We start from the raw sequence: 63225 nt of genomic DNA, 5'->3' as shown, positions 1-63225 counted from the left end.
AGGCGTCCTTCGGTCAAGCTTTGTTGAGGTCCGTGTAGTCGACGCACATTCGCCATTTCCTGTTAGATTTCCTTACTAGTACGACGTTGGCTAGCCAGGTCGTGTAGGGGAGTTCCCGGATGAAGTTGGCTTTGAGTAGGGCTTTGACTTGTTTTTTGACTTCGGCTGCTCGGTCTGGTGACATTTTTCGTCTCCTTTGTGCCACTAGCTTAGCTTGGGGGTCCACAGCTAGATGGTGGGACATTAGGTCGGGGTTAATTCCCGGCATATCGGCTGGTGTAAATGCGAACAAGTCTTTGTTCTGTTTCAGGAGTTGGGAGAGTTCTTCTTTAAGATCGTATGGGAGGTTTCTATTAATGAAGGTGTATTCCTCTTTGGTTGGCCCTATTTGTAGCTTTTCCATGTCTCCTTCTGGTTCTGGCCTAGGTTGGCCGTCTTGTCGCGCATCTAGGTCGGCTAGGAATATTCCGGCCGCATCCCGGGATTTTTTCCTTAGGGCTAGGCTGGTGTTGTCGCATTCGGCTGCGACCTCTCGGTCTCCGTGAATGGTACCGACGGAGCCGTCGTCGGTTCTGAACTTCATGAGGAGGTATTTGGTAAAGATGACTGCAGAGAAGTCATTGATTGTTTTTCTTCCGAGAATCACGTTATAGGCTGTGGAGTCTTTTAGGACTACGAATTCAGATAGGATTGTCTTTTTCTAATTGCTTGTTCCTATGGTGATGGGGAGGGTAATTGAGCCATCTGGTTTGAGAAAGTTGTCTCCGAGTCCCGTGACGCCGTGGCGGTGTGTTTGGAGGTTGTCGTTGCGGAGCCCGAGCTTGTCGAAGGCTCCTCAGAAAAGGATGTTGGAGTCTGCGCCGGTGTCTACCAGTATCCTTCGTACTAGTCCTGTTCCGATTCTGGCTGAGATGACGAAGGGGGCATCTTCGACTGAGGTGCCGTGTTGGCAGTCCTCTGGCAAGAACGTTATCGTATTGTCAGCCGCGGCGATTGGGGCTTGGTTTCTGACAGCCATTACCTTGAGATCTTTTTTCATTGTTAGTTTTGACTTGCTCGATACATCCTTGCCTGTGATGACGTTCACTATGATGGTTGGGTCTTCCTCCGGGGTCTCCCTGGGGGCTTGCTTTTGTGTTCTCGGGTTACGCCCTTCTCTTTCCGGCGACTTGTCTCTCTCCGTGCGTCTCGGTTCTCTGATGATTTTGGTAAATTCCGGGAGTTTGCCGTCTCGTATGGCCTGTTCAAGAGCGTCTTTAAGGTCGAAACAATCTTGTGTTTTGTGGCCGTAACCTCGGTGGTAGTCACAGTAGAGGGTTTTGTTGCCTCCCGTCCTTTCTTTGAGTTGTCGGGCTCTTGGAATGATGCCTCGATCTGCTATTTGATGGTATATCTCCGTAATTGGTGCTGTTAGGGGCGTGTAATTAGAGAATTTGCCTATTCTCGGTGGCCGGTTGGTCGGCCTGGGGTGGTCCCGTTGATTCTCTTTGGGTGTTGGGTTATGACGGGGAGCCGAATTTCCGTGTTGGGTGTTGGCGTGCTGCCGCTTGTTGGCAGCGACGACCTGGCTGACTTCTTCGTCGTTGATGTAGTCTTTGGCGATGTTCTGGATTCCGTGCATGGTCCATACTGGTTTAGTAGTGAGGTGCTTGCGAAAATCTTCATTCATGAGTCCGTTAGTCAGGCAAAGGCTTGCAACGGAATCCGTGAGTCCATCGACCGTTAGGCATTCATCATTGAAGCAGTCGAGGTATTTCCTTGTGGATTCTTCTTGATTTTGTGTGACCCCTAATAAGCTGATGGGGTGTTTGGCTTTGGTGATTCTGGTCGTGAACTGGACCATGAATTTTTGTGCTATGTCGTGGAAGCTGGCTATGGATCCGTTCGGGAGGGCGTTGAACCATTTGATCGCCGGTCCAGCAAGGGTTACCAGGAATGCTCTACATCGGACTGCGTCGGCCGCTCCTTCTAGGTTCATTCTGGCCTCGAAGACCGTTAGATGTTCCTGAGGGTCCTTGGTTCCATCATACTTCATGTCGGTGGGTTTGTCGAAACCTTTGGGAAGTTTCGCTCTTAAGATTCTTTCTGTGAAGGGTGTAGCTCCCATTATGGTGTGGTCATTTCTCGTGCGTTTGGTGTTTCGGTATCTCCGATCCTCGTCTGAATCGTGTTGACGACTTAGATCACGGGAAGCGCTGCGGTGGTGTTTCTTGTTGTATCGCCGTTCCGGAGATTTCTCGTGTCGGTGGTCGCGTGAGACACTGCGACCGTCTTTCCTATCGTGTTGTCGGGTTGGCGACCTGCCGTGGTGGGATCTTGACCTGGAAGTCGCCTGGCTTCCGTGTTCGTTGTTGCGTTTTTCTCTGTTGGTTAGTTTGCCTTCAGGTTCCTGGACCCGGAGGTAGAGATCCTGGATGATCTGTGCCGCTTTGTCCCTGGCTTTCTCAGGATGTCGCGGGTCCGTGACGACGTGTTCGTTCGTGTGGTGGATAGTACTTGCTATTCTTGCTTGGTTTGTGACTTTCTGGTGTTCTGAGGTCGGACGACGCGGTTGGGAGTCATCCTGGCTTGAAGGGTTTTCCTCTAGGACGCCCTCCATCCGGATCGACTGTCGCAAGTCCCCACAGACGGCGCCAATGTACAAGATGTCTCTGGTACGGGTTGAGAGGAGGATCGGGGACCTGCGGGTCGAGGCGGATGTCGGACTATTCGAGTAAAGCGGCGGGGGGGGGGGGGGTACCTGCAAAGACACTCCGACGCTCAAGTCAGGATGGATCTAAGAGGTATAAGGTGAGTGGAATGAATGAATACTTGGAGGGACGTGGGTCCTCTTATTTATAGGTGATGGTAGTTATTTTATCTTATCTTGTTGGGATAAGATAAAGGAGACGTTTGAATTTGAAAGTCGGTTAGGAGCTCTAGAGGGCCGGTTCGGGGCCTTCTGGAAGGGGGGAATGGGTCGAACCCAAGAAACCGGGTTTGGGTTTGGATCCGGGACGGTGGGCCAGATCCGTAACAATATCGAAAGAAAAAAATTGAGATTGATGAATAATAAAAATTATAATTCTAATGTTTTTCATAACTACATTAAAGTATCATATATAATATAATTAGAAATACGTTGTATTTCTATTAGTATAATATCTTTTATATTAAATTAAATAATAGTTAGAATTTATTTAGAATTGATTATTCAAAATTTGTTAAGTTAGTTAATAAAAAACATCACCAAAAACATACTATTTCAATACAAAATTAATGGTAAAAATAATCATATTTTAAGTATATATAAAATTAATGATTATTAAACTCGGCATAAAATAACATTAGTTTTATCTAAATATAAAAATTATAAATAAAATCTAATTATTTGTAACTATTTCATTCATTTTTTACATTAATTCAATTGATTCATATTATCTACATATGCCTTTTTAAAAAGAGAAATAAATAAACCTAATATAATACATAAAAACAAACAGCCACACTAAGAATAACTTAATATAAGAGATTGTTTCATAATATATAATTAAAAAAATAAAACTCTTTAAATATATAATATAATTTATAATTTAAAAACAATAAGATAAAAATATCGAAAATTTTATAATAGTATTTGAAATTTTCAATACCAATAATACATAGAGTTTAAATTTATCAAAATGAATTCTAAATCTCAATTTAATAGTTATTTTTTGCATATTTTAAATAAAATTAAATTTTAAAATTTAATTTGTATCTTCTCTTTTTTTTCTTAATATATATTATTTTTGACAAAAGAATAGAAAAAATAAATCTATCAAACTAAAAAAATATTCTATCAAATAATTATTATTATTATAATAAGATTTATAATTGAAGAAAAAATAATAAAAATATTAATAATAATAAAATATAAGAAATGAAGCTTATACTAAAGAAATACTTTTTTATTTAAATGAATTAAATAAATATTTTATTTATTGAAACAAACAATTATAAATATTATTACGAAAATACGTCCCCTAATCTTATCTCGTTTATTATATATATGAAATTTGAAAAATTAATACTCAGGAGAGTACATAAAACATTTAAAAATTTTGTCAGTTAAAATTATATCTCAGTTAAAAATTTAATAAATAAATTATATTTTAGTTAAAAATTTGAAATATTATTTGAATTGATTTAGTGTAAATCCTAATAAAAAATGGTCGGTGTGGGTTAGAGTGAGTGAAAAAAACAATAGTATTAATAGTGTGTAATTAGAAAAAAAGGTAACCGTGTTAATAGTGGGCAGTTTAACGGTGTCACTTATAGTTTTACTTATTTCAATGGTTGGGAGAAATAAACGTGTTAATAATGGTGATAGTGAAAAGTTTAAATTTAAATTGGTTTCTAAGAAAATAATGTGCTGATTTTAAATGGAGAGTTTTAAATTACGTGATACATCTATTAATTAGTTAGTTAAAATCACATATTTTTTTGGTGACTAGTTAAAACCACATATGTTATTTTGAAATCGTCCATCTTTCCTATTATTTAAAACCTATAATCTTTTTTATTATTTGAAACGTTCAAATTTTAAGAATTTGATTTAATTTAAATTATTAATATTTTTTATTATTTTTAAAATTATATTTTTAAATTTATAAATATACATATCTCGTTTACAGTGTAAATGAGATAATTATGAATGTATATTGTTTACACTGTAAATGAGATATATGTATTTTTTCAAATTTCATATATCTCGTTTACAGTGTAAATGAGATACATTCATAATTATCTCATTTACAATGTAAATGAGATAAGATTTATGGACGTATTTTTGTGATAATTTTTATAATTATTTATTTCAGTAAATACATATATCTCGTTTACAGTATAAACGAGATATATTCATAATTATCTCGTTTACAATGTAAATGAGATAAGATTTAGGAACGTATTTTTGTGATAATTTTTATAATTATTTATTTCAGTAAATAAAATATTTATTTAAATAAAAAATCCTACTAAAGAATGCTAGAAAATAAATAATGAAGTTTATATTAATAATAATAATGCTGAGGAATGATCTTGCTGCCTTAGCCTCTTAGTTTCTGTCTTTGGCCATCGTGTTTTCTTTTTCCTTTTTTTCTCTATTTGCTTTCTTTTTTTAGGTTTAACTAGTGTATGTTCCCGTGTCCTACACGGGATAATACATAAAATTATATAAATTTTTTTATTAAAATTTAAATAAAAAATATACATAGTAATTATTATTATAAATATTTTATAACTTAAAAATATTAAAAATAATTAATATTTATTTTAATCAATTTAAATTTATTGAATGATCATCTTATTTGCCCGCTTAAGCAAGTATTTAGAGTTCGAATCTCACCTTGTGTGTATCACAATTCATTAGTTAGCGACAGACCCTTAATAAATAGAGCATCAATATGTGGTAGATTAATTCTCGACTTGTCAAGTTAGGAAATCCATAGAAAAAAATTGTATTTGTCTTTAAAATAGATTAATTTTTCATTAATAGAAATACTTATGAATTTTTGTCTTTGTTGAAATTTACTTGAGACAATTTTATTTATTGCTATCGTATTCATTCTTGAAATCAAAACAATATGATCAACATTGTTACTTGTTAAAACTTCACATTTTATGAAATAATTTTTAAATTTTCAAATTCATAAACTTATGTCATTACAAAAGTTATTAGATCGATTAATATTTTTTTGGTAATATGGTGTATCGAAAGCTGTTTATATGATGTCAATACAAAAGGTTTACAAATGATCCAAAGATGTTTCCAAAAGATATATGATGTCAATACAATAGTAAAAAGTCCTATTTATACTAAACTAGTTACTAGGGTTTACAGAGATAAGTAAATGATGTAGAAATCCACTTCCGGGCCCACTTGGTGTGTGCTTGGGCTGAGCATTAAAGCTTTCATGTGTAGAGACTTTTCTTGGAGTTAAACGCCAGTTTTTATGTCAGTTTGGACGTTTAACTGCAGCTTCTATCCTGTTTCTGGCGTTTAACGCCAGAATAGGGCAGGAAGTTGGCGTTTGAACACCAGTTTGCATCGTCAAAACTTGAGCAAAGTATGGACTATTATATATTGAGAGCGCGCCAATTGGGCTTCTGTAGCTTCAGAAAATCCATTTCGAGTACAGGGAGGTCAGAATCCAACAGCATCTGCAGTCCTTTTTCAGCCTCTGAATAAGATTTTTGCTCAAGTCTCTCAATTTTAGCCAGAAAATACCTGAAATCACAAAAAAACACACAAACTCATAGTAAAATCCAGAAATGTGAATTTTGCTTAAAAACTAATAAAAATATACTAAAAAGTAGCTAGATTCTACTAAAAACTATCTAAAAATAATGCCAAAAAGCGTATAAATTATCCGCTCATCACAACACCAAACTTAAGTTGTTGCTTGTCCCCAAGCAACTGAAAATCAAATAGGATAAAAAGAAGAGAACATACAATGAATCTCACAATATCATAGTCCCAATTAGATGAGTGGGGCTAGTAGCTTTTTGCTTCTGAACAGTTTTGGCATCTCACTTTATCCTTTGAAATTCAGAATGATTGGCATCTATAGGAATCAGAATTTTAGATAGTGTTATTGATTCTCCTAGTTTAGTATGTTGATTCTTGAACACAGCTACTTTATGAGTCTTGGCCGTGGGCCTAAGCACTTTGTTTTCCAGTATTACCACTGGACATATAAATGCCACAGACACATAACTGGGTGAACCTTTTCAGATTGTGACTCAACTTTGCTAAAGTTCCTAGTTAGAGGTGTCCAGAGTTCTTAAGCACACTCTTTTTGCTTTGGATCACGACTTTAACCACTCATTCTCAAACTTTTCACGTGGACCTTCATGCCACAAGCACATGGTTAGGGAGAGCTTGATTTAGCCGCTTAGGCCAGGATTTTATTCCTTTAGGCCCTCCTATCCATTAATGCTCAAAGCCTTGGATCCTCTTTACCCTTGCCTTTTAATTTAAAGAGCTATTGGCTTTTTCTGCTTGCTTTTTCTTTTTCTTTCTTTTCCCCTTTTTTTGCCTTTTTTTTCGCAATCTTTGTTATTCACTGCTTTTTCTTGCTTCAAGAATTAATTTCATGATTTTTCAGATTACCAACAATATTTCTCTTTGTTCATCATTCTTTCAAGAGCCAACAATTTTAACATTCATAAACTTCACTATAAAAAATATGCACTGTTCAAGCATTCATTTAGAGAACAAAAAGTATTACCACCACATCAAAATAATTAAACTAATTTTAAGATAAAATTTGAAATTCAAGTACTTCTTGTTCTTTTGTAATTAGGCACATTTTTCATTTAAGAGAGGTGAAGGATTCATGGAATTATTCTTAGCTTTAAGACATAGACACTAGACACTAATGATAATGTAATGAAGACACAAACATAGACAAACATAAAGCATCAAATTCGAAAAATAGAAAAATAAGAACAAGGAAATCAAAGAACGGGTCCACCTTAGTGATGGCGGCTAGTTCTTCTTCTTGAAGATCCAATGGAACACCTGAGCTCATCTATGTCTCTTCCTTGCCTTTGTTGCTCCTCCCTCATAGCTCTTTGATCTTCTCTAATCTCATGGAGAATGATGGAGTGCTCTTGTTGCTCCACCCTTAGTTGGTCCATGTTGTAACTCAAGCCTTCTAAAGAGGTATTGAGTTGCTCCCAATAGTTGTGTGGAGGAAAATGCATCCCTTGAGGCATCTCAGGAATTTCTTGATGAGGAATTTCCTTATGCTCTTGTTGAGGTCCAAGAGTGGGCTCTCTTGTTTGCTCCATCCTCTTTTTAGTGATGGGCTTGTCCTCTTCAATGAGGATGTCTTCCTCTATGACAATTCCAGCTAAACTGCATAGGTGACAAATGAGATAAGGAAAGGCTAACCTTGCCAAAGTGGAGGACTTGTCAGGCACCTTGTAGAGTTCTAGAGGTATGATCTCCTGAACTTCCACTTCCTCCCCGATCATGATACTATGGATCATGATGGCCCGATCCACAGTTACTTCAGATCGGTTGCTAGTAGGAACGATGGAGCGTTGAATGAACTCCAACCATCCTCTAGCCATAGGCTTAAGGTCCGGTCTTCTCAATTGAACCGGCTTGCCTCTTGAGTCTCTTTTTCATTGAGCTCCTTCCACACATATGTCCATGAGAACTTGGTCCAACCTTTAATCAAAGTTGACCCTTCTAGTGTAGGGGCGTGTTGAATGCCAACCTTACATTTTTCGGACTGAAATCTAAGTATTTCTCCCAAACCATTGTAAGCTAATTATTTGGATTCGGATTCATACTTTGATCATGGTTCCTAGTGATCCATGTATTGGCATAAAACTCTTGAACCATTAAGATTCCGACTTGTTGAATGGAGTTGGTGAGAACTTTCCAACCTCTTCTTCGGATCTCATGTCGGATCTCCGGATACTCATTCTTCTTGAGCATGAAAGGAACCTCAAGGATCACTTTCTTCTTGGCCACAACTTCATAGAAGTGGTCTTGATGGACCTTTGAGATGAACCTCTCCATCTCTCATGACTCAGAAGTGGAAGCATTTGCCTTCCCTTTCCTCTTTCTAGAGGTTTCTCCGGCCTTAGGTGCCATAAATGGTTATAGAAAAATAAAAAGCAATATTTTACCACACCAAACTTAAAAGGTTTGCTCGTCCTCGAGCAAAAGAAGAAAGACAAATGGGAAGAAGAGGAAAATGGATGAGATGGAGGCAGAGATAGGTTCGGCCAAGGGGGTAGGAGAGGGTTTGTGATGTGTGAAAAGGAAGGAGTGAAAAGGGGTATTTATAGGGAAAGAGAGGGATAGTGGCCGAATGAAATTGGGTGGGTTTGGGAGGGAAAAGTATTTGAATTTGAAAGTGAGGTAGGTGGGGGTTTTTGGGGAAGAGGGATGGAGGTGATTGGTGAAGAGAATATGGGGAAGAGAATAGGATTTGATAGGTCAATGGTGTTTTGGGTAGAGTGTTATAGAGATGTGTGAGGGGGAAAGAGAGAGGTGGGATAGGTGGGATCCTGTGGGCATGGTTGTCAAACTCGCGAGTTAACTCGTAAACTCGTACGAGTTTACGAGTTTAGGTAGTGGAATCGAGTTGACTCGGACACAAACTTATTTCTGGGTAGACTCGGGTTGACTCGGCTAGACTCGGACAGAATCGCTCAAACTCGCGAGTTTGCTAGCGAGTTAGCGAGTTTGAATTCGGTTCTCATTTTCGCCAAAATGGTGTCGTTTTGGGCCAAAAAAACACCCTATAGCTAACACAGACCCAGTAAGTGAGTAACCCTAATTCGAAAGCCTCCCACTCCACTACTCCAGTGACTCCACCAAGCCCTCACGGCCTCACTGCTCACTCTCGTCCCAACGTCGCTGAATCGCCACCTACCATCTACCGGAGGCCGGACGCCACGCAGAGGCTGGAGGTCGGACGGATCCCTCATCCATCGCCTAGTCGCCTGTCGCCTCACCTCATCCCTCATCCCTCATCCCACGCAGAGTCGCAGAGCCCACCATGCCACCACCACGCGGTGAAGTTTCCTCGTCGACACCACCCCACCACCACGCAGAGGCCACGCAGAGTCGCAGAGCCCACCACAATGCAGTGAAGGTTCCTCGTCGACACCAGCCCACCACCACACAGAGTTGCAGAGCCCACCACCAGTCCACCACGCAGTGAAGGTTCACCACCACTGTTCTGCGGTCGTCGGCCGTCGCACTCCTTCGTGTTCTGCTTCACTCTGTTTGCCTCCCCTCCCCTATTCATCGCCCTTGTTCAGTTGTTCTTCACTGCCGATCTGCTTCAATTCTACAATCTCCAAGGTAATTTTTTAAACAAATTCAAATATTAACAATTTTGGTATTAATTCTGCAATTTTGGTTCTACCCTGATCTACGTTTTTGTTGAAAAAAAAATTAAACTGATGCTGCTTCATGGTTAAAATGTGTGATTTACTGGTTGTCTGGTTTAAACTGTTAGTTACTTAGTTAGTGGTTTTTTTTGTTAATGTGACTGAATATCTAACTGAAACTCTAAAGTCTGAAATGTTAGTGTTACTGTGCTAGTTTAGTTAGTGTTAGTTATGAATTTAGTTAGTGGATAATCTAAATCTGAATTTGTTAGTGGATAATCTAAATATGTGGACTCTGCATGGCATGCAACTCTGATTTCATAGTTTCAGTTTGCTTGTTATGCAATTGAAGTACATTCATTTTAGGTTAACACTTTAAATAGGGTCAGCAATAATTTTTTAAAAATTATTTTAAGTTTGCTTTGTTTATTTGAGTTTCTATTTTTGTTGGAAGACTGGTTCTTACTGCCTGCTCTAATCTCAAAATTGAACATTTTTTTAAATGATTAATTTTGTTTCCGCTTCACCTTTAATCAGGTCCAGTTTAGTGTGCTTTGCAGCCATCCATGGCATATTTTTAAAGGTGTTCAAAATCTGCAACCACTGTGGAGTCTCCAAATAATGTTGCACAGATGGGGGTTTTCAACTTTTCTATGCTCTGTATTAAAAAGGCTCTTAAGAAGTTGAAGATGGAAGGTCTCTGGTGTCTGGTACCGAAATTAAACTCCAATTTTTTAATAAATTATTTTCAGAGAATATTGCACAGATGTGTGATTTCAACTCAGTTTCGCAAACATCTAAATTTGATACTATGATCATGATGTAATAAGTTATGGCAATGTGCTTGCATGACTATTGAGATTTCACTGTAATTTTCTTCTTTCCATGTTTGTGTTCCTCAGAGAACTAGTAAGTTGTAACACCATGTCTCTATAATTTTGTAGTATTTTCAGTTTGAAGTAAAATTGGTGGCTGTTCTCTTTTCTTTCTTTTTTTTTTTAATAAAAAAAGTAGTAAAATTGGTGTATAGTATTTATATTATTTTTTGTATACACATCTCTTATACGATATATATAGACATCCCTTACCTGAGTAAATATATATATTATACATGATATATATATTTTTTTATAAAAAATGTATAACAGGTAAACACATATGAGTCTACGAGTCGAGTCTAGGTCAGCTCCACGAGTTTACCTAGACTCGCGAGTTTGACAACCTTGCATGTGGGGTCCACAGATCCTGAGGAGTCAATGACTTCACATTCCTGCTCCATTTAGGCATGCAAAAACGCCCTTAGAGTACAATTCTGGCATTTAACGCCATACTACTGCTTGTTTCTGGCATTAAACGCCAGCTTTTATACCTTTCCTGGCGTTTAACGCCAAGCTGTAGCCTATTTCTGGCGTTAAACGCCAGTCTGGTGCTTCTTTCTGGCATTAAACGCCAGTCTGGTGCCCATTTCTGGTGTTAAACGCCCAGAATGGTGCCAGACTGGGCGTTTAACGCCCATCCTGCTACCCTTATGGTGTTTAAACGCCAGTAAGTTTTTCCTCCATGGTGTGCTATTTTTAATGCTGTTTTTTATTTTGCTTTGATTTTTGCAGTTGTTTTTGTGACTCCACATGATCATTAACCTAAAGAAAACATAAATTAACATAGATAAATAAAAATTGGGTTGCCTCCCAATAAGCGCTTCTTTAATGTCAATAGCTTAACAGTGGGCTCTCATGGAGCCTCACAGATATTCAGAGCATAGTTGGGCCTCCCAACACCAAACTTAGAGTTTGAATGTGGGGGCTTTGTTTGACTCTATATTGGGAGAAGCTTTTCATGCTTCTTCTCCATGTGTACAGAAGGAGAACCTTGAGTCTTGAATACAAGGTAGTCCTCATTCAATTGTCAGGAGAGGCAACCATGCGTCGCGGACCAGGAATCCAAGAGATATACATTCAAGCTGGTGATGAGCGTCACATAATCATCATATTCATCATGTTCTTGGGTACGAATGAATATCTTAGAATAAGAATAAGTGTAAATTGAATAGAAAAACATTAGTACTTTGCATTAATACTCGAGGAACAGCAGAGCTCCACACCTTAAGCTATGGTGTGTAGAAACTCCACCGTTGAAAATACATAAGTGATGATGGTCCAGGCATGGCCGTGAGGCCAGCCCCCAATGTCTAAGGACTAAAAATAATCCAAAGATGTTTCCAAAAGATATATGATGTCAATACAATAGTAAAAGTCCTATTTATACTAAACTAGTTATTAGGGTTTACAGAGATAAGTAAATGATGCAAAAATCTACTTCCGGGCCCACTTGGTGTGTGCTTTGGCTGAGCATTGAAGCTTTCATGTGTAAAGACTTTTCTTGAAGTTAAACACCAGTTTTTATGCCAGTTTGGGCATTTAACTGCAGCTTCTATCCTGTTTCTGGCGTTTAACACCAGAATAGGGTAGGAAATTGGCGTTTGAATGCCAGTTTTCGTCGTCAAAACTCGAGCAACGTATGAACTATTATATGTTGCTAGAAAGCCCAAGATGTCTACTTTCCAACGCAATTGAGAGTGTGCCAATTGGTCTTCTATAGCTCCAGAAAATCTATTTCGAGTGCATGGAGGTCAGAATCCAACAGCATCTGCAGTCCTTTTTCATCCTCTGAATCAGATTTTTGCTCAGGTCCCTCAATTTCAGCCAGAAAATACCTGAAATCATAGAAAAATACAGAAACTCATAGTAAAGTCCAGAAATATGAATTTTGCTTAAAAACTAATAAAAAATATACTAAAATGTAGCTAGATTCTACTAAAAACTATCTAAAAACAATTCCAAAAAGCATATAAATTATCCACTCATCAAGTTCTCATCAACAGGGAACTTAAAAGAAGCACATCTTCATATTAAGTCATCAACTAGGAAATCATTTTATCATAGCTTCATACTAGAAAGAGAAATAACATACACAAGTTCTGTTGTTGGTTAAGAAGTCAATCCTGAAACGCGATATTTCCTTCTTACACTTTCTCTGTGTGTTACTTCAACCTTCACTCCTCTAAACAGAGTGATTGTCCCAATCAAGTTGTTGTTATAATACAGTAACGGTTTCTTCACACTTTCACCTACTGTTTTTAGTCCCCCAAAATGTATAACCATCAAACATTAAAATTGGTCTAATAAGTCAATTTTTCTATTTCAAGACTTGTAGCGGCTCTAATTCTATGTCAAGGACTATAGGTAAAAGAACATAAAATAATTTTATATCTCTACACAATAGACTTCTATAAGAATCTGCAACTTGCTCAACAATTATGAATCATTTTCAAATATATTTCATGCCATCGGGCTAAAGCAATTTACAGTTATATCATGATGATATGTGTTCAGAAACAAACCTGTCCAAGAGTTATAGGAAGGAGTCTTTCGGTGGGAGGTCCAAGCTGGCTGCCGCCTAGAGTACGAGATGAGAATGCACTGCTATATATTAGTCTCCATCTTCCTTGCAATTTATCGAGGTCAGCCGAGAGATCAACTAGTCCTCTGGCAGCTTTAAGTTCCTTAGCCGCAGCATCCGCCTTTCTCAGATCATCCTCATTTGCAACAAGACCTCTATTCAGCCCAGAAATAGCACTCTGCATAATAATTCCGCAAGTATTAAAAGCCAAATCCTAGAACAAACATAATTTTTTCTTTTTTTTCCTTTTCTTCTTTTGTCATTTTACCATGTTACCACTTCTGGCCAACTCAGTAACCCTTGCATTATTCAGTGGTTGCAATAATCCTAATGGCCACCCCTCAATATCCTACCATACAAACATCAAAATCAAATCAATTGTGTTCAGAAAAATAGTTAATGTCCATTTTTGGTAGCAGACAATGGATAATGAAAACAAATCTCATCAATGCATATAAAATAAATAAAATTATAGACCCACATCCTCGGAATCATTACAATATAATAGAAAAAAATAAATAGATAATTCATGAGGATAGTTCCAAAAACAAGAACAAGCTAATGGGTTATTAAATTTAAAATGTACCTGTTGATGAGCCATGTTTGCAGTGATGTTGTTCAATATTTTGGGCGCAAAGGCTAAGCTCAGATGTTAGACAAGACTGAAGGATTCGTCATTGTTTCAGTTTGCTCTAAATCTCTGTGTATTGTAACACTCTGATTATTTGAAATCTATAGCAAGAGGCAAGGGCTATGATAGAAAGAAAGCTTTGGTGAGATGAAATCTGAGTTTGATAAGAACAAGAGAGAGGCATATCAACAAAGAAGAATAATGGGGTCAAAAAATGAGTGGCAAAATGTTGATCATTTGTAAGAACCCATCTTTTCTGCTTTTTTTTTTACTACTGTTGACCATAAATGGAACCATACTTATTGTGTCCGTATACTAAAGTGTCCCTAGAATAAAAATAAAAGCGAAAATTATACCTCTAATCAAATTATGAAAATTATTCTTTTATTATATATTCTTGCATGATAAATTTAATTATATACATATTTGAAACATAAGAATAAGCTTTGTTACATATTTTATTCTATATTTGAATTAAACTCTGATAATTACCTTTATGTCATTGTTTTTACCATAATAGGTACTTTATTAAAAGGTTATTTTTGTCCAGATTTTAACTATAATTTGAATTACAGGAGTCATAGAACTTGGTTCCTACATATTAGACATACATCAAATGAGATTAGTAAAATGCAAGAGGGGATAGATGCAACAACAATAACAATAACAATAATAATAGTAATTCATAATAACAATTTGTTAAATATAAAAACTATACAAAGACCTTAGGATAGTTTTTCTTCCCCATATATCAATGCATATATAACGGCCTTGATTTTTTCAAAAGAAAAAGCTTCTCTCGGAAAAAGAAATTCTACTCTTCACCCCATTACTTTCGGCGATAAAATATTTACAGAAAAAAGCTACCATTCTTACTTTGCTTAATTGCTTCCCCAAAATAAATCTTCACTCATTCCTTCCCCAACTTAAAATAACTCCAATTCCATCCCCACTTTTCTTTCTATCATTCTATGCACAATAAAATTGGCAAAATTTAACTATCTGATATATTTGACCACATAAAAATCATAGAATACCTGAATAAGTAATTAATAAATTTAACTATCTGATATATTTAGCCTATTTAAACATGAAACTCCAATTTTTTTCTTTTAATCAAAACAAGTTAATCAAATTTCAACAGTATTTTAGTTTTAAAAAGTTAAAAAAAATAATTGAGAGCTAAAAACTGGTGCTTATAAGAAAGTAGCAACCATAAAAAGCTTCCATGGTTGCTCAAAGCAAGAGTTTACCTTAGTTTACAATTCAAAAATTATGCAAGGACACAAAATTAGTGAAAACTATGAAGCAACAATTATTTTAAACCATACCTCTTATTTAAAAACTAATTAACAGAACAAGAACACTGACGATTTTCAAGATTTAGAATAAAGGACGAGCTAAAATTTAAACTTCATAGTAATATACATAAATCAAATAAATTATGAAATATTCAGAAAAAAAATACAAAATTGTCAATGACTACAACCACGTTTAGAAGTAGCTTTTGCAACTCTTTGTACCTCATGCAAGACTCGTCAAAGATCCCCAAATGTTAATGCATAAATTAATTTATTTGAAGAAACAATTTCTTGAACTTTATTCGAAGAATCGAAACCACATCTTCCAATAATTTCAGAGTAAGAAGCCCTAGAAAATCTCCCCCAAAAAAAGTGAATCGAAGCCCTTGAAAGAATTGAAGAATGAAAAATGGAGAAATCAAAAGTCTTAGACTAAAATTTGTCTGAATTCCATAGTGCTAAACATAGAGAATTTAATTTCTTGAAAATCAACTCCAGTAATCATAATTTATAATCAAAATCAATGCATATATTAACATATTCCAAAATTAAAAAACACTAAATTAGGGGTTGACCACAAATTCGTAACATGAATTAACACATTGAAAATCAAAGGATGACCTATTTGCAAGACGACGGCGACAACAACTGCAAGCAGCAATCAGAGACACTTACAACGAGGAGGACAGAGGAGCAGTGATGACTTAGAGCAACTTCAATGGATGGATCTTGAGGCCCTATTTTCTGACAAAAGCAGAAAAACACCGTTGGAGGGAAAGAAGGGTTGAGTTGCTGCACGGGTCTCAAGATGAGAGAGTCCCTCTAAACAGAGACTCAAATCAACCAATAATAACTTGCCACTTGGCAAGTTATTATAAAAAAATAATAATATAAAATTTGAAATAATTAAATAATTATATTAAATAATTATATTTTATTTAATTAATAATTTATATTAATTATTTAAATAATAATTAATTAAATAATTAAATCATAATTAATTTATTAATAATTTTAATAATTAATTAGATTAAATAATTAAATTTTTATTTAATTAATAATTTATATTAATTATTTATATCATAAGTAATATTAAATATTATTTATATTATTATATTAAATTATAATTAATTAAATTTACTTATATTAAAAAATAAATTTAATTTTTACACCTTACAAAATTATTTTTAGTTGAGTTGGTTATTTTTAATTTTAAAATTTAAAATGCTAACGATATTATTAAAATTAGTCGTTGTAAACACAAAACTATAAATTAGTGTAATCCCGAATTATATATTATGTATTATTTTTATATATGAATTTATTTAATATTAATATCTTTTAATAGTGAATTATTTTTAAATTTATAAATTTAAATAATATTATTAAAAAATCAATTACATTAATTTTAAGTCTTTTAATTAATTAATCAAGTGGGATCATAACATGGACGAAAGTTAGTTCCTTTTAATGAAGAAAAAAGAGATGCTTTGAGTTCCTATTTACTGTTTATGACGCAAAAATTTATGTGAGGTTACTTTTTATGACAGGTGGGTCATAAATAGGAACTGAGATGAATTTCCTATTGAATATGGTCTTAGGAGAATTGAGAGAGTTCAAAGATTGCAGCCTCACCAGAGAGATATCGAGAATCGAGATCGAGCCAAAACGAGATCGAAAAGAGAGCGAGAGCATATCGAACAAGAGTCAGATTGAGATTGAAATTCAGTGAAATGAAGCTCGAAGCAAACGCACGAAGGAATAAGTGATTAGATTGAACAGTGAACGAGATTTGAATCTGAGAAGTCAGAAATTTTGATTTTGTGAGCAATGAGTTTTACTTGTTTCTGTAAATGTGAATAAGTAATCAGGAAAAAGTAACACTTTTTAAAAAATCAAATATATTTACTAACATTTATAAATAAATGTTACTTAATATTTAATTTTATGACCATTACTAACAATTTAATAAATATTAAAAGAGAAATATTACTAAATCTTCACCATGTAGTAGTGCTCGCATTTGTTGGTTTGTAAACTATGAATCAAATTGATAAAAATTTTCCATCTCTAAGTGAAATTTTGAAATGTGCTTTTTTTTTTGTTTATTTATGATTATGGTCCAAATTTACATTGAGTTAAACTTCAATTTAAGCGCCTTAATAGTTTATAACTTTATATTAATTGAGATTGAAGCTCATTTCTTAGATCTATGTCACCGCAATCGCGTTCAGACTTAAAATGTGACATATATAGTAGAAAATTGAAGATAATAATAGAAGGCATAATTTAAAAATTTAATGTGCTTTTTTTACAAAATAAAAAAATATCATTGGATATTTTGTCGAATATTTATCGTTTGAGTATATACTATATAATTAGTTTAATTCTTTAGTAGTCAATTTTATCATAATTTTTATGGTGAAAATTTATTATTTATTCATTACAAATGATAAAATATTATTTTGATTTTCAGTTCAAATATTTGGATCAAAATAATATTTTATCATATAAATTTAATGTCAATTTTCCAAACAATAACGTTAGTTTTAGTAGTGTTTTGTTTTGTTTTTTTTTTTTTTTTCTTTTGATTAGAAAAAAACAATGATTCGTAATTAAACAACTTTCCCAAAGAAAAAACGAAAAGAATGTTGTTGTTATCATCACCTTCAGACGATTCCTTAATGCACCCATACCCACCCAAATTTTCCACTATATATCGAAAATCTAGAAGCATTTATTAACTGGCAAACGAAATATTACCCAAGTGGGTTCCTGGGATAGCCTGTTCCCCACTGCATAGATCTCCACTAGACCACTATATTTACTTTGAGATTTATGCTATTTATACATTATGTTTCTTATTGGGAGTGGGTGTGGCAATAAAAATAAACAATAAAAAAGGCATAAATGAGAATGACATTATTAAATTAGAGGGACAATTTTCATTCTTATATTTATAGATATTTTCTTTCTTAGACTTCTAAATTGTCTAAAAAAATAATACTTGTCAGAGAAAAATAATTATGAGATTCAAATATTCATTATGCAACGGTTTGTACTTAAAATTATGTATATATTTATATTTTAATATGTATTTACACGTTATATATTTTTTAAAAGTATTATTTGTATATTAAAATTAGTCACTAAAATTAATTATTATATAATATTTATATAAATACATACGTAATTTAATTTATTTTCAATATATATTTTATATTTTAATATATATATTTTTTATGATAATTGATTTTAATATATACAAAACATAGTTATATATTTTTATATTGTTATATAGATAAAATTTTATAATTATACTCTCTCTCTCTCTATATACTAAGATCAACTATTAAAATAAATTAATATAAAATATATATTAAAAATAAACTAAACAACATATATATTATACACAATTATATTATAGTTAATTTTAATATATAAATAATATTTTAAAAATTTTTAACAGTAGTTTAATATTTAATTTAACAATATATTAAACAAAATTTTTATGTAAAAATTAATTAATAAGATTAAGTATCTCTACAACAACAAATATATCATAAGTTAGGGATATTTATTTTATCTATATTTGACTTATATATTATGTGCCATAATTAGTATGTCCAAAAAATTAAATAACATTTGTCTAAACATAGTATCAATAATATATACGAGAGTCTAGTTTTATTATCTCAAAAATTTAGAGTAGTTCAAAGTTGAGACGATCGGTCAGTGACGAAGAAGCAAAGATGAATAGATCATCTATGACCTATAAATTGAACAGTAAGGCAATAATTATGTCTTTGAACATTTTTATTAGGCAAATAACAGGCATGATATAACTTTTTATTAATTTATCATTTAAAACTTATTAGCAGTGTTTATCTGTATTATTAATTATTGTAACATGCATGACTATTATAAAAGTTCGTTACTTAGATAATTAATTTTGAAATAAAACTTCATCTAATTTAATAAAATTTATGGTAAATAAAAAATAATTAATAAATATTATATAAAAACTTAAAAGATAATACATATTTTACTTTGGTGAATGCTATGATACCTAAGACATGGTGCCTAACTTATTAAAAAAGGTAAAGAAATAATATTTAATAAATTTTAAATATTTTACTTTTACTTTATACATTTTATTTTTTACTTATAAAAGTAAGTTAGACAATTTAGGCACCACAATGAAAGGCGCCATAGAATCCACATTTTACTATTCCTTATTAATAAGATTGATTCTCTGGTCGTTAATGGCAGACTAGTAAGAACCAAGCTAAAATAAAAATAGTTATTAGAGAGTTTTATAAAGAGCTATATCATCAGGAAGGTTCTCCTTTGTTGGGGTTCAGAGATAGTTTGATGGAGAAGATAGATGAGGTAGACTCTGTGGTCTTGGAGGTGATGCCATCGACTGAGGAGATTAGGGAGGCAGTATGAGATTGTGAGTCTTCAAGAGCGCCAAGTGTGATGGATACAACATGAATTTCATTAAGAGGTGATGGGATGAGATTGGGTCAGATTTTACGGCAGTTATGACGAGGTTCTTTTAGACATCCAGACTACCGGCGAATTTCAATATTACTTGGATGGCGCTGGCACCTAAGTTTATTGGTGCGAAATAAATTAAAGACTTGAGATCCATTAGTATGGTTGGATGTGTATACAAGGTTATTTCAAAGGTGCTAGTTAGGAGGATGAGATCAGTAATGTTGGGGTTCGTAGAAGAGACTCAGAGTGCTTTTGTGAAGGGTAAGAAAATTCATGATGGGGCTCTCATAGCATGTGAAACGGTGCACTGGCTCAAAAGGAGGAAAAAGGAGGCAGCCATAATCAAACTCGATTTCCAAAAAGCATATGACAGAGTAAAGTGGAGCTTTGTCGATGTAGTATTGCAAATGATGGGGTCTGGGTGCAGATGGAGGGCGTGGGTTATGGAGTTGTGACCACAGCTTCTATGTCGGTCTTGATTAATGGTTCGCCATCTAAACCGTTCAGAATAGAAAGGGGATTGAGACAAGGTGACCCGCTCTCTCCTTTTTTTTGTGCTGGTTGTAGATGTTCTGCATAGGATGGTTGGTGAGGCAGTTAGGAATAGGCGTATTTCTCCCTTGGTGGTTGGTCGAGACAGTGTGGAGCTATCACATCTTCAGTTTGCTGATGACACCATTCTATTTTGCCCACCAAAAGAAGAGAATATGAAGAATTACAAGCGGCTGCTGCGGTAGTTTGAGTTGATGTCCGAACTTAGTATTAATTTTGATAAGTCCAGTTTGATTCCTGTCAATTGTGATGAGCAGTGGATACAATGTATTTGTAGACTATGGGGTTTTAAGGAAGGTACCCTCCCAGTTATTGGAATCCCTCTAGGAGCAAATCCGAAATTGGTCAAGACCTGGAAGCCTATTATCGACAACGTGGAAGAGAAACTAAGCCTTTGGAAAGCTATGGTGCTAAACAAAGTTGGGAAGTTGGTGCTCATCAAATCAGTTCTAAATAGCTTACCAGTGTATTATTTGAGCTTATATAAGATGTCGAAGGCTGTTGCTGAGAAATTGATTTTCTTACAGAAAAGATTTCTATGGAGCAAGGAGGATGGGAGGAATGGTACGGTTTTGGTGAGATGGGATTTAGTGCAGGTCCCAAAGAAATTAGGTGGGTTAGGAGTTGGAGATGCTATGGTTCGTAATACTGCACTATTGTTTAAGTGGCGGTGGCAGTTTGCAAAGGAAGAGTGCCCACTATAGAAGAAGGTAGTCTGTTTCTGTAATAATTTGAAGTCGAGTGAGTTACTGTCCACTCAAGTGCTACCCACAAGAGGAGGACCTTGGAAGGACATTTGCCACGTGCAGATTAAGGAGCAACATTAAGGGATAAGATGATTACAGGCCTATCCATGGAGATTGGGGATGGATGACGGACTCAATTTTGGGAGGATGTATGGTTATGTTGTGGATCCTTGAAAGATCGGTTTTCCAAGCTCTTCTCTGTTTCAAACCAATCTGGTTCGATTACTGGATATTATGGGTTTTGCGATGGGCTAGAGTGGATCTGGAAATTTCAGTGGAGGCGAGAGCTTTTTCAGGGGGAGTTGGATCTCCTGAGCCAATTACATGAGGCTTTGAGACCTGTGAGGCTAGTAAATAATAGAGAGGATAGAATTGTGTGGAAATATGATAGACTAGGGATCTTTTCGGCTAACTCTTTTGTGCAGGTGCTACAAGAAAGAATGCTAGCAGAGGATATAACTAGTTACAGCTTCACTCAGACCATCTGGAAAGGTTTAGTTCCACCAAAAGTGGAGCTGTTTGCTTGGTTTGTCTTGATAGGCAGGGTAAATACTAAGAAAAGGCTAAGTCGATTCGGGATTATTAGTCAGGATGATAAAGGTTGTGTTTTTCGTTACAAGGATGTTGAGCAGGTCCATCACTTGTTTCTTGGCTGTGATTTTGCTTGGCAGGTGTAAAATGCTTGGATATTAGCGTTTGGGCGGCTATGGACTGTCCTGGGGTTGATGAAGGACCATTATCTAAGTTGGACAGAAGAGCCGTGTAGAATAGAAGATCGAAAGCAGCAATTGAGATGCTTCTATGTGGTCATTTGGAACATTTGGATGGAAAGGAATAGGAGAATATTTCAGAATAAAAGCAAAGGTGTAGAAGAAATCATCAACATGACCATGTTTAGCTGTGATGAGTGGAAATGTGTACTTCCCTTGTGTTGTTGATGGTTATGCCGGAGATGACATGGGAATTTTCGTTTGGTTTTGTTATCTACTAGGAGTTGGATGAGAATTTTGGTTGGTTGATCCTGTTTGCTCCACTCTAGTGTGTTAAGCTCCTTCATTTAAAAAAAAAACTACTATAAATAATGAAACACATAAAATATTTTGTTTTATTTCACACTATTTATTAGTAAAAAATATACATGTGTAATATTTACTGTCATAAAGAACCTAATTAAAACACTTTTTTTTTCAATGACTAATAAATTTGAAGTCAAAATCCTTGATGAGTATCTAACTGTCATTTAATTTTAAATTAAATTTGATTAGAGGCTTCAATTGACAAAAACAAAGGCAATTTTTGGATAAGAACATTGAAAGCAGTAACAAAGATAGTGGGCGAAAATTCAGAGATCATTCGATAAAAGTTTTGAAATCTAAATTTAGTAATTTCTATAAAAAATTGTCTATAAATACAAAATGGAATCTGGGGTCAAGCATGCATGCTTTGATCCTAACACAAAATGACATACACACTGAGAATTTTCAAGCGTGTTGATCTCAGAACATGAGTTGCAAGTATACGCTAGTATTTGGAGCTTAGCTGGTTTAATTTTTATCATTTACATTTTTGCACTTTAGGTTTTATGTCATTATAATTTCTGCAGTCTATCATTCTACCAGTTTTATATTTCTAACTTTTTTTAAATACTTTTATATTTTTGCACCTTTTAAATACCAGTATTTACCATTCATGTTCTCTAGATGATTTTCTTGCTCACTAAGGCATATTTTGAAGCCTCATTTTATTACTTTGTGCAATTTAACACTATTATATTTAAATCCTTTGTACTACTCACAAATCAAAATCATATATGCTTGATAAGGAAATTAATGAAACAAGAATGAACGATAAGAAAAGACACACATCAGAAATACAAAAACATAAATAAAGATTTTTTTACTAAAACTCTAAAAAATTTGTTCTTAACAACTTAGGTCATCAGAAGAGTTATTTCAACTAGACTTTCAAACAACCTATCATTGACAACTTAAATTAAAGGGATAAAAATTGAAAGAACTAACGCTAAGAATTATTGTGTGTTGCGTTGAGAATAGATAATTTGATGTATTGTGATATATAAGGTATAATTAGGTTGATTTGGTTTGGAATGGTTATATATTGGCAATAAGTTGTGGAGGAATGTTTTGGGTGCTATTTCGATAGGAATTGGATGAAGGAGTATGTGGAAATGTGGATTTAATAAAAATTGGTAAAAACAGAATTTTAACCATCTTCGACATGCTATAACTTGGTTCTCGAATCTTCAAATTTTATGAAACTTATCTTAGATGAAAATTGGGTCTGTTTAGTTTATGACGCTCGAAGAACGGATGGAAAATGATTTATAACGAAAAAGTTATGCGCATTTAAAATTTATGGTTAAAAACTGAATTCTGCAGAAGTTGCGAAAAATTGAAGTTATGCGTATGCATGACCCATGCATACGCATGAGGGTTGTTACAGAATTGAAAGAGTTTTGTGTGATTTTTGTGTGCATACCATGCGTATGTACAAAATCAAAGTCATGCGTACGCACGACCCATGCGTACGCACAACTTGCATTCCAGAAATGAATCTTTTTTCGTACCAGTTCTACGTGTTCGCGTGAAAAGAGAGTTCGTGCATACGCATAATTGTCCAATTTTCCAAGAAATGTCATTTTCAACTATTTTTGCCTATGCATCCTGCTTTTTCACCTTTGTAACCCCTCTTTCAGGTCCGATAACTCGTTTTAGACTTGAGAAGGAGTGTGAGCATAATTAGGGAATGAATTTGATGAAATTGAAAAAGATTGTGGATTGAAGTGTCAAAGATAATGATGGGTTGATGACAGCTTATGAGTAATGAACTTACTGAATATTAAATTGACTTGAAACATGAACGATGAGATTGATGATGATTGAGTATGGCCTGATTGGATAGATTGGCAAGGTCTGGGTGATATCCCACTTGTATATTAATTAAATATCTGTTTATAGCAAGGTCTGGGTGTTATCCTGTTTGCGTAATGAATTGAATTTGATTGATATGATACCTCCCTGAGTAGCAAGGGTGTGGTTTGCCCCTCTTGCTCCGGGTTGAGACTTGAGACTTTGTTGACCCTCCGTCGCAAGATGTGGCCGGACACTTATACCTTTCCGAATATTTCCTTCAAGGTAAGTGAATACCTCTTGGGGATGCGTGATAAACTCCATTTTTATGGTTTATCCTGTGCTTAATCTAGTGAATTTTATCCATTATTCTCACACTTATTCATACAATTTGCATGTTTTACGTTTTCCTTTCTGATTTTGTGCTATGATTGAAAACATGCTTCTTTGGCATTATATTTGCTAATATTAATCCTCTCTTATTACCATTCGATGCCGTGATATGTGCGTTAAGTGATTTCAGGGATTACAGGGCAGGAATGGCTTGGAGGATGGAAAGGAAGCATGCAAAAGTGGAAGGAATACAAGAAATTAAAGGAACTGTGACGATTGGATTTTTGCTAGTAAAAAATTTTATAAAAATATGATCGCGTTGTAAGTATAGCTTCTAAACCAACAGAAAATCCTTTCGTACAAATGTTTGGTTGTCACAAGTAACAAAACCCTAAATAAATTAATAACCGAAGTATTCAAACCTCGGGTCGTCTTCTCAAGAAATTGCAGGGAGGTGTTCTTATTATTAGTTATGCAAAGGTATATTTTGGGGTTTTCAAAAGGGTTGAGCAAGTAATGTAAAATAACAAGTTGTCAAAATAATAACTAATAAAGCTCTTGGCAAGGTATGAGAACTGGAAGTCCTATCCTGGTTATCCTTATCAATGGTGATGAGAATTATATGTTTGCTACCACTAAGTCAACCTCTAACTATGAAGGTTAGTTAAGTGGACAAATCAATTTAACACCTAAAGTCCTAGTCAACTCCTCAAGGAAAGACTAGATTTATAGGAATCTAAATTAATCAGCAAAGATAACAATTATCACTCATGATGAGTTTGACAACTCAAGAGTTACCAATTAATCAACCAAAGCCAATAGTAAATAATCTAAATTAAAAATAAGGAAAAGCAATCATGAGTCTGAAATACCTCAAATTATATTAAATAAAGATATCAATTCTAACATGGACAAGTTTCATAAATTAGATTGAAAAGAGAAATAAAAGGAACATTGAACCTGTGATGAAGAAGAAAAACTGGAAGTTGAAATAATAAGAAATCCTAATCCTTTAAAAGGAATCCTAATCCTAATCCTAAGAGAGAGGAGAGAGCCTATCTCTATAAAAACTATATCTAAATTGCGAAAATCGAATTATGAGTTATCTCTCTTCATTCCTCCACTTTGCAGCCTTTAATCTGTATTTTCTGGGATTGAAACTGGGCCGGAAATAACCCAGGATTCGCTGGAAACGAATTCTGCCACGCTGATTTTCGCAGATGCGACGCATCCGCGTGGAGCACGCATTCACGTTGCTTAAATGTATGGCCACTATAGTGAATTATATATCAAATCGAAGCTCCGGACGTTAGCTTTCCAACGCAAGTGGAATCTCATCATTTGGACCTCTGTAGCTCAAGTTATGATCGTTTTAGTGCGAGAGGGTCAGGCTGACAGCTTTGCAGTTCCTTCAACTTCTTGTATTCCTTCCACTTTTGCATGCTTCATTTCCATCCTCTAAGCCATTCCTGCCCTGTAATCCTTGAAATCACTTAACACACATATCAAGGCATCTAATGGCAATAAAAGAGGATTAAATAAAAGAAAATAAAAGCCAAAGAAGCATGTTTTCAATCATAGAACAAATTCTAGGAAGGAATTGTAAAACATGCAAATTATATGAATAAATGTATGAAAGATTGATAAAATCCACTCAACTAAGCACAAGATAAACCATAAAATAGTGGTTTATCAATCTCTCCACACTTAAATATTAGCATGTCCTCATGCTAAACTCAAGAGAAGCTATAAAGGAGTGAAGAGGAATGATAGAGATTATGTAATGCAACCTATCTATGTGATTGCAACTACAAAATGTTTCTACCTACTTGGTTAAAAGTAAATAAGTTCTTCAAGACAAATATGAATCAAATTCCACTAATTCAAATTATATAATAAAAAGTAAGTAAACTTGTAAGAAGATAGCTAATGAAAGCAGGGAACATAGAATCAAGCATTGAACCCTCACTGGTAGTGTATATCACTCTAATCGCTCAAGTGTCTAGGGTCAATCACTCTACTCTTCCCTAGTCATGCTTTCTAAACCTTGTTTTTCATCTAACCAATCAACAAATATTTAGCATACCAATGCAAACATCATGAGGTCTTTTCAGGGTTGTAATGGGGTTGAGGTAAAGGTAAGGATATATATATATATATATATATATATATATATATATATATATAAGGCTAAGTGAGCTAACAAAGTGAATCCTTGATTAGTCTAAGATCTCACCTAACATATACATACTTTATATAATTTCAAGGTTCTTTACCTAGTTACCCAAATTTTTCCACTTTTGTATTGCATGCTCATGTATCAAACTTATTTTTGAATTTTGTCCCATGTGCATTGATTCTTTTTATTTTGTAATTGGGGTAATATTTTTTTTGTATCCCCTTATTTAATTACTTAATAAATTTTTTTTCTTTCTTTTTTTTTCAATGCACATGGTAATTTAATTATTTTGATTTCACATGAGCATGCTTCCCAAATTTTCAAATAACTTATTCAATTTAATTCCCTACTTTTTTTTCATCCCATGTTCCCATAAAATTCCCCACACTTAAATTATACACAATATCTATCTTAAGCTTACCAAGGATTCAACTTGGGATTTTTATTTTGTTTTTCTGCTTAAGGCTAGTAATGTGGTTATCAAACAGAAGAGGGGGTAAAAAGGCTCAAGAGGGCTAACAAAGGTGGCATAAAAGGGTAGGCTTTATTTGGGATAAGTGAGTTAATAATCAAATATGGCCTCAATCATATGCAAGCATGTAAATATACTAAATAATGGACATATAGATTGAAACAAAGTAAAGATTGCAATTATAGAGAAGAAAACACACAAGAATAAAAATTTATGGTTAAATAATGTAACCATGGAAATAAGCTTAAGATCTCACAGGTTATGTGTTCTTTGGCTCAAAAACCATGTTCCAAATACAATTTCAAACAAATTTAACACAAAAATTTTTTATTTTAAATTAGTGAAATTTTTCAAAAATAGGGTCTTTAGAAGAAACTTATTATATTTCAACCAAGTAGTATTCAAATGCAAACAATCAACTACACATGCAAACTATTATGCAATGCAACAATGAACTAATAAAGAAAATAGAATATTGGTGTTGAGAAGAGAATAACTAACCCGTGGAGATCGGTATCGACCTCCCCACACTTAAATATTGCACCGTCCTCGGTGCATGCTAAGATGTACAGGTGGACGGGCTGCTCCAACTGATACCTTTCTCTATAGATTGTGCAGATTGACTTGCCTGTCTCCCCATTAAGAAGCTTTTTCTCTCTCTTCGTGGTGGCCATCCTGAAAGAAGAGGAAAAGAAGGAAAGTGACCTAGAAATAAAGATAAGAACATAAATAAAATATGGGTGTTAATGCCAAATAATAAAGGTCTTAATTACATGGTAGCTACAACATGCAAGTGAGAAAATAGTAAGAGCAAATGGCATATCAATAGTGCAAAAAGTGCAACAAAGGGGAAGAGAGTGTGGGTAATGTAAGATAGTGTAAGTGCATATCAATACAAAAGGAATATCAGTATTATAAAAATTAGCATTGATTTATGAAAAATAATACCCAATCAGAATAGAACAAGTCATGAAACACCAGAATAATTCAAGAAAAGATGCAATAGTTGAAAAAGAAAATTTAACACCAATGAAAAAAGAAAAAGAAAGTAAGAAAGGAGGAAGAAAGAAATAAGAAGGAAAGAAAAGATTTAGATATGGGAAAGAAAAAGATAAGATATTTGGCTGATTTGGATAAGCTGTGCGCCGCTTGTGATGCGGACGCGTGAGGCACGTGGTCGCGTGGATAGCGCTTCGATAAAGTGACGCGAACGCGTGGTTCATGCGTTCGCGTGAAGTGACTCGTGCCTACAGCGCGAGTGCAGCCTCGCGGCCGTGCAACTCTATTGTAAAAAACTTATTTTGCCAAAACTTTGGGTGACGCGATCGCGTGATTGACGCTTTCACGTGGTTGGCCTTAATTTGAAAATGGCGCGGACGCGTGGGGCACGCGTATGCGTGGCAGGGCTTATGCTTCTAGCACGAGTCCAGCCCAATTCTAGCTCAACTTTCGGCCATACACCTTTTTTACGTCGATTTTGAGGCACGTGTTCGCGTGGGTGACGCGGACACGTGGGAGGCGTTTTTCCCACATGATGCGGACGTGTCATCGACGCGGTCGCGTGGACCAATTTGTGCCAAAGGCATGCCTCCAGCCGCGCTTTCGCGTGACTCTATGTTCAATTTTGTTTTCTTCCCAACGCACCTATGACGCGGACGCGTCGGCTACGCTGTCGCGTCGCGTGCGAATTTCTTTTTTTCTTTTTTTTTGATGCAGTATGCAGAATGCAATTAATGTTATGCAAAATTCCAGGTTCAATCAAAACTCAAAAACAGACTAAAATTTAAACTAAAAAAAGGAACGATCATACCATGGTGGGTTGTCTCCCACCTAGCACTTTTAGTTAAAGTCCTTAAGTTGGACATTCTGGTGAGCTTCTTGTCATGGTGGCTTGTGCTTGAACTCATCTTGAAACTTCCACCAATGCTTGGTCTTTGATGAGCGGATAAGTTGTACGCTTTTTGGCATTGTTTTTAGTATATTTTTAGTATGTTTTAGTTAGTTTTTAGTATATTTCTATTAGTTTTTAGTTAAAATTCACTTTTCTGGACTTTACTATGAGTTTGGGTGTTTTTCTATGATTTCAGGTATTTTCTGGCTGAAATTGAGGGACTTGAGCAAAAATCTGATTCAGAGGCTGAAAAGGACTGTAGATGCTGTTGGATTCTGACCTCCCTGCACTCGAAGTAGATTTTCTGGAGCTACAGAAGCCCAATTGGTGCGCTTTTAACGGCGTTGGAAAGTAGACATCCTGGGCTTTCCAGCAATGTATAATAGTCTATACTTTTCCCGAGATTTGATGGCTCAAACCGGTGTCCCAAATCAGCTCAAAACTGCCCGGCGTTAAACGCCGGAACTGGCACAAGAATGGGAGTTAAACGCCCAAACTGGCACAAAAGCTGGCGTTTAACTCCAAGAGAAGTCTCTACATGAAAATGCTTCAATGATGAGCCCAAGCACACACCAAGTGGGCCCGGAAGTGGATTTTTATGTCATTTACTCATCTTTGTAAACCCTAGGCTACTAGTTCTCTACAAATAGGACCTTTTGCTATTGTATTTTCATCTTTGGATCACTTTAGATCCTTTGATCATCTTTGGACGTTTAGTTCTTAGATCATGGGGGCTGGCCTCTCGGCCATGCCTAGACCTTGTTCTTATGTATTTTCAATGGTGGAGTTTCTACACACCATAGATTAAGGTGTGGAGCTCTGCTGTACCTCGAGTATTAATGCAATTACTATTGTTCTTCTATTCAATTCAGCTTATTCTTGTTCTAAGATATTCATTTGCACCCAAGAACATGATGAATGTGATGATTATGTGACACTCATCATCATTCTCACTTATGAACGAGTGCCTGACAACCACTTCTGTTCTACAAGCAAACAAGGCTTGAATGTTTATCTCTTGGATCCCTTGATCGGAATCTTCATGGTATAAGCTAGAATTGATGGCGGCATTCAAGAGAATCCGGAAGATCTAAACCTTGTCTGTGGTATTCTGAGTAGGATTCAATGATTGAATGACTGTGACGAGCTTCAAACTCCTGAAGGCTGGGCGTTAGTGACAGACGCAAAAGAATCAATGGATTCTATTCCAACCTGATTGAGAACCGACAGATGATTAGCCGTGCCGTGACAGGGTGAGTTGAACATTTTCACTGAGAGGACGGGATTGTAGCCACTGACAATGGTGATGCCCAACATACAGCTTGCCATGGAAAGGAGTAAGAAGGATTGGATGAAGACAGTAGGAAAGCAGAGAGACGGAAGGGACAAAGCATCTCCATTCGCTTATCTGAAGTTCTCACCAATGAATTACATAAGTATCTCTATCTTTATTTTATGCTTTATTCGTATATCATCCATAACCATTTGAATCTGCCTGACTGAGATTTACAAGGTAACCATAGCTTGCTTCATACCAACAATCTCCGTGGGATCGACCCTTACTCGCGTAAGGTTTATTACTTGGACGACCCAGTACACTTGCTGGTTAGTTGTGCGAAGTTGTGATAAATAGTTGAGATTGCAATTGAGCATACCATGTTGATGGCGCCATTGATGATCACAATTTCGTGCACCAAGTTTTTGGCGCCGTTGCCGGGGATTGTTTGAGTTTGGACAACTGACGGTTCATCTTGTTGCTTAGATTAGGTACTTTTCTTCAGAGTTCTTAAGAATGGATTCTAGTGTTTCAAGGTGATGTTCTTATCATCACCAAAGCTGATTGATCTTCATCAATTTAGCTCTTGAATGCAATGTCCTGCTGAAGCTTGGCTAGCCATGTCTAATTCCTTTAGACTGAAGCTTTAGACTAACATTGCATGATTCCTGGATTTCTCATTAAGAATTTTGATATCTTTATTTTCTTTTCCACTTAATTTTCGAAAAAAACAAAAAAAAACCAAAAATATTTTATGTTTCTTATTGAGACACTAGTCTCATTTTAAGTTTGGTGTCAATTGCATGTTCTGTTCTTCTTGCATTTTTCGAATTCATGCATGTGTCTTCATTATTCTTCAAGTTGTTCTTGATGATTTCCTTGTTCTGATCTTTAAATTCTCTTGTCTTGAGTGTTTTGTTGTGTCAATGGTATACAAACTGCTAAGTTTGGTGTCTTGCATGCATTGTTATTTGATTTTAGTTGCATTTTGATTATTCCTCATTATTAAAAATCCAAAAAAAATATTTTTAATTTGTGTCTTTTCAAGTCAATAATACAGAGAATTGAAGATTCAGAACATACAGCAGAGGAATTACACAGAAAAAGTTGGGCGTTCAAAACGCCCAGTGAAGAAGGCAAACTGGCGTTTAAATGCCAGCCAGGGTGCCTGGCTGGGCGTTTAACGCCCAAAAGGGTAGTGCTTTGGGCGTTAAACGCCAGAATGTGCACCATTCTGGGCGTTTAACGCCAGGATGGCACAAGAGGGAAGATTCTGTTTTCAATTCAAATTTTTTTCAAGTTTTCAACATTTTTCAAAATCAAATCTTTTTCTAATCAAATCTTTTCAATCAAATCTTTTTCAAAATCAATTTCTTCCCATTTTCAAAAATACTTGCTATCAATTAATGATTTGATTCAATATTTCAAGTATGTTGCCTTTTCTGTTGAGAAAGGTTTAATGTTTGAATCATATCTTTTCTTGTTAGCCAAGTCATTAATTTTCAAAATCAAATCTTTTTAAATTGTTTTTCAATTCATATCTTCTCAATCACATCTTTTTAAAACCATAACTTTTCAATCATATCTTCTTGATACACATCTTTTTCAAAATAGTTTTCAATCATATCTTTTTAATTTCTTATTTCAAAATCTTTTTCAAAAATCACTTGATTTCTTTTCCACTCTTAGTTTTCGAAAATCAATTAGTATTTTTCAAAATGTTTTTAAAATCTTTTTAATTAATTTTCAAAAATTTCTTCCCTCTTCTCACATCCTTCTATTTATGGACTAACACTCATCCTCAATGCACAATTCGAACTCCATCTTTCCTTGATAAGTTCGAATTTTCTACCTCTTTCTTCTATTTTTCTTTTCCTCTGACACCTCAAGGAATCTCTATACTGTGACATAGAAGATTCTATATTTTCTTGTTCTTTTCTCTTTCATATGAGCAGGAGCAAAGACAAAAGCATTCTTGTTGAGGCTGACCCTGAACCTGAAAGGACCTTGAAGCGAAAGCTAAGAGAAGCTAAAGCACAATTCTCTGTAGAGGACCTAACAGAAATCCTCAAAGAAGAAGACATGGCAGCCGAAAACAACAACAATGCCAACAATGCAAGGAAGGTGCTGGGTGACTTTATTGCACCTACTCCCGACTTCTATGGGAGAAGCATCTCTATCCCTGCCATTGGAGCAAACAACTTTGAGCTTAAGCCTCAATTAGTTTCTCTAATGCAACAGAATTGCAAGTTCCATGGACTTCCATTGGAAGATCCTCATCAGTTTTTAGCTGAATTCTTGCAAATCTGTGACACTGTCAAGACCAATGGGGTTGACCCTGAGGTCTACAGACTTATGCTATTCCCTTTTGCTGTAAGAGACAGAGCTAGGATATGGTTGGACTCACAACCTAAAGAAAGCCTGAACTCTTGGAAAAAGCTAGTCAATGCCTTCTTGGCAAAGTTCTTTTCACCTCAAAAATTGAGTAAGCTTAGAGTGGAAGTCCAAACCTTCAGACAGAAGGAAGGTGAATCCCTCTATAAAGCTTGGGAAAGATACAAACAATTGATCAGAAAATATCCTTCTGACATGCTATCTAAATGGAGCATCATAGGTATCTTCTATGATGGTCTGTCTGAACTGTCCAAGTTGTCATTGGACAGCTCTGCTGGAGGATCTCTTCATCTGAAGAAGACGCCTACAGAAGCTCAAGAACTCATTGAAATGGTTGCAAATAACCAATTCATGTACACTTCTGAAAGAAATCCTGTGAACAATGGGACGAATCAGAAGAAAGGAGTTCTTGAGATTGATACTCTGAATGCCATACTGGCTCAGAACAAAATATTGACTCAACAAGTCAATATGATTTCTCAAAGTCTGTCTGGAATGCAAGCTGCACCAGGCAGTACTAAGGACGCTTCATCTGAAGAAGAAGCTTATGATCCTGAGAACCCTTCAATGGAAGAGGTGAACTACATGGGAGAACCCTATAGAAACACCTATAATCCTTCATAGAGAAATCATCCAAATCTCTCATGGAAGGATCAACAGAGACCTCAACAAGGTTTCAACAACAATAATGGTGGAAGAAACAGGTTTAGCAATGGCAAGCCTTTTCCATCATCTTCTCAGCAACAGACAGAGAATTCTAAGCAGAGCCACTCTGACTTAGCAACCATGGTCTCTGATCTAATCAAAACCACTCAAAGTTTCATGACTGAAACAAGGTCCTCCATTAGAAACTTGGAGGCACAAGTGGGTCAGCTGAGTAAGAAAATTACTGAACTCCCTCCTAGCACTCTTCCAAGCAATACAGAAGAGAATCCAAAAGGAGAGTGCAAGGCCATTGACATGACCTACATGTCCGAATTTGGAGAGGAGGAAGAGGCATTGAGCGCCACTGAGGAAGGCCTCAATGGACGTTCACTGGCCTCCAATGAGTTCCCTAATGAGGAACCATGGGAATCTGAGGCTCACACTGAGACCATAGAGATTCCAATGGATTTACTTCTGCCATTCATGAGCTCTGATGAGTATTCTTCCTCTGAAGAGGATGAGTATGTCACTGAAGAGCAAGTTGCTAAATACCTTGGAGCAATCATGAAGCTAAATGACAAGTTATTTAGTAATGAGACTTGGGAGGATGAACCCCCTTTGCTCACGAAAGAACTGGATGACTTGTCTAGGCCGAGATTACCTCAAAAGAGACAAGATCCTGGGAAGTTCTTAATACCTTGCGCCATAGGCACCATGACCTTCAAGAAGGCCTTGTGTGACCTAGGGTCAAGCATAAACCTCATGCCTCTCTCTGTAATGGAGAAGCTAGGGATCTTTGAGGTACAAGCTGCAAGAATCTCACTAGAGATGGCAGACAATTCAAGAAAACAAGCTTATGGGCTTGTAGAGGATGTTCTGGTAAAGATTGAAGACCATTACATCCCTGCTAATTTCATTGTCCTAGAGACTGGGAAGTGCATGGATGAATCCATCATCCTTGGCAGACCCTTCCTAGCCACAGCAAAGGCTGTGATTGATGTGGACAGAGGAGAATTGATCATTCAAGTGAATGAAGAATCCTTTGTGTTTAAGGCTCAAGGATATCCCTCTGTCACCATGGAGAGGAAGCATGAAGAGCTTCTCTCAAAACAGAGTCAAACAGAGCCCCCACATTCAAACTCTAAGTTTGGTGTTGGGAGGCCACAACCAAATTCTAAGTTTGGTGTTAAACCCCCACATTCAAACTCTAAGTTTGGTGTTGGGAGGTTCCAACATTGCTCTGAGTATCTTTGAGGCTCCATGAGAGCCCACTGTCAAGCTACTGACATTAAAGAAGCGCTTGTTGGGAGGCAACCCAATGTTATATTTTATCTATTTTCCTTTGTTATTTTATGTTTTCTGTAGGTTGATGATCATGAGAAGTCACAAAATCAGTTGAAAAAACAAAAACAGAATGAAAAACAGAAAGAAAAATAGCACACCCTGGAGGAAGACTTTGCTGGCGTTTAAACGCCAGTAAGGGTAGCAAATGGGCGTTTAACGCCCAGTCTGGCACCATTCTGGGTGTTTAACGCCAGAAAGGGGCACCCGACTGGTGTTAAACGCCAGGAAAGGGCAAGAAGTTGGTGTTAAACGCCAGAAATGGGCACCAGCCCGGCGTTTAACGCCAGAATTGGCACAGAGAGCATTTTTGCTCGCCACTTGGTGTAGGGATGACTTTTCCTTGACACCTCAGGATCTGTGGACCCCACAGGATCCCCACCTACCCCACCACCCTCTCTCTTCTTCTTCACCCATTCACCAATCACCTCAACACCTCTTTCCCAAAAAACCCCTCACCTATCAAATCCCATCTTTCTCTTCACCACTCACATCCATCCTTCATAAAACCTCACCTACCTCACCATTCAAATTCAAACCACTTTCCCTCCCAAACCCACCTTCCCGTAACCGAACCCTACCCCTCTCTCCACCCCTATATAAACCCATCTTCACTCCTTCATTTTCACACAACCTAAACACTACTTCTCCCCCTTTGGCCGAACCACAAAGCCATCTCAATCTCCTCTATTTCTTCTTCTTCTACTCTCTTCTTTCTTTTTTTGCTCGAGGACAAGCAAATCTTTTAAGTTTGGTGTGGTAAAAGTATTGCTTTTTGTTTTTCCATAACCATTTATGGCATCCAAGGCCGGAGAAACCTCTAGAAAGAGGAAAGGGAAGGCAAAAGCTTTCACCTCCAAGTCATGGGAGATGGAGAGATTCATCTCAAGGGTGCATCAAGACCACTTCTATGAAGTTGTGGCCTTGAAGAAGGTGATCCCCGAGGTCCCTTTCAAACTCAAAAAGAGTGAATATCCGGAGATCCGACATGAGATTCGAAGAAGAGGTTGGGAAGTTCTTACCAACCCTATTCAACAAGTCGGAATCTTAATGGTTCAAGAGTTCTATGCCAATGCATGGATCACCAAGAACCATGATCAAAGTGTGAACCCGGACCTAAAGAATTGGCTTACAATGGTTTGGGGGAAATACTTAGATTTTAGTCCGGAAAATGTAAGGTTGGCATTCAACTTGCCCATGATGCAAGGAGATGAACACCCTTACACTAGAAGGGTCAACTTTGATCAAAGGTTGGACCAAGTCCTCACAGTCATTTGTGAAGAGGGCGCCCAATGGAAGAGAGATTAAAGAGGAAAGCCGGTTCAATTGAGAAGGCATGACCTCAAGCCCGTAGCTAGGGGATGGTTGGAGTTTATCCAACGCTCAATCATTCCCACTAGCAACCGGTCTGAAGTTACTCTAGACCGGGCCATCATGATTCATAGCATCATGATTGGAGAGGAAGTAGAAGTTCATGAGGTTATAGCCCAAGAACTTTATAAGGTGGCGGACAAGTCCTCTACCTTGGCAAGGTTAGCCTTTCCTCATCTCATTTGTCACCTCTGTTATTCAGTTGGAATTGACATAGAGGGAGACATCCCCATTGATGAGGACAAGCCCATCACTAAGAAAAGGATGGAGCAAACAAGAGATCCTACTCATCATGAAATCCCTGAGATGCCTCAAGGGATGCACCTTCCTCCACAAAACTATTAGGAGCAAATCAACACCTCCCTAGGAGAATTAAGTTCCAACATGGGACAACTAAGGGTGGAGCACCAAGAACATTCCATCCTCCTCCATGAAATTAGAGAAGATCAAAGAATCATGAGAGAGGAGCAACAAAGACAAGGAAGAGACATTGAGGAGCTCAAGCACTCCATAAGATCTTCAAGAGGAAGAACAAGCCACCATCACTAAGGTGGACCCGTTCTTTAATTTCCTTGTTCTCTATTTTCTTATTTTTCGAATTTTCATGCTTATGTTTATCTATGTTTGTGTCTCATGATCATTAGTGTCTTAGTGTCTATGCCTTAAAGTTATGAATGTCCTATGAATTCATCACCTTTCTTGAATGAAAAATGTTCTTAATTGAAAAAGAGAAGAATTGCATGAATTTTAAATTTTATAACAGATTAATTATTTTGATGTGGTGGCAATACTTTTGTTTTCTGAATGTATGCTTAAACAGTGCATATGTCTTTTGAATTTGTTGTTCATGAATGGTTGGCTCTTGAAAGAATGATGAAAAAGGAGACATGTTACTGAGGATCTGAAAAATCATAAAAATGATTCTTGAAGCAAGAAAAAGCAGTGAATACAAAAAAAAGGGAGAAAGAGAAAAAGAAAGAAAAAGAAAGAAATAAAAATGTGATCCAAGGCAAAAAGAGTGTGCTTAAGAACCCTGGACACCTCTAATTGGGGACTCTAGCAAAGCTGAGTCACAATCTGAAAAGGTTCACCCAATTATGTGTCTGTGGCATGTATGTATCCGGTGGTAATACTGGAAGACAAAGTGCTTTGGGCCACGACCAAGACTCATAAAGTAGCTGTGTTCAAGAATCATCATACTTAACTAGAAGAATCAATAACACTATCTGGATTCTGAGTTCCTATAGAAGCCAATCATTCTGAATTTCAAAGGATAGAGTGAGATGCCAAAACTATTGAGAGGCAAAAAGCTAAAAGCCCCGCTCATCTTATTAATACTGATCTTCATAGATGTTTTTGGAATTCAGTGCATATTCTCTTCTCTTTATCTTATTTTATTTCCAGTTGCTTGGGGACAAGCAACAATTTAAGTTTGGTGTTGTGATGAGCGGATAAGTTGTACGCTTTTTGGCATTGTTTTGAGTATGTTTTTAGTATGTTTTAGTTAGTTTTTAGTATATTTCTATTAGTTTTTAGTTAAAATTCACTTTTCTGGACTTTACTATGAGTTTGGGTGTTTTTCTATGATTTCAGGTATTTTCTGGCTGAAATTGAGGGACTTGAGCAAAAATCTGATTCAGAGGCTGAAAAGGACTGCAGATGCTGTTGGATTCTGACCTCCCTGCACTCGAAGTGGATTTTCTAGAGCTACAGAAGCCAAATTGGCGCGCTCTCAACGGCGTTGGAAAGTAGACATCCTGGGCTTTCCAGAAATGTATAATAGTCCATACTTTGCCTGAGATTTGATGGCCCAAACCGGTGTCCCAAATCAGCTCAACACTGCCCGGCGTTAAACGCCGGAACTGGCACAAGAATGGGAGTTAAACACCCAAACTGGCACAAAAGCTGGCGTTTAACTCCAAGAGAAGTCTCTACACGAAAATGCTTCAATGCTCAGCCCAAGCACACACCAAGTGGGCCCGGAAGTGGATTTTTATGTCATTTACTCATCTCTGTAAACCCTAGGCTACTAGTTCTCTACAAATAGGACGTTTTGCTATTGTATTTTCATCTTTGGATCACTTTAGATCCTTTGATCATCTTTGGATGTTTAGTTCTTAGATCATGGGGGCTAGCCTCTCGGCCATGCCTAGACCTTGTTCTTATGTATTTTCAACGGTGGAGTTTCTACACACCATAGATTAAGGTGTGGAGCTCTGCTGTACCTCGAGTATTAATGCAATTACTATTGTTCTTCTATTCAATTCAGCTTATTCTTGTTCTAAGATATTCATTTGCACCCAAGAACATGATGAATGTGATGATTATGTGACACTCATCATCATTCTCACTTATGAACGAGTGCCTGACAACCACTTCTGTTCTACAAGCAAACAAGGCTTGAATGTTTATCTCTTGGATCCCTTGATCGGAATCTTCCTGGTATAAGCTAGAATTGATGGCGGCGTTTAAGAGAATCCGGAAGGTCTAAACCTTGTCTGTGGTATTCTGAGTAGGATTCAATGATTGAATGACTGTGACGAGCTTCAAACTCCTGAAGGCTGGGCGTTAGTGACAGACGCAAAAGAATCAATGGATTCTATTCCAACCTGATTGAGAACCGACAAATGATTAGCCGTTCCGTGACAGGGTGCGTTGAACTTTTCGCTGAGAGGACGGGATTGTAGCCACTGACTACGGTAATGCCCAACATACAGCTTGCCATGGAAAGGAGTAAGAAGGATTTGATGAAGACAGTAGGAAAGCAGAGAGACGGAAGGGACAAAGCATCTCCATTCGCTTATCTGAAGTTCTCACCAATGAATTACATAAGTATCTCTATCTTTATTTTATGCTTTATTCGTATATCATCCATAACCATTTGAATCTGCCTGACTGAGATTTACAACGCGAATATTTTTATAAAATTCTTTACTAGCAAAAATCCTAACGTCAGACCACTCCCCATGTAATTCACCTGTTCAAAAGAAGGTTGAGCATAATTATAATTATCATTTTGCATAGAGTTACCTACCATGTCATATGAGACTTCCTGTGGTGGATTTTGTGTGTTGATAGCTGATATTTGTATGCCACTCATCTGGTGACTAAGTAGATTTATTTGCTGAGACATCAGCTTGTTCTGAGCGAGAAGAGCATTAATAGCTTCTACTTCTAACACGCCTCTCTTCTGAGGGGTTTTAGAGTTCACTGGATTTCTGTTAGATGAGTATAAATATTGGTTGCTAGCAACCAATTCAATAAGCTCAATAGTCTCCTCCGGTGTCTTCTTCTTGTGCAATGAACCTCATACAGAATTGTCTAAGCACATCTTGGACATTTAACCCAAGCCTTCATAAAAGATATCAAGTTGAGTCCATTTGGAGAACATGTCTGGAGGACATTGCATAGTCAGTAGCTTGTATCTCTCCCAAGCTTCATACAGAGTTTCACCATCCTTCTATCTGAAGGTCTGAACCTCCACCCTAAGCTTAGTCAGTTTCTTTGGTGGGAAAAATTTAGTGAGAAACTCAATAACCACCTTGTTCCAAGTGTCCAAACTCTCCTTGGGTTGAGAATCTAGCCATAGCTTTGCTCCATCCCTCAAAACAAATGGGAAGAGCATGAGTTTGTACACATCTAGGTTTACTCCATTTGTCTTCACATTATCACAAATTTGCAGAAAACTAGAACTAAACTGATTTGGGTCTTCGTGGGAAAGACCGTGATACTGGTAGTTTTGTTGCACCAGAGTGACCAGTTGAGGCTTCAACTCAAAGTTGTTCGCAGCAATGGGAGGCACCACAATGCTCTTTCCATACAGATCCGCTGTAGGAGCGGAGAAAGAACCAAGTACTCTCCTTTGTTATTCATCCCCATTCGGGTTTGCCGCATTGGTATTCTCAGTATTATTTGGATCACAGTGGATTCTGCAGCCTTGTAAAGTCTTGCTTGTTGTAAACGCCGCCTGAAAGTCTTTTCAGGTTCAGGATCAAAGTCTAAGAGATGTTCTTTGTCTCTGTTCCTACGCATAAACAACAAGAAAACAAGAAAGAATGGAAATCTCTACGTCAGAGTGCAGAGAATTCCTAGTGAGGTAACATGTGTAAAGAAATAAAAATAATACTAAATAAATAAATAAATAAATAGAACAAATAACCAGGTAACACCAAATTTAATTTCAGAAATTAAGAAAGATATTAGTGCTATTTATTTATTTAAAAATTTATTATTTTTTTCGAAATTTTTTTTTTGAAAATTTAAAATTTAATTAAAATATATATTTTTTTCGAAAATCAAGTAATAAAAGAAAAAAAATTAAAACGAAACAAGGGGAGGGGGTTCACGTAAAATAAGAGAAAAAAATATTTTTAAAATTTTTTTTCGAAATTATTTTTTTTAAATATATTTTTAATAAAATTAAAAATAAAATGCCTAATCTAAGCAATCAAACAACTAATAGTTGTTAATCACTATCGATCCCCGGCAACGGCGTTAAAGAACCACCTTCCTACCATGCACCCTTTCTCCAAAATAATGAACCCTCCTATCCACCCCAACCTCCACTAGATGACAACACCCTTGGTGCTATTCACCAAGGGAAAACAGAGCTTCATACCACACTTGCCTCTATCACTAGTCTCACATCTACTCTTCAAGCTCTTATATCCTGCATGGACCAATCGTCTACCTCGAATACTCAACCCTCAAGCTCTAGTGCACTTCTTTTTCAACCACATAATGATCTCTCAATTCCATCACCACCCTCTATGGACGAGCACCCACATCCATCATTCCAAGAGTAAGATGATCCCAGTTATACTATGGACATAGAACAAGAGAGAAGGGATCGTCTTAGGGACGCAATAGATCGGTTACACGCGGCCTTATTTCCAGAGGAGCAAGAGGAGGCCCAAAATGTGGAGGTAAGAGAGACCCTTGAAGATGAAGGAGTAGTTGAAGGGAGTTGTCATAGAAAGGAAATCATCAAGGAGGAGTACAATTTTATGCTAAAACAACTGGAGGAAGCCGTAATTATTGAAGAGAATGAAGTGGTTGAAGACTTAGGAGATGCTGAACCTCCATGGGAAAGTCAAGTTATAGAGCCTCCTACAAAGATGTTTGAAATTGATGTTGAGTAGGGTGTACAACCTCTAAGGCATAGCCTAGTTGAAGACTTTGAAGAGGTTGATCAAGAGATGGACTCAATCATTGATGAATCCTTATCTATAATTGAATCCTCTCCTATTGGACTTGACATGGAGATTAAAGAAGAAGAAGCACAACCTCCCATGCCCTTGGTAGGCAATGAAGAGGAGATTGAATTGGAAGAAAGCTACCAAGAAGAAGAGGTTGAAATTGAAGAGGCTTGCAAGGAGGTGGAAGTTGTCAAAGAAGAGCACAAGGGAGTGGAGCTTGCAAGACCATTAGAAACACCTCTCCCAAGGCCATTACCATCCAACACAATGTTCAAGTGGATAAAATTCTTATCCTTGACCTTTACTTTCCCACTTGAATATGGGATAATGGAGACGGATGGTCAACTTAGAGCTCTTTGTGGCTTTAAGAGTAAGAGGGACATGGTTAGTGGAAAGAGTTGTCCTGCAAGGTTCAATATGGTTGCATGCTCCAAGTTGAAATGCAAGGGTTGGTGTAGTGCTCGAATGAATGGGTCTAGGAAGCTGTTTGGATGCCTTAGTGAGAATTTGGATTGCTTACCACCCGGATACAATCATGATGATCAACTTGAAGACGGGTGTAGAATCAAGATTTGGGATCCGGGAATATATGAGGATTAATTTTGGGAGCTCAAAGTTTGTGAAGAACTCCTTCAAAGCTTGAGAAATTTACCTAGTATTGATAGAGCTTATTGGAGGTCCAAGCATTGGTGGAAGTTTCGAGACGAGTTCAAGCACAAGCCACCATGACAAGGAGCTCACCAAATATCCAACTTAAGGACAATAACTAAAAGTGCTAGGTGGGAGACAACCCACCATGGTATGATCGTTCTTTTCTCTCTTCTTAGTTTTCTTTTTCAGTGACTCTTCCCATTATTAGTACATATAGTTTTCATCTTCATCTGCATATTGCATAAAAAAATTTGAGAAAAATTGGATAGAAAGTTGCATGGGAGCTGTGCAGGAAGTGTTCTTTACACACAAACAACACCACGCGTACGCGTACTCCACGCGTGCGTGTCAATTGCGATTTTGGCAAAACACGCGTACACGTCACTGACGCGCACGCGTGGCCCTGAAAATTGACGTAAAAAGGTGTTTGTCCGAAAGTTGTGATGGCCTGGCACTGGCATCGTGCTAGAAGCACAAATTCACCCACGCGTACGCGTCACTTTCACTTTATGGTCATCCACGCGTGCGCGTGCCTGACGTGCACACGTCGCATACAATTTTGGCCACAGCTCGAAGAAAACAGAGAGTTGTGCATGCGTGGGGCTGGCCTCGCGTGTCTAGCACGACGAGTGGTCACACGTACTGATGAGCGGATAATTTATATGCTTTTTGGCATTGTTTTTAGGTAATTTTTAGTATGATTTAGTTAGTTTTTAGTATATTTTTATTAGTTTTTATGCAAAAATCACATTTCTGGACTTTACTATGAGTTTGTGTGTTTTTTTGTGATTTCAGATATTTTCTGGCTGAAATTGAGGGACCTGAGCAAAAATCTGATTCAGAGGCTGAAAAAGGACTGCAGATGCTGTTGGATTCTAACCTCCCTGCACTCAAAATGGATTTTCTGGAGCTACAGAAGCTCAATTAGGGCGCTCTTAATTGTGTTGAAAAGTAGACATCTTGGGCTTTCCATCAATGTCTAATAGTCTATACTTTTCCTGAGATTTGATGGCCCAAATTGGTGTCAAAACGCCGGTCAAAGACCCTTTTCTGGCGTAAAACGCCAGAACGTGCATAAAAGCTTGAGTTAAACGCCCAAACTGGCACCAGAGCTGACGTTTAACTCCAAGAAAAGCCTATGCATGTGAAAGCTTCAATGTTCAACCCAAGCACACACCAAGTGGGCTCCGAAAGTGGATTTCTGCATCATTTACTTATTTCTGTAAACCCTAGGTTACTAGTTCATTATAAATATGACCTTTTACTATTGTATTTTCATCTTTTGATCATCTTTGATCTTGGGATCAGGTCTTTGAACCCTTTTTCGTTTGTTTCATTCTATTTAGGAGGCATGGCCATTTTGACCATGTTCTTATGTATTTTCAACAGTGGAGTTTCTACACATCATAGATTAAGGTGTGAAGCCCTACTGTTCCTCATGAATTAATGCAATTACTACTATTTTCTATTCAATTCAAGCTTATTCTTGTTCTAAGATATTCACTCGTACTTCAACCTGATGGATGTGATGATCGGTGACACTCATCATCATCCTCCCTTTTGAACGCGTGCCTGACAACCACTTCCGTTCTATCTGCGAAAGCTTGAGTGTGTATCTCTTGGCCTCCTGGTTCACGACGCATGGTTGCCTCTCCTGACAACAGAGCTTCCATTCTGTGCAATCAGAGTCTTCGTGGTATAAGCTAGAATCAAATGGGCAACATTCTTTAAATCTGAAAAGTCTAAACCTTGTCTGTGGTATTCCGAGTAGGATTTGGGATGGGATGACTGTGACAGTGTGCAAAAGGATCAATGGATCTTATTCCGACACGATCGAGAACCGACAGCTGATTAGCCATGCAGGAAACCGTAGAGGACCATTTTCACTGAGAGGATAGATGGTAGCCATTGACAACGGTGATCCACCTACATACAGCTTGCTATGGAAAGGAGTATGAATGATTGGATGAAGGCAATAAGAAAGCAGAGGCTCAGAGGGAACAAAGCATCTTCATAAGCTTATCTGAAATTTCCACCAATGAATTGCATAAGTATTTCTATCCTATTTTATGTTCTATTTCGTTCTTTTAATTATCAAAACTCCATAACCATTTGAATCCGCCTGACTGAGATTTACAAGATGACCATAGCTTGTTTCAAGCCGACAATCTCCGTGGGATCGACCCTTACTCACGTAAGGTATTACTTGGACGACCCAGTGCACTTGCTGGTCAGCTGCACGAAGTTGTGTATCACGAGCGTGACCGACGCTTACGCGTCATTCGTGATTCTGCTCACCCACGTGTACGCGTGAGTGACGCGTACGCGTCGCGTCCCGTTTTCCATCTTACTCCTTTCTTCTCTCTTTTCTTATTCTTTCCTCGTTCCTTTCTTCTTCCTTTTCTTCTCCTTTTCTTTTCTATACTTGTTGTTTTCACATTGGTATTAAAATTCTCTTACTCAACTGTTGCATATTTTTTGCATTATTTTAGGTGTACCTTGACTTGTTTGCTATTTAGTTGACATGCCCTGTACTTCTATTATTTTCTCACTTACATGTTGTAGCTACCATGTAGTTGAGAACCTTATTATTTGGCACTAGTCTACATATGTTTTATTTCTTTTCATATCTTTACTTGTGGGTTCTTTTCCTTCCTTTTTCTCTTCTTTCAGGATGGCCACCAAGAGGAAAAAGGAAAAGTTTCTAACTGGAGCAATAAACAAGTCTGCCGCACAATCTTTGGAGAAAAAGCATCAGTTGGAGCAACCCTTCCACTTGCACATCTTAGCATGCACCGAGGACGGTGCAATCTTTAAGTGTGGGGAGCTCGATACCGATCTCCGTGGGTTAGTCACTTTCTTCATAACACCAATTTTTATTTTTTTTTTCTTTGTTAAGTTCATTGTTGCATTTGCATGTTTGATTGCATGTTTGCTTGATTTTGTGCATATTTTACCACTCCTTGGTTGAAGTGACATTTTCTTTTCAAGAAACTTTTTATAGCATTTCACTAATTTGAATTGAAATTTTTATTGAACTCGTTTGAAGAAATATTATTTTGGAACATGGTTTAGAGCTCGAACACACAAAACCTGTGAGATTTTGAGCCTATTTGATTGGTTGCATTTTACCAACCAATATATTTTATTTTTGGTGTGTGTTGTTCTCTCTAAAATTATGATCTATATCTTGCTTGATTCTATATTTCCATGGTTTAATGTATGCATATACTTATATGATTGAGGCCTTGTTTCACTTAGCTTACATACCCATATGGCCTTACCCTTTCATTATCCTTTGTAAACCAATGTTGAGCCTATTTTACCCCTTTGTTCTTTACTTTAGCTCATCACTAACTCTAAACGAAAAACAATAATGTCCTTAATTTGAATCCTTGATTAGCTTAGACTAGTGAAAGTGCTCATGAATTAAGTGTGGAAAAAGTGAGTTTGGAATCGTTTGGTTTGGAAATTGAGTATGTTAGACTTTGTGTGAAAATGTGAAAAATGTTGAGGATATGTTTATGCATTCAATACCTTAATCATATGCATTGGGAAAAACAAAGAAAAGAAAAAAAATAATACAAGAAAAAAAAGAAAAAAGAGCAAATAAAAAAAGGGGGGACAAAATTCCCAAAGTAAATGGTGATATCAATGCATATGAGTTGTACTTAAATTTAGAATGTATGAATATGTGAAAAATACAGTCAATGGGTAGTTAGATTTTGCATTTTAATTACATGGATTATCTTAAGTTAGGTGGAAAGTTCAGGTTAATTAAGGATTCAGATTTTAGTCCACTTGACCAAACACAATCCTACCTTGACCCTAACCCCATTACAACCCTCAAAAGACCTCTTGATATGTGTATTTTGTGCATTAAATCTTTGTTGATTGGTAGAAGAAGAGCAAGTCTTAGAAAGAAAGATTAGTAGAGAATTGAGAGAATCGAACCTCAAACACCTGAGCGATTAGAGTGTATACACTTCCAGTGAGGGTTCGATGCTCGATTCTTTGTTCCCGGCTTTCATGAGCTATTTTCTTCTGCAAGTCTATTTGTACTTCATTTTTATGATTTAAATTAGTGAAATCCAGTTCATATTTGTTCTTGAAGGGTTTATTTACTTTTCACCAAGTAGGTAGAATCATTTTCTTTGCATGTAGTTACATTCATATAGATAGGTTGCATCTCATACTTTCTACCATTCCTCTTCACTCTTTTAGTTCTCTTGAGCTTAGCATGAGGACATGCTAATGTTTAAGTGTGGGGAGGTTGATAAACCTCATTTTTAGGGTTTATCTGTGCTTAATCTAGTGGATTTTATCCATTATTCTCACACTTATTCATACAATTCGCATGTTTTACGTTTTCCTTCCTGATTTTATGCTATGATTGAAAATATGCTTCTTTGGCCTTATATTTGCTAATATTAATCATCTCTTATTACCATTCGATATCGTGATATGTGCGTTAAGTGATTTCAGGGATTATAGGGCAGGAATGGCTTGGAGGATGGAAAGGAAGCATGCAAAAGTGGAAGGAATACAAGAAATTGAAGAAATTGGCCAGCTCTCTAGTTACTAACGCTAATCCTTCTCAAGGGAGAGGATTAGGACTTGTGAATAGAAATTGGCTTCCAACTTACTTGACTTTCTTTTACTCAGTAAAGGATAACTAAGTAGAACAACAACCTCCATCGGCTTCGGATTGTTCTTTTGCTAATACTAATTAATCTTGGAAAATCCAACAAGGATAGAACTTCAGATCAATCTTCTCCTAGTCAAGGCTTTTTATTGTTATTAATTTATTTTCTTTGGAATTTTCTCTTCTTATTTCTCAATCCAAAAACCCCAATTTACACAACTCATAACCAATAATAAGAACACCTCCCTACAATTCCTTGAGAGACGACCCGAGGTTTAAATACTTCGGTTATCAATTTTATTAGGCGTTTGTTATTTGTGACAACCAAAACTTTTGCACGAAAGGATTCTTTATCGGTCTAGAAGCTATACTTTCAACGAGGATTTATTTGTGAAAATTCTAGACCGCGAGAGAAACCCGCTCGTCAATGCGTGCACTGAGGGAATGTCCAGGGTTCATGATGTAGGCCAAACCATCGGTTAGGAATTTTCTTAATGAGAATTGCATTGTGAGTATAGCCCCAACCAACAATTATAGTCCACAATCAAAGTTTAGAATAAAGATTGTCACAATCCAAACAAAATAACTAAGAGTTTTCAATCTCGGGTTGTCTTTTCTTGGACTAGCAATTAGATGTCACACTTTTGGTTGTGAAATAAGTGGGTTTCAAGTTTAGAACGGAAATTAAAAAGAACTAAAGAATAAATGAACTAATAATGGGTCAAAAGACAATTAATGCCAATTAAAAGAAAATAAGATTAAAACTAGAGAAAATGTGATAAATGCATAAAAGAGCCTTGACTTAGGAATGAGAGTTAAGGAATTTTATCCTTGTCATAACCACAACTATGACAATTATAATGAGTCAATCTCACTTCGTCAACCCTAACATCGAGGATATGTCAAGCGAGCATAATTGGCCTTAATCCACAAATCCTAGCTAACTTACTTATTAACTTAGTAAAAAGCTAGCGTTAGTGGAAACAATAGTAACTAACAACCCAAAATTACCACTAAATGTCGGACATTATAACTTTAGAATCCTAGTTATTCATTTCCCAAGTCAAGGGATGAAAATGTACTCAAAATTCATAATTGCCGTTTTCACTAACACTTGGTGGGCATGGAAGCAAAACATAGGAAATTACAAAAGATAATGAAAAATATAACCAATCTATGAACAAAATCAATAATAAAAACTCAATCGAGCATGTATAGATTATAAAACATCAAATTCATCAACAAGAAATTCAAAATTCACAAGTAATTAAACTAAACAAAGTAACTTCAATTATAAGAAAGTGTAGCAATAGTAGTGTAATTAAAGAGAGAGTTAAAAGCTACTTACAATAGAAGCAAGCAAATATCCAAAATAAAAAATGTAAAACTAAAGTTTTACCATGAACCCTAATTAAAATCCTAAGAGAATTGAAAGAAAACTATTCTAAAACATACTCCTACTCCTAATAATGTTGTAATGTGTGTAATGGTGCCTCCTTTGTTATGGAATGCTGCCCCTTTGATATAGCCTTCTAGTCAGCTTCATGAACTCCGAAATTGGGCCAAAAGCCTCCAAAATCATGAACCACATGACTTTTTAATGAAGTCACGCATCAAGACTTGTGCGTACGCATTCCCCACCTAACCTATATCAACCTAATCACTAATAATGCATTCTAACTACCCATTCCTCTCTATTTACACACATTCATGCATATTTTCCTATTCAAATTACATATGCATTCTTTATTCATTTTTCTTTTCTTTGGGGCAACTTTTGTCCCCTTTTGGTGTTATATATTTTAATATATATTTTTTTATTTTACTTTTCTTTTCTATTTATTTTTTTATTTTTCTTCTCTAAGACAAATGCATATGGTTAAAATAATTGACGCATGAATGTGCACCCATTTTTTCAAAATTTTCAAATGAATACCCAAAATAAACTTTTTATTCACTACCAATATTTTTCAAAATTCTCCCACACTTAAATGACACACACACCTCAACCTAAACTAATCAAAGATGCAATTCAAGATTATTCATGGTTTTTCACTTAGGGTCAGTGATGTGGTAACAATTAGAACAAAAGGGAATTAAAAAGCTCAAAAGTGGTTCACAATGGTAGATATAAGGGTATGGCTATATTGGTTAGTAAGATTTAATTGAAAAAATGACCTCAATCATGCTAAATGCATTCAAACATCAAATATCGGAAATAAAGAATTAAGCAAATCTAAGATCAGAATCATAGAAGGAGCATAGCACACAAGAATAAAGATTGTGTTTGAAATATGCACGCACGCAATATAAGCTCAACAACTCACAAGGTTGTTTGTTCTATCTCCCTTTTATGTTCCACAAAAAATATTCAAGCAAGTTTAAGAAATAATTTTCCGAATCAAATCAAAATTTGTTCCTGTTCTAATCACTCTGCATGAATAAAAGGCATATAAAACAAAGAAAAAACTACGAAATTATCATTAAAAGACACACATAAATAAAAAGTAAAGTAAACTGAGCACAAAATCAAAAGGATACTATGGTTGGGTTGTCTCCCAACAAGTGCTTCTTTACCGCACTAGCTTGACGGTCAGCTCCACTAGGGAGGAGAGTGATCATAGGGGCTTAGTTCTTTGCCCCTTACTGTGAACTTCTTTCTTGTGCTCTCATGGATCAACTCTATATGCTTAAGAGAAAGGATCCGGCTCACTGTATGAGGCAACACGGGATTACTAGTCAACACCACCTTCATTCTTGAGGAGAAACCTTCAGTGGGGATCTTTTTGTTTCTTCATCCTCTGAGTACTTTCTTCTTGGGGACCTCCTCCTTCGTGGATGATGCATTTCCAACACCGAACTTAGGTTTGGTGTCAGGAGAAATTTTGTTGATTGTTACCAAAGGAGGTTTGAGCTGCAGATCCTATTGTGCATCATCATGGGGTTCTAGAAAGTTTGGATCAATAAGCTCAGTCTGCATGCACTTTTCCTCTTCACCTGATGAATGCATATTTTTAAAGACAAGAAAGACCAGTTGCTTATCATATACTCTAAGTACTAATTCACCTACTTCTACATCAATTAGAGCTCTCTCAGTGGCTAGAAATGGTCTTTCTAGGATTATGGAGGTGTTTTCATCCTCCCCTATGTCAAGAATTACAAAATCTGTTAGGAGGAAGAACTCACCCACTTTGACCAAGATATTCTCCACTAATCCATATGCAGGCTTCAGAGATTTGTCTACCATTTGTAATGCTATCCTTGTGGGTTGTACCTCTTGGATTTGTAACTTCTTCATCATAGACAAGGACGTTAAATTTATGCTTGCACCCAGATTACATAGGGCTTTCTCAAAGGTAAATGGTACATAGAATTTGAAAGCTCCCTGGATCTGGCATCTTCCTTGGCAAGTCATTTTGAATTATGGCACTACATTCCTTCGTCAAGACCACTGTCTCATCTCCCTTTAAAGGCTTCCTCTTTGATAAAAACTCCTTTATGAATTTAACATAGAGAGGCATTTGCTCCAAAACTTGCTTGTCTTGGTCTCCTTTTGAAGTCTCTGAGGATATGACATCTTAGGCTTGTACTCAGGAGCCTTAGGTAATACCGGATGTATGTCAAGAGTGACTGGAAAAGGATTGTCTGCACGCCTAGGTGGGGCGTGTTCGACCTCCTCCTTTTTCTCCTCCGAAGCTTCTTTTTCAACCGGCTCCTCAGTAACTTGTGTTTCCGTACTTACACTTGTCTACCTATCAAGGTGATAGCCTTGCACTCCTATCTTGGATTTAGAATTATGTTACTAGGAAGGGAATTGGTGGACCTCTGATCAATTTCAGCAACTTTTGTGGCTATTTGATCCATCTGAACCTCCAAGTTCCTAAGTGATACTCTGGTTTCCTGCATAAAACTTGCAACTAGTGATTCCAAGTCAGTGGTCTTCTAAGGTTGAGGAGTTGCTTGCTAAGACTGAGAGGGTTGGAACTGGCGGTTATTGAAGTTGTTTTGATTAAAACCGCCATGAGAATTATTGAAATTCTGCTGACTCAAGGTTGATCTCTTCACCCAAAGTTTGGGTGATTCCTCCACCCCTGATTAAAGGTCTTGGCATATAGATCATTGTTGGGGTTTCTAGGAGCATTCCCCATAAAGTTGGCCTGTTCAGGATAAAATTGATCATATTCATAATTGAGTGAAGCCACCATTCATGTCATATGGAGCCTCTTGAGGGGCATTCTAAGAACTAACAGCTGAAGCTTGCATCCCACTCAAGTGCTGAGTAATCATACTGATTTGTTGAGACATGGCTTTATTCTGAGCAAGAATAGCATCCAAGGTATCCAACTCCAAGACTCCTTTCTTTACAGAGGACCTCTCATAAGAGTATAAATATTGGTTGTTAGCAACCATCTCAATCAACTCATTAGCCTCTTTAGGAGTCTTCTTCATATGCAGAGATCCACCTGCAGAATTATCCAGAGACATTTTAGCCATCTCAGATAGTCCATCATAGAAAATCTGCAACCAGATCCAATCTAAGAACATATCTGGAGGACACTTCCTAATCATCATCTTGTATCTCTCCCAGGCTTCATAGAGGGATTCACCATCTCTTTGTATGAAAGTCTGAACTTTCATCCTTAGCTTAGTTAGCTTTTGAGGAGGAAAAATTTTGGTCAGAAACTTGTTGACCAACGTATCCCAAGTATCCAAGCTCTCCTTGGACTGAGTGTCAAGCCACTGCTTTGCTCTATCCCTTACAACAAATGGGAAGAGAAATAGCTTGTAGACATCGGGATTCACTCTGTTAGTATTCACAGTATCACAGATCTGCAGGAAATTTGAGATAAACAAGTTTGGGTATTTCTGCGGGAGTCCATGAAACTAACATTTTTGTTGCACTAGAGTGATCAACTGAGGCTTCAGCTCAAAGTTGTTTGTAGCAACAGGAGATACTATAATACTATTCCCATAGAAATCTGGGCTAGGTGTGGTGTATGAGCCAAGGCCCTCCTAGGTTGCCCATTCGCATTCGGATTAAGAACATTTGCATTAACCGCATTGTTATGGTTAGGATCCATCGTGAGCTCCTCAGTTTCCCTCTCAAAATTATCCCTGAGTTTTTACCGGCTTTGTAAGCTCTAACTTGTTGTAAATGCCTTCTCAAGGTTCGTTCAATCTCAGGATCAAATTCAAGAAGGTACTTATTCCTGTTCCTACTCATAAATAAACAGAAAACAAAAAAAAAGATGGAAATCTCTATGTCAGAGTGAAGAGAATTCTTCTGAGGAAACCTAAGTAAAAAAAATACTAGAAAGCAACCAAATAAATAAAGCACTAAAATTCAAAAATTATAAGCGAAAATTAGAAAAGAAATTTTGAAATTTATAAGAAAAATAAACAAGAAAATTATAATAAAAATAACTAGGGGACACCAAACTTAGTTTCAGAAATTAAGAAAAAAGACTAGATGCAAAATTCAAAAATTAAAGCTAAAAAGCCTAATCTAAGCAATCAAACAACTAATAGTTGTCAATCACAGTCAATCCCTGGCAACGGCACCAAAAAATTGGTGTGGAATTAGAATCTTTACAAACTAATCGGCAAGTGCACCGGGTCGTACCAAATGAGGGTTGATCCTACGAGGATTGATGGATCAAGCAACAATGATTGAGTGATTTGCTTAGTCAGACAAACAGAAAATGATGTTTGAGGGTCTAATAGCATTAAACAGTAAAATTAGAGAATTAGAAAGTAAGCAGTAAATTTGTGTGAAGAATATAGGAGAAAACATTTGGGCTTCGAAGTTGTTTATCTTCTGGAGTAACTTTTCTTACCAACTATTTTAATCATGCAAGATTCAATTCATGGAAAACTATATTTGACTAAACCCTAATTCCTTAGTAATTCAGTCTCCTCTAACCTAGTGAACCGCCGATTCCTTGGTCACTTAAGTTCAATTAGAAGGTTAAGTCCAATTGTAGTTTACATACCACAAAAACCCTAATTACCCAAATATAAGAGGATTATATGTCACGTATCCTGTTAAGTCCAGATAATTAGTGATTTAGAAAAAATTGTTTTCAAGCTATTGTTTAAGTAAATTACTTTTCCAAGATTTAACAAGAACACAATTAGAATAAGGGTTATTCTTTCGATCTACCCAAATCCTTAAGATGAAGAACGAAAACAAATTCTTGAAATTTAAATCAATACATTAATTAAAATAGAAGAGTAATAATATTAATCCATAGAATAAACAGAGCTCCTAAGCTAAACAGTGGAGGTTTAGTTGCTCATGGTTCAGAGAGAAAACTAGGGTTCTAAAAACTGTAAAAGTGAGGAATGATTTAGTTCACCACCAACTTCCGATGGCCATAACTTCAAAATTTTACATTTGAGTATTGAGTAAATTTTGTGTTTTTGATTTATTAGGTGGTATCTATGGTTGGATTATTGGTGGTTTGTACCCCAAACATAATTCGAGGAAGGTAAGAAAATTCTTTACCTTTGTGAATTTGTGAATTTGATAAACACTAGGTTAATTTATGGTGATTTATATGATTTTAGCTTGGTAAATTATGGAGTTGTCTTAGCTATTTGGGATCATTTGGACTTGAATTACTGGCTTGGTTTTAGTTGAAAGCTTGATTGGAATCAAATTTGGTATTTTGTGCATATTGAGAATCGGCCAAGGTATGGTTTCACTTTTCTCTATGTAATATGTAATAGTTCCAGACACTTAGGCTAGTGGACCTTAGGATAGGATTGAATTGGTTGTTGAAATTTGATGAAATGATGATGTGTAACTATTTGATGATTTTGATAATTTTGATAAACTATTATGTTGATGTTGATAAATGATATTGAATATTGAGATTGAGGTTAAATGATGCTAATTATGATGATTGGTAGTGATAGAATGATGATTGATGAGTGTGTTGGTTGAGAAATGGTTTTAGTATGATGACTTTGATGATTGGGGTTGAAGATTAGGAGGATAATGTATTATAAGTGAAAATTTGGTAAGAGTGGTGGCTTGAGACAAAATGGTAAGTTCTGATGTGAATTGATGTGTGTTGTGATTTTGAGTTGGTTTGGTTTAAAGTTTTGAAATTTAGAGAACCTTGATGAATTTTTGTAAAACTTGGTTTTTGATGTACTTTGACGGATCATAACTTGAGCCTCGATTTTTGAAATTGATTGAATTTTATTTTAAAATGAAGAAGATTTAAAGATCTATAAAATGGTATAAAGTTTGAGGAAAATGGAGTTTTGTAGAGGAAGTTATGAGTGTTTAAATTTTGGTGTTTAAAATTAAAATTTTTCAGCTTTAAAAATTTTACAAGTCTGCTGCAATTCACATACGCGAACCTATGTACGCGACACGGGCATTCTCCACAGCCTGAGGGTCTCGGGTTAGGAGTCTCGCATACGCGAGAGAGGAGTCACGTACGCAGCCCTCACTTTTTCAACGCGTGCGTATGCATGGCAGGGGTGTGCGTATGTACAAACTCTGTTTTGCTAAAAAAGGATTTTTCTTCGTTTTTCAAGAGTTCTCTAGCTTTCTAAGCATCTTTAAACTGCTGTTTGAGATTGCTACCTAGTAATTATGCCGTAAGACTAATAGAGAAGAGTTAGTGACTTAAATAGGTGAATTTCTGTATGAATTTAGAAGACGGAAACTTAGGTTTCTATAGTACTGAGGATGTAACTAGTTGAGTGAGATGGCAGAGTACTGTAATGATGATTAATGTGATGAGTTGTGGAATTATGGACTGAGGATGTTTAAGACGAGCTTAGGACTCAGAGTTACATGATGAATTTACTGAGTACTGAAAATTATTTCTGAAAACCACCTATATAATATTTTATGTTTATATTGTTGAGACGCTATGCGCTAAGGACGGTAGTTAATCCCGCTTGTCGAAGTTGCGGTGGTGGCATAAGGATGGTGGATAATCTCACTTACGTTGAGATGTGAGGTCTGTGGCAAAGTATCCTGCTCACATCCTTTTGGATCACAAGAGTGTGCCCGTGATAAACCACTATTTTATGGTTTATCTTGTGCTCAATTGAGTGATTTTTATCAAGTCCTTGCCCATTTATTCATATGATTTGCATATTTTACATTTTCCTTCCTGATTCTGTGCTATGATTGAAAACATGCTTCTTTGATCTTAATTTTGCTATGTTTAATTCTCTCTTACTACCATTCGATGCCTTGATATCTGTGTTAAGTGATTTCAGAGATTACAGGGCAGGAATGGCTTAGAGGATGGAAAGGAAGCATGCAAAACTGGAAGGAATACAAGGGAATGAAGGAACTGCTCAAGTTGTCCAGCCTGACCTCTTGATACTAAATCGACCATAACTTGAGCTACAGAGGTCCGAATGAGATGGTTTTAGTTGCATTGGAAAGCTAACATCTAGGGCTTCAGAACGATATATAATTTTCAATAGCTGCCCTGAAGTTAGGCGACGCGAACGCATGGATGACGCGCCCGCATCGCATCTGCGAATTTCAATCCACGCAAACGCGTGGACGACGCTTCCGCGTCACTTTCCCGCGACCTGTACGTACCAGATTTCAAAATCAATGATTTCTGGGCTATTTCTGACCCAGTTTTTGGCCTAGAAAGCACATATTAGAGGTTATAAAGTGGGGGAATCCATTCATTCAATATATACATCATACAACATATCATTCATTCATAATACACACTTTTTACAATTTAGATGTAGGCTTTAGAGAGAGAGGTTCTCTCCTCTCTTTTAGGTTTTAGGATTAGAATTTCTTTTAGTCATTAGGATTGTTTCTTCATACCAGGTTCAATAATTTATGTTTCTCTTCTATTTTTGTTTACTCTGAAGCTTTTATTTGTATTTGATTTATGTTGCCCAATTGGCTTATGAACTTTTCCATGTTAGAATTGACATCTTCATTCAATTTGAGGTATTCCATATATTTATGATTTTAATTTAGCTTTCTATATTTTTGGCTTTGGTTGATTAATTGGTAACTCTTGAGTTGTCAAACTTATCGTGATTGATAATTGTTATCTTTGCTGATTGATTTAGACTCCTATAACTCTAGTCTTTCCTTGAGGAGTTGACTATGACTTTAGGTGTTAAATTAATTTGTCCACTTAACTGACCTTCATAGTTAGAGGTTGACTTAGTGGTAGCGAAAATATAATTCTCATCACCATTGATAAGGATAACTAGGATAGGACTTCCAATTTTCATACCTTGCCAAGAGTTTTTCTTTGCTATCGATTTATTAATTCCTGCAATCTATTTTTCTCATTCAAACCTTTTTCAAAACCCAAAAACACTGTTTTCCATAATCAATAATAAAATACACCTCCCTGCAATTTCTTGAGAAGACGACCCGAGATTTGAATACTTCGGTTTATAAATTTTATTGGGTTTGTTACTTGTGACAACCAAATGTTTGTAAGAAAGGTTGATTGCTTGGTTTAGAAACTATACTTGCAAAGAGAATTTTATAACTTCTAAATCATCAATCTTCCGTTCTTCAACCCATCACTATATCCGTGGGTAGTTTGCCCGGTACTATATTCGTGGGGGAATCCCACATATATTCGTGAACGAAAGGCGATATTCCCATGGAAATGTGTCGGGTTGGCAGTTGAACCGACAATGTAATATCACAGCCAGACAGGACAAATATTCATCATGTGCATATTCTATATGTTTGCTTGCTTTACCAACTTGCATTGTTTTGCCTAATTGTATAACGTGCTTAATTGCTTCTTGATTTACTTGCTATATATAATAATTACTTGTGCTTTGCTTGTATGAATTACTTGTGTTTTATTATAACTTCTAAATCATCAATCTTCCGTTCTTCAAAATGGCGCCGTTGCCGGGGAATTGCAAACGTGTGCCTTTTTATTGGTTATTGTAAATATTTTTCAAAAAAAAATTCAGATTTTTATTTTAAAATTTTTATCTTATCTTATCTTATTTCAAAATCAAATTTCAAATTTCAAATCTTTTTTAAAAAAAATCATATCTTTTCTTTTTTTTAAAAAAAATCATATCTTTTTCAAAATATTTTCCTATTTTTTTCAAAAATCATATCTATTTTTTTTTCAAAAATTATATTAATTTTTGTTTTTATTTTCTCTCACTACTATGAACTCTCACCCCTTTGGCTATGAGTCTGGTTATAATTATGTTGCAGGAAGAGGAGATTATAATGACAACATGCACCATGGTTGGAACAATCAAAGATGGGAGGAGCCACAAGGATTTGATCAACCCTCATGGCAACAACCACCTCCAATGGACTATCAACAACCATTCTGTGATGCATACCAAGATGATGGCTATGGTGAGCGCTCTTTTGATTATCAACAACCACCACCATATGCCTATGAACCCTCTCCTCAACATGACTTTGGACCACCATACTCACAAGCCCCTTTCCGCCATTCACCTTCATATGACCCCAACCCAAATCCACCATACCAACCACCCTATGCACCGTATGAACCATATATAGAACCACCCCAATTCCACCTCCATTACTCCCAAGAACCACCACCTCAATATACACCATCTCCATATCCATCAATCCAAGAGCACTATGATCCTACTTATGATAGCCGAGCATAACAAGAATCAAGGGATCGTCTCAAGGAAACAGTGGAAAAATTTCATGCAACCCTTCGCCAACTGGATCAAGCGATAAGTCAATTACCTTCCCGACGTTCGGACATTCAAGGAACCCCGTGGCTTCATGTGGAGAATTAAAAGAACTGAAGATTGATGGTTTAGAAGTTATAGTAAACTCTCGTTGTAAGTATAGTTACTAAACCAAGCAATCAACCTTTCTTACAAACGTTTTGGTTGTCACAAGTAACAAACCCCTAAATAAATTGATAACCGAAGTATTTAAACCTCGGGTTGTCTTCTCAAGGAATTGCAGGGAGGTGTTCTTATTATTGGTTATGAGTTTTGTGTAAGATCCAGAATCTTTGAAAAGTCTTTTTCTGAGCAAGTCTCAAATCATATAGTTATTTATAGCCTTAATTTCAGAAATTATTTTATTAAAGGTAATTAAGGCAAGTTTTGATTTATTGGATTTGAGATGAGTTATGATTATTATCCAATTTTATAATTATTGGATTATTTTCTATATTTAAAGTATAAAGTTGATAGTTGTGAAATAATAAAGATTTTCATATGGTTTGGATTAAATAATTAATATTTTAAAATAGTAATACTACTGTTTTGGGAAAATAAAGGATTTAAGTATATTATTTGTAATTTTTAGATTTGGGCATTTTGTTGAAAATAATTTGTAAAAATTGATGAGCAAATAGTATTTTTCTATATACAAATAGTGTTGGATTTAAATTGGGTTTCGATTACTATATTATCCCTATTTTAAGTGAAATTACTAAAATGCCCTTAACCCTAATTTTTTGAAAAAATGAAACCATACTCCCTAACCTTAACAAGAGCGGCTGTCATTTCCCCTTTCATCCTCTGTAATGCAAATCTTCAGAAGAAACAGAAAATCTTAGAGGGATCTTGAGGAGGGGGATCGGACAGAGAGGGAAGGGCTGCACTGTGACCACCGCCATCTGTCGCCGCTGTCCCACACAACAGTCACCACGCTACCCACTCATCCCCGTCGCTGGAGGAGCTTCGTGCGCCGCCGTCGTCCTCACCGCGCCTCACCACAAGCTGCGTTTCATAGCCACCCCGTCGCGTCCTTCCTGTGCCGTCATTCACGTTCATCACCGCCAGCTGAAGGGAGATCGATGCGAGGGAGAATGCGCGTGCTCGCTGATGAGAGAGGGCGGCGCTGCTATCGCCGCTGTGAAACGCGGCCAGAGGGGGAAAGCAAGAGATCAAGAGAGGGGCGTGTCACGCTCTGCTGCAGTTGAGTCAGCCTTGCTGCCTCTGTTGCTGGGGGTTGCCTCCGTCACTATCGCCGGTGAGGGGAGGGCAGCGCGGGAAGAACAAGGCGCGATGGAGAAGCCGGTCCGCCATTGAGTTGCCGCCGTCAGAAGAGGGGTTCATGCCGCCGAAATTCTTCTGCCACCGCCGGAACTCCTGGTCACTGCCGGGGTTTACGTTGGAGCTTGTCATCGGAGAAGACAAGCTGCTGTACCATCCTCTCTCATTCTGACATTGGGTTCTCCCGTTCATAACGCTGTAATGCTTCCACTCCTGTTCTGTTTAGCATTTTGTTTCTCTGCTATATTCTTATTTTAATTACATAGCCGATATCCTTGTTTTAATACTGATGTGTTTTGTTGGGAGTGTCAAATTTCGTTGCTGCTATTTCTGGAATCCCAAATCGGAGGGGAGAAGAGGCTCTTAAACTTGTCACGGTTGCTGCCATAGGAACAGGTTCTAGAAACTATTAACCGAGTAGGCTGAGTCACTATGATTCTGGCTGCTGAGGACGGTTCTGTGGCTATCGGAACCACTGCTGAAGTTTCTGTCCTTTGGTTCAGTTAGTATTCTTTAGTTACCGTAAGTACCTCTGCCTCGAAACCTTGCCCGTTCATATTCCGTGATGTGTTTTAAGGTTTTTGAAATATTTATGTCTTTAGGATTAAGTGAACGGGGCCACATGTTGCGAGTAAAGGTTGTTTCTGCTGCTGTGAAATTGAGCAAAGTTGTGATTCAAGCTGTTGTGGATTTCGGGTAGAGGCGGAAAGGATTCTGTGACGCGTTTGAGTTATGGATTCGCGTTTTGAGGTAGGGCGCTTTCCAAAAACTATGTTTTATGTATTGGAATTATTACATATGGATATTGATGTGAGATATTGTGTATTTGGTGATTGTATCTGCCTTATGTATTATTTGACTGACTCGAATGATTATGGATGTTGGTTTGGCTGAATTGTTGTGCGGCTTTGTGAAATGTAATGTTTTGAAGTTGATTCTTTAAAGATTTGAAATCTGAGTTTAATCCGCTAAGGATTGATTTGATTTGAGTTAATTGTTTTGATGATTTGCAAAGTCGAATGCACTTTTGAATTCATCCTGGTTTACTTTAATTGATTTGGTTTTGGACAAATGATTTGTTATTGAGCCATTTCTTTAAAGCTTTAGAAATGAATTAAATCGGTTGATATTGAGTTGATTTTTGAAATGGTTTCCTTGATATATGCCACTGAGGCGACGGTTGGATTTAGCTTGCTTTTGAATTGATTTCTGGTTTTGAGCTGTTGAAAAGGAATGAGAAACGGTTTAGTTGGGACCCGAACCAGGTGGCAAAAGTCCAAGTTTTATGGGAGGTGCTGTCGAAATTTCTACAAAATCCTACACTTGTTTGTAAAGTTATTTAAAAAGGGTTGAATTTGAGAAATTGTATTATTTGATTTATTAAGAGAATATTTATGTTTTCAAGCTTAATTTATTTAATGAACTTTATGCGTTGAGTTCGGCTTATTTAGAAATGAACTATTTGTACAGTTTGAATCACTGAAGGAAAGAATGACGCTCTAATATTTATTTCAATATAAAAAGGAGCTTTTAGTGATTTTAAAAGAATCTAGACTTTTGATTGAGTAATTAAGTTTGATGCATTTTGGAAGAGTTAGAAAAATGGGTTCCAAAAAGAAACCTGAAAGTGGTTTGATACCAATGAACCGGTTCCGTTTCAAATGAGTTGATTTTTGGACCGGGTTGGAACTTGTGATTTTGTATGATCGGTTTCATAATAAATTCAGTTTTATTTACTTGAACCGAGAATCTATGATTTTAAGAGTTTCAATGAATGTTAAGGAATTTATATAAGTTGACCTTCCTAAAGACTTGGGACTCTTGCGAGGAACTTTCGTTATAAAATTCCATTGTTGGATGGGTGATTTTGAATGTTCCCAAAATGAATCTTTAACTTTCCATGGTTTTGGAAGTTTTGGAAAGAGAATGCCGAGAGTGGCTTTGTTTTAAAAAGGGAACTCACTTTGAGTAAATTTGGCTTATGAGCCTGAGATGAATTGAGAAATGAGATCTTTAAAGCCAAGGCTAAAAAGAGTTGAAATTTGATTTCAAAGTGAAATGGCTTGAGAAAAGTGATTTATGGCTTAAATGCTGATTTTATGAATTTGATGATGTTGAATGGTGGAAGTGCTGCTTTGTTATGGGCCGGAATGGCTGTGTATGATTATAAATATTGGCTGGTTCTGGATTGAACCGTGAGCCGAAATGGCTGTGTATGATATTGATTTATGGCTGATTGCCGAATGAATTATGGGCTGTATGGCTGACTATGAATTATGAATTTAAGCCGGATGGCTGAGATGGATGTTTATCCATGGTTGGGACTGAATGAATATATGCTTGAGATACCTGGGTAGTAGCAAGGGTTGTGGTTCGTCCCACTTGCTCCAGGTCAGAGACTGTGACGCCTGGGTAGTAGCGGTAGTAGTGGTGATTCCACTCGCTCCAGGTTGAGCTTTTAAACACCCGCATGGGTAGTAGCCGCAGTAGTGGTTATTCCACTGGCTCTGGGTTGAGCGGGTAGTAGCAAGGGGGTTGTAGCTCAAACCTACTTGCTCCGCGATGGGTGTTTCTGTCCATGGTTAGCTACCAGGACGTGTCGGGTTGGCTATATAACCGACAGATAATATCATCAGCCACTAGGGACAAGCATGCATCATATGCATCTATGTGACATTGTTTGGGTGTGCATATTGTACTTGGTTTGCCTATGTGATTACTTGTGATTACCTGCTACTTGTTCTACTTGCTGTAACTGTTTGTTTGTGCTTGAACTCCCTATCTGTGTTTGCAACTGGGACTCTGTTGGATTGTGCTGATTTGATTGATGGTTGGATTGCTTGGGCCTAGGGCCGTGGTTGGATTGAGATGGACCGACGGTTGGTTTCGGTTTTGTGTTTCTAGTTTGGAGAAATATAAAAGGCTATTTTGGTTCAGTATAGATAAACCTTTTGAAAGGCTTTTGATGTTTTTGAGAATTGAACGGTTCCTCTTTTAGAAAAGATTTCTGACTTTACTTTTAAAGTAAACCGTTATTTTTGAAAAGAGGCATAAGATGATTATTAATCACTGGTACGATTTATCTTCACGTATCCTATTACAGTAATTCCCAAAAACCCTCTACTGAGAACCCTTTCGAGGATGATGTTCTCACCCCCCTACATTTTTCCCCTTTCAGGATATGGGTGCAGAAGTCTTGAAGAATGTAGTTAGTTGTGGTTAAAATGTTATGTATTGCTTTAGATTATTATTTATTGTACCCTCGCCTCTATCTTGAGATATTCTGTAAGAGGGATAGGAATTGTATTGGATACTGCTTGTAATATTATTTATAAATATCTATATCTATATGGATGTATCCTTTATGAGTTTTTGTAAGTTGTATGGTATATATGGATGTATGTTATCGAATGAAAGTATTTCTGGGAGTGGTTTTGCGGTTTAAAAGATTTAATCAGGCTTATATTTTAGTATTAAATAGTATAAGTGTCGTCGTAATGTCCGAGCTATCAAAGTTGCGCAGCCGGAAGCGTGAGCTTTGGTAGTTAGGGTGTTACATTTTGTAAATTGAGGGTTTTGGAATTTGGGCAATGCGCACAGATATAACGGAAAATAAATTAATAATTATAAAATCTATTGGCAAGGCATGAGAAATTGGAAGTTCTATCCCAGTTATCCTTATCAATTGTGATGAGAATTGGATTTTTCTCCCACTATGTTAACCTCTAACTATGAAGGTAAGTTAAGTGGATGAATTAATTCGAATCCTCAAATTCCAGTCTTTCCCTTGGGAAAAGTTAGAGTTATTGGATCTCGAATTAATTCTTGAAGAATTCCAATTTTTAGTCAACACCTCGAGTTTGATAACTCAAGCATCACCAATTATTTAACCCAAGCCAAAAGGGAAAATTCTAATTTAAATTAAAAGCATTCATGTAAATAAAGCAATCATAAATCTGACACCTATCAAATTATGTCTAAACATAAATTCAAGTCATAACATGGAAAGGTTCATAAGCCAATTGGGCAACATAATTCAAATACAAATAAAAGTTTTAGAGTAAATAAAAGTAGAAAATAAATACTGAAGGAACATAGAACCTGGAATGAAGATGAATTGAAATAAACTAATAGAAATCCTAAAATCCTAAATCCTAAGACAGAGGAGAGAGCCTCTCTCTCTCTAAAAACTACATCTAAAACCTAAAATTGTGAACTATGAAAGCCTGTTGAGTCTCTGCATGTTCCCTGACTTTAATCTGTGTTTCTTTGCCAAAAACTAGGTTGAAATGCGGCCCAAAATCTTTGCCAGTGACTTTTGTAATTCTTTAGATCGCACACGTCACGCGTCCGCGTCGTCCACGCGATCGCGTCACTCAGCGTTTTTCTTTTCCATACGGGTGCGTCATCCATGCCTCCGCGTCGTTCGTGCAACTTCCAATCCACGCGGTTGCGTCAGGCACGCGATCGCGCCACTCTGATTTCTTCCATTTCACGCGGTCGCGTGAGCCATGCGACCGCGTGACTTCTCGCTGGTCATCTCCTCAATTCCTTGTGTTCCTTCCATTTTTGCACGCTTCCTCTTTATTCTCTAAGCTATTCCTGCCCTATGAAGTCTGAAACACTTAACACACAGATCAAGACATCGAATGCTAATAGGAGAGGATTAAGATTAGCTAAATTAAGACCAAAGAAGCATGTTTTCAATCATAGAACTAAACTAGGAAGGAATTGTAAAATCATGCAAATCATATGAATAAGTGGGTGAAAAGCTTGATAAAACCACTCAATTAAATACAATATAAACCATAAAATAGTGGTGAGTAGTCTGAATTCTCACTGCAGTGACCAAACAGCTTCCGAGATCCTTTCAATTAAGCTT

The 63225-nt window shown here is 36.6% G+C and overlaps 2 protein-coding genes and 1 non-coding gene across 3 annotated transcripts; 2 read left to right on the top strand and 1 right to left on the bottom strand.

The window, feature by feature from the left end:
• Positions 1-11923: 11923 nt before the first annotated feature.
• On the bottom strand, positions 11924-15465 carry LOC112704103 (plastid-lipid-associated protein 6, chloroplastic-like). The gene is made up of 4 exons (XM_025755653.3): positions 13931-15465; positions 13613-13693; positions 13286-13522; positions 11924-12598 (listed from the first exon to the last, which is right to left on the bottom strand). The coding sequence occupies exons 1-4, from the start codon at positions 13943-13945 to the stop codon at positions 12584-12586; spliced, it is 348 nt and encodes a 115-aa protein (XP_025611438.1). The 5' UTR covers positions 13946-15465; the 3' UTR covers positions 11924-12583.
• Positions 15466-19937: 4472 nt separating this feature from the next.
• LOC140174372 (uncharacterized) lies at positions 19938-21035 on the top strand. Its single transcript, XM_072198818.1, has 3 exons — positions 19938-20200; positions 20360-20512; positions 20609-21035. Exons 1-3 carry the CDS (start codon positions 19938-19940, stop codon positions 21033-21035), a joined length of 843 nt encoding a protein of 280 aa, XP_072054919.1.
• A 29848-nt stretch (positions 21036-50883) lies between these two features.
• Positions 50884-50989, top strand: LOC112704200 (small nucleolar RNA R71). Its single transcript, XR_003154836.1, has one exon. It is a non-coding gene; the product is annotated as a small nucleolar RNA R71 (small nucleolar RNA).
• The last annotated feature ends 12236 nt before the right edge of the window (positions 50990-63225 follow it).

This window comes from Arachis hypogaea, chromosome 7, assembly GCF_003086295.3.
Source record: "Arachis hypogaea cultivar Tifrunner chromosome 7, arahy.Tifrunner.gnm2.J5K5, whole genome shotgun sequence".
Taxonomy (NCBI): domain Eukaryota; kingdom Viridiplantae; phylum Streptophyta; class Magnoliopsida; order Fabales; family Fabaceae; genus Arachis; species Arachis hypogaea.
This window is presented reverse-complemented; position numbering and strand designations above follow the sequence as displayed.

Excerpts from the sequence above, each read along its gene's own strand:
- LOC112704103 (XM_025755653.3), bottom strand. Across the intron at positions 13,523-13,612 it reads TGGCCAGAAGTGGTAACATG|AGTGCTATTTCTGGGCTGAA; the intron begins GTAAAATGACAA and ends ATTATTATGCAG.
- LOC140174372 (XM_072198818.1), top strand. The coding sequence starts at position 19,938 with ATGGTTGGATGTGTATACAAGGTTATTTCAAAGGTGCTAGTTAGGAGG. Across the intron at positions 20,201-20,359 it reads TTGCAAATGATGGGGTCTGG|GATGGTTGGTGAGGCAGTTA; the intron begins GTGCAGATGGAG and ends TGTTCTGCATAG. Across the intron at positions 20,513-20,608 it reads AATTACAAGCGGCTGCTGCG|ACTATGGGGTTTTAAGGAAG; the intron begins GTAGTTTGAGTT and ends ATGTATTTGTAG.